Here is a 70,501-nt window from a genome sequence, read left to right on the forward strand (position 1 = left end):
ATTTTTCACAGGACACCTGGCTGGTATAAAGCACCAGCCTGTTTACAGATAGCAACTTTGGTTCTGAGGGAGGCCAGGTAGTATGTCCAAGGTCGTATGTAGGAATGCTCTTTGGGAAATGCAGGGTAAGGACAGAGTAAGGAGGAGGAAAAAAAAAAAAAAGGTTCCATCTGAACCACCCAGAGGAAGAATGGAACTTATGCCTAACCTTTGCCAGTCCTACATCAGGCCAGGGGCTGGGCCTGTCTCTTCCATCTCTCTGCCTTAGTTACTAGATAGGGAGCTTGGAGTATGTGAGCTTCTCTGTTTGTTCAAGTGTAATTCTTTTGAGAAGCTACCATTCACATATATATGACTCAAGTATATAGTTTATTTTTATAGGCAGATAGTAATTGCTCAGATTCATGGTACAGCATGACATTTCAACACTTGACACAATGTGTTCTGATCAGGGTATGATGACTGCCATATGCAGACATCTACAGCATCATCATTTCTTTGTTTGGGGAACATTCAGTATCCTTCCACTTGCAATTCTGAAACGTATTTTGAATTGCTGTCAATCACAGATACATTGCTATTCAATAAAACACTAAAAGTTACCCCTGCTATTCACCTGCACCCTTCTACCCACAACCCTTCTCTCTCCACCCCCTAAACCTCCATACACCTTTCCCGGCCTCTGGGAACTGCTTTTCTATTCTCTACTTGTTTGAGATGTACATTTTAGCTTCCTCATACGACTGAGAATATGTGGTGTTTCTTTTGTGCCTGGCTTATTTCCCAATACTCATTTGAGGGGTGGTAGCAAGGATGGGAGACGGGCAGCAGCACAGCCCAGCTGGGTCAGCTGTTCAGTGTGAGCCATGAAAAGAAGTTCCTCAGGATCATGGCTTAGAGCTGACAGAGGACCTTGCACTTGTGCAGTGATTGGGGAAAAGTCCTCATGTTCATCTGGACATGAGGGACACATAGAAGGCTCTTATGAAAATGCAGGTGATGCACTAACATAAAACGTGCATTAAATTGTAGTTATTACCATCTCTGTGTCAACAGAAGCAAGACAGAAAGAAGAAAGAGGAGGAAAAGAGAGGCCTGCTAGGAAAGAGGAGGGAATATGGACATGTACTTACTTCAGTTAGTGTTCCTTTCACCAATGCAGAGAAAATGTGCAGACCTGACCTTGGTCAACTTGACTTATTTGTGTTCCTTGAAAGGTTTCCCTAGTTCTGTTCCAGAACTTAGAAGATGACTTGGAGTGACGTCATCCAGAGAATGATCTTCCTTTCTCTCACTGGACCTGGAGTTGTGGGGAACTTCCTTGTGCTTGTGAGATATGTGTGTACATTAGTCATGGGGTCTGAGAAAAAACCCACAGGCCTTATCCTCATCCACTTGGCTTTTTCAAACATACTCATTATTTGCACCACAGGGGTCAGAGACATAACCACTGTCATTTATTTCAGTAACTTCCTAGGTGACATTGTTTGTAAAGCTGTGATGTACCTGAACAGGGTGGCTCGGAGCCTCTCCATCTGCACCACCTGCCTCCTCAGCATAGTCCAGGCTGTCACTGTCAGTCCCAGGACCACCTGGTGGAGAAAGCTCAAACCCCGCAGTGCACAGCAGCTTCTTCCCTACCTCCTCCTCTTCTGGGTCGTTAGTCTTCTCATAAGCTCTAACCTGCTCCACTACATCGCAGCAGTCAGCAGCGTGAATGGGTCTGGAGTTAGAATGTATGCTGAATATTGCTACATGCTACCAGCTGGGCGAATAGTCAGGTGGCTTTTCCTCTCCCTCATGGCCCTTCGGGACCTCACCTTTCAGAGTGTCATGGGCTGGAGCAGTGGGCACATGGCTCTCCGTCTGTACAAACATCACAAGCGCGTCCTCTACCTCCAGAGCTCCAGGACCACAAAACATCCCAGCCCAGAGGTCAGAGCTACTCAGAGCACTCTTGTTCTCATGACCTGTTTCCTCTTCTCCTATTGGACAGATTTCATTTTCTCTTTCTACATAGGGTCCACCTTGACAGGGATTTTCACTATATCAAATATTAAAATACTTCTAGAAGTTGGTTATGCCAGTCTCAGTCCCTTTGTCCTGATCAGCAGGGATGCTCATGTTGGTACATGCTGGAGAGCTCACTGAGAAATGCAGGGAACTGCTTCTGTACTGACTCCATCAGGTTCAAAAATATATCATAGGTACTGCCTTTCCCTGCATTTACAAAACATTACATTCATTAACATTTCTGAAAGCAGACAATGTTTGAATAAGAAGTCTGGTACCATGCTATCTAAGCTGGGTCAGTGGAACCAGGAAGCTGAAAAGATCCACACTTCCCAGTCGCCCATTCTGCCATCCTTGTCTTCTGGCTTTTGTCTTCTTGCCTGTGCACTTGCTGCTGTACTTAGCATTTTGAGCATGAAGAAAGCCGAGACAATAACAGAGAAATGTGACTATGGATTTATACACTCTATGTCTCTTTCTGTTTCTGCATCTCTTTGTCTATAAGAAAACAAACTCTTTCTGAAATCCCCATAAATATTGGAATATATTGTAATTTTATTACTTGGCTGCTTCTAAATGTAAGGTTGATTGAGGAATGTTCCTTCCACAAGATAACCCAGTCGGGCTGTGGCTCTCTGCATGAAGTGTGTGACTCAAGGCCCTGGCCCCCATGAGATCAGTCACTTTGGAAGGAGGGAGAGTGAGAGAAGAAAAGAGTTGAAGGCTATTCCCACTGTGATCCTGGGATACGCAAACCTGTCTGCAGAAGCTTCCCTTGATCTGAGTGTTATATCTTTAATAAATGGAAGGCACTGGCAGAGCCGTTGATCCATAACAGAATGATTGATTATTTGGTCCTTCATAACTGACTCTGACTCTTAGACATGAAGGGTCAGAAGAAGCGGCTTAGAGTAAAGGAAAGGCCAGGCTGCCTGTAGACGGGAGGCTATGAGCTGGAGAGCGAGGGGAGAAAGGACAAAAGTTCGGCCCAGTCTTGAGGAGCACATTGTGATGGTCCCAGTGAGACTCCTTGTGTCCACTTGGAGCACGTGGTGTAGAGCTGGGGTATCTGCTGTTGTGCTCTCTGAACGCTCCAAGAATCTTGGTATCGAATGGAAAGTACGGTTTCGGCCAGCAACTCAGGGCTCACAGATCACCTGCCTGCTGTCTTTCGTCAACGCACTCTAACAGTAATGAAGTACCCCCTACTCTACTGTTTTTCAAAAACTTTTTGATGGCAAATAATGTAGAATAATTAACAGTAACAGGTATGGGTTACTGTGCAACATTTCAATGCAAGTATACATCAGGTACTAATCAAATCAAGGTACCTAACATTCCCCTTCTTGGACATTACTTTAGGCTTGGGGGCCTGGAGCTCCTTTCTTTCATTACCCATAAAATATACCCTAGGTTATTTTGAGCTGTAGTCACCCCTCCATGCTGTGTGATACTACAGTCTTATTCCTTTGATGTAACTCTTACCTGTTACCACTATCTGTTACCCATACTCCCTCTGAGCACCCATATCCCTTCCTGTTTCTAGTAATTTCTATTCTGTATTCAAGTTGAGTTTTCAGCTTCCACATATAAGGAATAAGCAAGTGGTGTTTGTCTATCTGAGTCTGCCTTATTTTTCTTAATGTCCTCTATAACCATTCATTTTGCTGACAATGACAGGTTTTTACTCTACTCTAAGGCAGGATAATGCACCATTGTGCATGTACACCACATTTTCTTCACCCACCCATGTGGTGATGAACACCTTAGTTGACTCAGTATCTTGGCTGCTGTCAACACTGCTGCAATAGACACATGGTGGAGCAGGATTTCGTGTCTTTTTGGCTACATACCCAGTGGTTGGATTGCCTGGTCAAAGAGCAGTTCTACTTCCAGCTTTAAAAGAATCTCCATACTTTTTCCATAGTCAGTGTACAAATTTACAGTTTTTACAGGACTCTGCCAGTGTGTAATTTTTGACCTCATGCACAGTCATTTCCTTGGGGAAGGGTGGTTTGTTCTTTGATGATAGCAAACCACCTTGCTTGCAGTGACACTGCCTTCAGTCTGCATAGACTTGAGCAAAGTTAGGTTGCTGGCACATCTTGAATTGGTGGCAGAAAACAACCACAAGAAGAGACATAAACACAGACCAATTCCTCTTCATGGACCAAAATAATGATGACAGGAAAGAAAAAAGACAGAGTCTCATTTCATATGTAACTGAACAGCTCTTCCCCATTTTAAAAGAACTCTAAGTTCACCCTGGGAAATCTCAAGATGACTTACACCTGTGCCCTATTGATTCCACAAAATAAAATATTCTGCAAGCTTCTTTATTGTTGTTTTCTAGAGAATGGCTTTTATTTTGTAGAACACTAGATAGCTGACAGTTGAAGAAGAGCTTTCTGCCAGTTCAGACCTGGGACTCTAGTCCCAAGGGCTCAAGTCATTGGGTTCCTACTCACCTATATGGGAGATCTGGTTTCAATTTCTGGGTCCTGGCTCAAGCCTTGGGTGTTTTGGCATTTGGGAAGTGAATCAGCAAATAGAAGCTCTCTCTTGCCCCCTCATTTTTTTCACTCTCTTCTGTTGAATAAAAGTTTTAAAACATTTTTAATTAAATTCAACAAATACCAATATCACATGAATAGTCAAAGGAACATGGGACAGATATAACAAATAGGAAATAAATAACAAATAACAGAACAGTAGTCTTAAATGTCAAATGGACTCTGAACTGAGAAGCAGGAAAGTAGAATTAAAACTTCAGACTCAGAAAGGCAAATACACCGTCTTAGTCTTACGCTAAAACTTAAATGAAAACCGGAAGTTAACGAGGGTCAGTGTGTAGGAGGGCGCAGGTGGTCCAAATGAAAGGAGGTGAGGTTGAAATACTGACCAGCACTTCCAGTGCGAGTGTTTCTAAACACTTCGGAATTCTTCAAGAAAGAGCTTGCAATAAAACAGCTATAGACACGATGGGATTTGCATCTTTCTGGATATAATGTAAGTAATGCTGCGGATTTGCACCCTTCTACTGGGTAGAGTCAGGGACAAAGCCGAGACCCAGAGGGAAGCTACTCCTTGCAGCACCACGAATTCGGACGGGTTGGGTAGCAAAGAATTAAGGCTACCTGAGAACTGCCAACGAATGGTCCGGAAGCTGGGGGTTGGAAAACGATGCTCCAGGTGAAGGTCGCACTCACAACCGCGGCATCAGGCCCACACCCATGCTTTCTAAGTACCGCGCGCCACCGGAGTGCCCAGTCCTTTTCACCTTACTCTTTATACCGCCTCCACGGAGGCACAGGGCGCCGTGACTCGCCTTCCGCTGTCCCAGAGCCCTGGCACCACCCGAGTCCCCGGCCGAGTCTCCCCAGGTGCGCTCGGTGTCCCGGGCCAGGTGTCCCGGGCGCGCGGGAAGCCGGCCTAGTTTGGGCTTCGGTCCCCACAGGAGCCACCGGCTGGAGGCGCCGAGCGCGCTCCAAGGACCGGGACGAAATCGGACGCGTCCTGGTTGGGGAGCGAGCAGAACTCAGCCGCTGGCTCGGGGGTCCCGAGCCCGAGGGAACGGGAGTCCTCGTGGGACCAGGGAGCCCTTTCAGTGGGAGTTAACCAAAATCGCGCTCCAGTCCCGCTCGGAAACGCGTGGGAATGCCGGGCGCCCACCGCAGGGACTGGAGAGGGCGGCCGCTTCTCCTACGCAGCCGTCGGGGGCCTGGAGACAGGGACCTGCTCCCAACCTGCGCCCCCGCCCCTGGGACCTTAGGGTGGGGCGCACCTGGGGAAAACGCCAGAAACGGGCCAGGTGCGTCTCCGCGATTCTACGCGTCTTTACCGTAGGTGAACATGGTTTTATTTTGTTGTTTTGTTTTGTTTTGTTTTGTTTTTCCCAGTAACGTGTGAATCATAAGAGCGCTCTAGAAGTAACTACCCGCGTTTTCACGGAGTGTGGGGGTCATTCCTGAGAGTGGGAGATAAGGTGTAGAGAAACGAAGCATAATAAACGGGGCTTTTATACGTCTATTTTCTTTTTTTTTTTTTAATAAAACCTATATAAGAGTACTTCATAAATTTTATGAAAACTGGAGGTAAAGAGATTTATATTGGTGCAGAATTTTTGAGACTGATGCATAAATCTGCAAATTAATAAAATGTATTGCCACCCCACAGGAAATAGGATTTCCTAGTTCTCCACATGCTGAATAATGTGGGATGTAGCTGGGCCACTCTGAGCGTCCAGCTCTGTTTCCTCTGCATCTTTTATCCAGGGTTGCTACTATTGTTTTTGCAGGCAGTGCACAGGTGTGTGTGACTTGCAAGTGTCACCAGCTCTGTGTTGTCATTCAATGCCCACTCCACTTTCAAAATTTGCAATGATGGAGAGATTTCTGGAGTGTGTGAGAGCCAGTGGTCAGGTCTCAGAGTCCATAGTGTGTTGTGTAGCATGAGAGCCACATGTCACATGGCAGAGGTCTGCCCAGGAGTCCCCAAGGGGGTCCACCTTGTGGGTGTTTGCACAGCCACAGCAGGCCCCGTGGACTTAGTGCTCCACTTGCTCACTTCCTGTTCAGGAAGCTGGGACTGCCATCCAGTGTGCACGGCTTTTATTATAGCGCCAGGAACATCGGTTTCCCATACTGTTAATATTTTACTCCATGTTCTATATATTTGGTTGTCTATTCATGTATTTATAAATGGGAATATTAGTATTTGTGTTACTCCCGGTTTACTCTGGTTGCTTGTTCTGTCTAAACTCTATCCGTTGGAAGTAAGCCCGCAAATGGCGGTCCCATTAGGGGAGTGGGTAATGAACATACTGCTCTTGGAAGGGAGAGCATCTACACACAATTTTTTGTTGTGCTTTCTGCATTTATTTCTTTATTCAGCCATCTATTTATATCAGCGTGTGCTCATAGAGTTTTTTCGACCAGTTTTATTTTTTAACATTTATCTAATTTAGAGATTCCATTTTTGATTCTTGTCCTTCCTCCTTGCACTTGACTTTTTTTTTTTTTAAGAATTATTTATTAGAAAGGCAGAGTTACAGAGGTTGAGAGACAGAGACAGAGATCCTCCATCTGCTGGTTCACTCCCCAAAGGGCCGCTAGCCCTAGCCGAAGCCAGGAGCCAGGAGCTTTGCAGGGTCTCCCATGTAGATGCAGGGGCCCAAGCACTTGGGCCATCTTCCACTGCTCTCCCAGGCTCATCAGCAGGGATGCTGGATGGGAGGCAGAGCAGCAGTTTGGAACCAGCGCCCATAGGGATGCTGCAGCCACAAGCAGCATCTTAACCCGCTAAACCAGAGCGCTGGCCCCTAGACTTTGGTTAAAATCCAATGATACCTGATTGTTTTTGGTTTGAGAATTTCCATTGTGTATATTTGGAACTGTTGGAATGGGAATGAAAATGCTTGGGCTTCGGTCCCCTAAGGAGCCACAGGCTGGAGGTGCCGAGCGCGCTCTGCGGGCGAGAACGAAATCGGACGCGTCCTGGTTGGGGAGCGGGCCGAGCGCGGCCGCTGGCTCGGGGGTCTCGAGCCCGGAGAACGGGAGTCCTCGGGGGACCAGGGAGCCCCTTGAGTGGGAGTTACCAAAGCCGCGCTTCCGTCTCTCCGGGGAACGCGCTGGGAACGCCGGGCGCCCGCCGCAGGGACGGGAGAGCGCGGCCGCTCCTCCTGCGCAGCCGACGGAGGTCTGAGGACCCGGACCCGCTCCTTCCCTGCGCCCCCGGCCCTGGGACCTGAGGGTGGGCGCACCTGGGGCAAGCACCGGAACCGGCCGCTGGCGTCTCCACGGTTCTGCGCGTCTCCACGGTAGGTCAAAGTGGTTTTTTTCGGAAGCGTGTGAGGTCATAATGGCGCTGTCGGAGCGTGCGCGTTTTCTCGCAGAGTGGGAGAATGGGGGCGTTCTTGTGGGTGGGCGCTGTGGACGACAGTGAGACATGATGCCGCACAGCGGGACTTCCTATGCTGGCTTTTTAAATTAAATAAACAAGCTGTATGTCCAAGTGTACTTCAGAAAGATGTGGAAAATGGAATTAAAACAGGCCAGGCAGGAGACTCAGCATAGAGGCAGAAGACTGAGCGCGCTATCTGGTTGAGGCCGGGGGGGTTTTTAGGGCATGGGTCTTGCCTCCCCACCTCTGCTCCTCTTGGAACAAAGGACTTCTTGGATGTAAATAGAAAAACTCCTATCTGACTTTCCCCCCTGAAGTTATCAGACAGGAGGAAGCCTGGCTGGTGCTGCCCTGGGTAAGAGGAAGGGTGAGCAAGACCCCCTGGAGGATCAGGATTCAGAGCAGGGTATTTGAAGTGCAGATACTGGGCTGCATCTGGAAGGTTATCAGGCAGAAGGGGCGGGACCCCCACCAGGCAGGTTATGGGGTAGAAGGCAGAAGGGTGGGATGCAAATCCTGGGCTGCCCCTGAAACGCTATTGGGATGACTTTGAGATGCATATGCTGGACCTAGATGTCTTCTCTTTAGGCCTTTGTCACACACACATAAGCTCATATCTGACTTCCTACCTAACAAGACGTGCTACAGGAACAGGGCACAAAAGAACCACTGAGTGTGCCCCGCTGTTCTGTGACACCACGGTTCCTCTGAAACAACTGGGGAAAGTACAAAACATGCACCACTGGGAAGTCTGTCGCTTGCCACGTCTTCCCCTTGCCCCCATGGCTTGCTATCCAGCGGTGCTTTCAAATGGATATTTTCTCAATTTCTTCAAACTCCAGGTGCAATCATAAAAGTTGAAGAATTGGGTACCCAGCCTACCACCTGTTGCGTGCTAACCCAGTGCTCCACCACTTGAGCTCATTCCCCCCAACTCCAGGACAAGAAAGCTTGGGCTGTGACTGTCACCCACCTCTGCAGGACAGTGATGCAAACGACAGGGGGAACCAGGGAGCAGAAGCACCATTCACTGTGCCCTACTCATTTCTGATGGCGCCCTGGCAAGTGCTGTGTTCTGCCAGCAGGCCGCCAACCAGAAAAGCAAATGGGTGCTGCCTCAACTTCCTCAGACTTGAGGTCAAAAGCACAGTGTGGAGAATGTGGGCATCGACCCCACCACCTCTCGCATGCTAAGCAAGCGCTCTACCACCTGAGCTAGTTCCCCACCAGGCAGCAGGCTTCCTGTTTATTTTATTGGGCCATCCACGTCTGCACGACTTCGCCTAGAGCTCCGGGAAAAGCAAGGGCATTCGCAGAAAACCTGGCCCGGACCGAGGGGGCATCTACTCCAACACCGCCAGGGCGGGAGCAGGGACGACTCACCTCGAAAAGGGAAGGGAAAAGTGTGGGGCGGCCGGACCTCAAGGGTCAGACTTTCTAAGGGTCCTGGCGCTGATAGTGTTAGGTAGGAAGTCAGTTATGAGCTTATGTGTGTGTGACATAAAGGCCTAAAGAGAAGACATCTATGTTCAGCATATGCATCTGCTGACAATATTTTCAGGGGCAGCCCGGTATTCACATCCTGCCCTGCCCCCTTCTACCTGATAACCTGCCAGGTGGAGATCCCAGCCCCTTCAGCCTGACAAATCTTCCACAATCTCCCAGATGCAGCCCAGTATCTGCATTTCAAACACCCTGCTCCAGATCCCCATTCTCTAGGGGTCCTGCTCACCCTTCCTCTGAACCCAGGATGCCACCAGCTAGGCTTCCTCCTGTCTGATACCTTCAAGGGAAAACTCAGATAGGAGCTTCTTAATATTTACATCCATAAAATCCTTTGTTTCAGGAGGAGATGTGAGAAGACAAAGACCCATCTCCTTAAAAACCCCCGGCCTCAACCGGACTGGGCGCTCAGCCCTCTGCCTCTCTGCTGAGCCGCCCACCTGGTTTGGCCAGGTGTACTTCACTCAACCATATAACCTTGCTCCTTCCTCCCCCCCCCCCCAAGTCCCAGCGACTGCACTTTTTCCCAGGTCCTGTCTGGAGAGGTGCCCATCCATCCTTACGGATGTCCCTTCCCTAATAAACCTTGCTATTTTACCTCCCACTACTCTCTGTCTCACGCCTGAATTCTTTCTTGCGCGAAGACAAGAACCCTGCAATTTCTCCGGTAACAATAGGAGCGCGGCCTTCAGTGCCCACGTTGTTTCTGCCCGGTTTCGAACCGGGGACCTCTCCCTTATTAGGCGAGCGTGATGACCGCTACACCACACGCTACGGATTTCTATTCAATTGTATGAATTGGATATTTTTAAAAATCTATTCTCAATTGAGCACTACAAGTTGGATATTTTTGGTACATACAGGCTTCTGGCTTGACAGTTCTTTTCTCTCAGCTTTTCTTCTGACCTCCACATTTTCTGATGGGAAATTAAAATTGTGCTCACTTTTCTCAGGATGTTTTCCACGTTTTTTTCTTTCTTTCTTTCTTTCTTTTTTTTAGCAGTTGTGGTGAGTTGTGGCAGCAGCGACGAGAGTGAGGAGGCTCAGGAGGGCCCCGTGGACCCCGAGGGGGCTCTGAGGAGGACGTGGACGGGCATGGGGATGGGCACGAGCACGAGCAGGGCCCTGGCCGCTGAGCAAGGCCCCGCAGGGCTGAGGGCTCTGAAGGCAGCCCCGGCCCGGGCTCCTGGCCTGTCCCAGGCCGCCTCAGGCTCCTGCTTCCCCAGAAGAGGATCAGCCCCTAGGCGCGGACTGTTGGCACGATCCCCGCTCCCAAGAGAGTGTGTCTCCTGCAGGAGCCCAAGGCCCACGGCCGGGTCGAATCGCCCGTGGCAGGCCTCGGGGTCGGCCCGTGTCCTGAAAGAAGAAACTCCAGGAGTCTGCCTTCGCCCAGCAGAGCTGACCGGCTAGACCCTGGGCTTCCAGATGCTGCAGCCCGTCAGCGTGGGAGCAGCCTCGGAAGGGAAGGGGCTGGGCCGACGGGCAGGAGCCCAGGGGCACGCGTTCGACCTGTTCCGGCGGCGGATGGCGCAGGTGCACAGGCGCAAGGGGCCAGCGAGGACTGCGGCACCCGGGAAGCGCCCGCCGGTCGCTGCGGCTCGCTGTCCCCGGCTCACCAGTCCCTGCAGTCAGAGTGGTAGCGTGTTTGGTGGTCGGTCAAACCTGGAAGACATTCGTAATGTCGCAAATGGAAGCCCTGTTTCGTGTTCCAAGAATCTCAGAAGTTGTGAATGTCCTTAGTCAGACACCAGTTAGAGTAAACGACAAAAATGGTGTAAAAGTAGAAAAGCAGACCCCTCCGGTACCGTGGGAGGTGTTCTCAGTCCAGGTGGGAGACCGCCCGCCCGAGCTAGGAAGTCTGTGTGATGGTCAAAGCGCCCTAAAGAATTCTGGCGGTGAGTCCAGAGAAAAGCAGGCCAGGGCGCTAAGGCCACGCAGAAGGGCCAGGCGGCTGTGAGCGGGGTCGGGAGTGTGGTGAGGACACTGCGCCCCCTACAGGCCGCAGGGCAGAACTTCTGCCTGCTCCGGGTTCACTGTCAGCGGTAACAATTCCATCTGTTTACACTATAAACCAGTATTACAGCTTTGTCTTTGTCTTCTTCTTACTTTCTATTCCTTTGCTGAGACTTCCAGGCTTTCTTTCCGTGTGAGGAGAGTGTGTCTTTTCATGTTGGAACATTATCACATCTGCTTGATGGTTTCTGTCAGATATCCTAACACCTGTGTCTTCTCATCTTCCACGACGATGGCTTGTTGATTCTCACACAAAGTAGCACTTCCTAGTTCTCCCTATGCTGAATAAAGTGGTTTGCATCCTGGCCAGGTTTACCGTCTTGACACTGTTTGCCCTTTAAGTCTTTGGCCCAAGTGGCTACTATTTTTTTCAGGCATAATCTACCCCCCCCCCCCCAAAGTGTACTGAGCAGAAGCTGATTTCAGAGTGGAGCTAGGACTCCGACTCTGGTACTCGGGAACTGAACACTTTGATATGGGATGCAGGTGTCGCAAACAGTGTTTTAACCACTGCAACAAATGCCACCCTTGGGCTCTCTAGTTTTTTCCATTTGTCCGCATGTCTGTTTTCATGCCAATACCATGCTGTTTTGATATCTATAGCTAAGTAATGTATTTTGAAGTGAATCTGTATGTCAGCTTCAGTGGTATGGACACTTCAACAACATTAATTCTTCCAATCCATGAACACAGAATACCTTTCCATTTATTTCTGTCTTCTTCAATTTCTTTCATCAGTGTTTCATGTTTTTCAATATGCAGGACTGTCATCTTCGTTAATCCTAAGTATTCTAATATTTTTAGTGCTTGTTAATGTAACAATTTTCTGGACTTGTTTTCAGATACTTTTTTGGTGTAAAGAAACAAAACTATTTTTTGCATGTTGATTTTGTAACAAATTTTTTCTAAATTCATTTATTAGTTCTAATAATTTTTGGATTAATTCTTTGGGATTTTCTACATATAATAATACCATGTAATCTGCACAGTCTTACTTGCTTTTTTCTAATTTGCATGCCTTTATTTGTTTTTCTCATCTCATTGTTCACAGCACTTCCACGTTTTGAAAAGAAGTGGAGAGGATGGGAATTGTTGTCTCGTACTAAATCAGATAAAATCTCACCATTTCCTGGTATGGTATTATGGATTCTCATGAACAGCCTTTATTGCGTAGAGTGAATTTTCTTCTATACCTATTTTGTTGCAAATTTTTTTAAAATCGTGAATAGATGTTATACTTGATCAGATTCTTTTTCTGCACCCATGGGCACGTGGTTTCTAACTTTCATTTCTGTTCGTGTAACAAATCACTTAGACTTGGATATGTTGAGTCAAACAGGTATCTCTGAGATAAATCCCACCTACTCACAGTGGGTAACCTTCTTGGTGCTGTAGTTGAGTTATTTTTTCTATTTTTGTGTCTATGTTTCTTTGTAAGTTTTTCTCTTGTGATATCTTTTCTTGGTTTTGGTGTCAGGGTGATGCTCGTCTCATAAAATGAGTTTCAAAGTATCACTCTCTACTATAATTTGGAAGATTTTCAGAAAGATTAGCATTAATTTTTTTAAAGGTTTAGTGGAATTGAGCTGTGTAACCAGCTGGTGATGAGCTTTCATGAGGAAGTGTTTGATTCCTTCAGTCTCATTTGGTCTTGATCTGGTCAGGCTATTTCTTTTTATTCAGTCTTGGGAGGTTGAAGATTTCTAGGAATTTATGTCTTCTGCATTATCCAATTAGTTAAAACAATTCTTTATAATAAACTCTTATCCTCTTTTTCATTTCTGTGGCTTCCAGTGTCATGCCTCCACTTTTTACATTTTGTTTATGATTCTTCTCTTTTTTCTTAGTTATTGAGCTATGCATCTTAAATTTTGTTTATATTTCATAAAAGAAACTGCTCTGTTGATTTTTCTAGTTTCTATTTGATTAATTTCTTTTTTCTAAAGATTTATTTATTTGTTTGAAAGGCAGAGTTACAAAGAGGCAGAGGCAGAGAGAGAAGTCTTCCAACCGCTGGTTCACTCCCTAAATGGCTGCAATGGCCAAGCTGGGTCGATCTGAAGCCAGGAGCCAGGAGCTTCTTCCTGGTCTCCCACTTGGGTGCAGGGGCCCAAGCACTTGGGCCATCCTCCACTGCTTTCCCAGGCCATAGCAGAGAACTGGATCAGAAGTGGAGCAGCTGGGACTTGAACCAGCAGCCATATGGGATACCAACACTTGCAGGAGGTGGCTTTACCTACTGTGCCACAGCACTAGCAGTTTGATTAATTTCTCATATTGTTTTCCTCTGTTAATTTAGGCTTTGGTTTGCTCCTTTTGGTTCCTTGAAATGTTGTTATCTTTGGGGGCTTTTTTTTTAATGTAGGCATTTATTGCTATAAACTTCCCTCTTAATACTCTTTTTGCTGCATCTCATAAGTTTTGGTAAGTTGTGTTTTTATTTTTTATGAAGATACTTTAAGGACTCCTTTTATTATTTTTGATCCAGTGTCCAAGATCGTGTTAGTCACTCCCAGGTGTTTGTGAATTTTCCATTTTCTTGTTATTACTGATTTCTAGTTTCAATCCATTGTGTTTGGGAAAGATAGTTGACATGATTTCTACCCTCTTGAGCTTTTTCAGACTTGTTTGTGACCTAGTGTGATCTGCCCTTGAGAATGTTCTGTGTGTGCTTAAGGAGATTGTGTTTCTGCTGTCAGGTGAAAAGTGTGCCCATAGGTCCGTTTAGTGCATAGTGTTAAGCTCCTTGTTTCTTTATTATTTTTCTATCTAGACATTATTGGACGTGGGGTACCGAAATCTATTATTGTATCGCAACAGATTGGTCAGCCCGATGGTGCTGTCTAAGTACTTAAACTATCTCCACTCTTCTTCAATCATTTCCTTTTGCTCTTCTGGTTGAATGTGCAGAAACACACACCTGTAGCACATACGTGTAGTCACACACCAACATGCACAAATGCAGACACAGACACGTGCAGATATACGTGTACTCACACGCACATACAGCCTGGCACACACGCATGTACACACACGCCTCACTCCAGGTGAACAGGTATTTCCTTCACAAGGGAAGTCCTATACCCAAGTAGGTTCCTTCCATTCACTCCTCATCCACTTCCCTCAGTGAATATGTGTAGTTTCTGATGACTTCATCCAGTGTGAGCTTATCTCTCACATGCTTTATGGCTGTTACCTGTAGGATTTTTTTTAGTTTGGGCTGTCCTCACGGAGAACACGCGCCTGTAGTGTGTAAAGCAGGGGAAAGTGCTGACCCTGTGTGTCAGGAATGGTGGGATCCAGGCACACATTCTCCAGGTTTCCTACTCAGACCTCACTCAGTTCTCAGGTGACGAGCCCTCTAAGCTCTTGGAGACTGAGTGGCCATCAGACGTTTGGACACCACAGTCACAGGGACGCCTCCCTGCTTTGTGACGTGTGGGCGCCCACGCCTTGACCCTAGAGGTACAGATCCAGCAGCCTGCTCTGTGTCGCCCCCTACCGTCACCCCGGGGTACTCCCAATTGTCTGTCACCCCCTGTCTCCACCTGCAGCCTGGTCCTGAATGCAGGGCAGAGCCACCAGGGAAAGTCCTGGCTTCCTGGTCAGGAGACTGAACCCCAGAATGACCAAGAAACCCCATGGAACAAGAACGACCAAGGGAGTCACCGGAAAGCAAACCCACAGGCCTGTCTTAGTACTACTGGGTGCACCGTGAGTTACAGTCAGAGGCTCTGGTCATAAACAACTCACCATGAACTTAGAGACCTGAACCAAGCCAGGGCCACCAGCTAGGCCAGACTGGCCCCTGGACACACACACTCCACAAATCTCCAAATAGAACTGTAGTCTTTGAAAACAGAGCTGGCTTTGAAACCACAACATGCAGAGCTTAAACTTGGAAGTTTAACACAAGGCAGTCAAGTGCCTGTGAAATCCAACTGTGCACTGTTATTCAAAGTTTTACAGGAGACACAATGTTATCACGTTGAACTAAAATATCCAGTTTATAATAATCCAAGATTATTTAACATATGAAGAAACGGGAAAATCATAATTTTCACAGAGGTGGAGGAGCGAGGCCAGGGTGGGGGTGAGGGGCCGGCACTGTGGCCTAATAGCTAAGCCTCTGCCTGTGGTGCTGGCTCCACTTCTGATCCAGCTCTCTGCTGTGGCCTGGGAAAGCAGTGGAAGATGGCCCAAATGCTTGAACCCCTGCATCCGTGTGGGAACCCAGAGGAGGTTCCTGGTTCCTGTTTCCTGGCTTCAGATCGGCCCAGCTCTGGCCCATGTGGCCATTTGGGAAGCGATCCAGCGATGGAAGATCTTTCTCCGTCTCTCCCTCTCTCTTCTGTAAATCTACCTCTCAAAAAAATCTTATTTTTATTTTCATGGAGGGAGGATAATCTATAGACACCAATATGTAAATTAAAGATGTATTTATTTGAGAGGCAGAGTTATGGAGAGAGAGACAGATTCTTCCTGCTGGTTCACTCCCCAAATGGCTACAGTGACTGGGGAGACTCATCAGTTACTGCAATCTTATACACACACAGACACAGACACAAATCTTTACTTACCTATTTATGTATGTAAAAGGAGAGAGACTGACAGAGAGCATTCACCAGCTGATCCACTCCCCAAGTGATTGCATTAGAAAGTGCTAATGGTAGTTAATCAAAGTGGCCTCTCGGTAATGTTTAATCCATTAGTCAATGTGTGTTCATCTTCTCACACGTACGAAGCAGACACTTGAGAAATCCATTGTTTGTTAGGAAATTCCTGACACCTACATTTCCTCTGTGTCTGTACAGAAGCTCCACAAACAGAGGCTGTGTGGCTGTGACCCAGTCGCACACTGGAGTTTGCAGGGAGCCCACACAGCACATGCAGGGGCTCTAAGAACTGAGCAGGAGAAATGTGAGTGAGGGACTGTGTCCCCAGCCCCAAGCAGGCCTGGCTGAGCCCAGTGGTCAGGGAGGTCCAGACAGCAGCAGAGGCCGCCGGGCTGTGCAGCTCAGGAGTGGGTAAGGAAACCCTGGGTCTGCCATCAGATCAGCTCCGCTGGGCCCTCCTCCTCCCACCTCCACTAACCTGGCACAGCTGCTCCTGTGGCTGGGACAGTGTCACCTGAACGTGAGGTCACTGTGTGTCCATGCAGGGCAGCACATTCCCTTGCAGCAGGGCCTGGGCTGGGCTCTGAGGAAGGGGGTGGGTGGGTGGGGATGAGAGCAGTGCCCCCAGGCAAGCCTGCACTGCAGGGGGTGCCCGGTGTCAGCCTGGCTGCTGCCTTCTCCTTGCTGTCTGCTGGACAGATGAGAAAGAGGCCATCTCTGAAAGGCTTGAGGGCCCCAGAGCTGATGGGTGATCCTGAGACCAAGGCCACACGGCACTCAGTGAGCTCTGGACCGTAACTGCAGAACTCGAGCATCCAGCGCAGTGGCATTATGACGCTTTGGAAGTGAACATTTAAAGAGCTAGACACACAGAGAAGGGCAGGCAAGATAAGGGACCTCCTCAGTGGGCTCTAAGTCCTGATTCCCTGCATGCAGGAAGCAGCACCAGCACCCAGGGGCCCCTCTTTTCTGGACATGACACCCCAAGGCAGCCCTGGACTCCAGCACTCAGTGACCTTGTGTGAGAAATGTAGAGTACTTTTTGAATGTTCAGAAGAGGGGGCCAGCACTCTGGTGTAGAGGGTGAAGCTGGCCATATGGGCTCCAGTTCAAGTCTTGGCTAATGGCCTGGGAAAGCAGCTGAAGAGGGCACACAAATGCTTGCGCCCCTGCACCCACATGAGAATTCAGAAATCGCTCCTGGCTCCTGGCTTTGGATAGTCCCAGCTCTGGCTGGTGAGGCCATTTGGGGACTGAACCAGTGGATGGAAGACCTTTTTCTCTGTCTCTCTCACTGTCTGTAACTCTACTTCTCAAATACATAAAATCCTTTTAAAAATTGCTAAATTATAGTAAACTAGGGGGAAAAACCTCTTTTTTGTAATTCACACACTGATGGGTAACTGACTTTTGGGAATCATTTGGGAAAAAACCCCAAGGTAGCCCAAAAATATACAAAACTCAACTCAATGAGAACAACAGAAATGCGAATGTATCTTTCTGTGCATACTTAGGCTTCTCTACTCACGACTGACTGAGTATAATTAAAATATATCAGCAGAAAAGTCAATAGACTGTGAAACTGGACATAAACTGTGCAACTAACCAACCTGAATGCTGTTCCTGATACAGTTTTTCAGAAATTAAAAAATGCTACAAGCTAAAAAAAAAAAATGTTGGCAAAGTGTCCATTGCTGACTCTACAATACTCCTTCCCAGTTGGTCCTGAGCATTGGTGGTGAGAGGAGGGTGGGACGAGAACATAATCAGGTCCCAGGAACCCAGAGCCCTCTGCACCTGCTCCTCACCCAGCTGCCTTCTGCTCATCAGGGCAGGTTCACCACAATTAGGACCAGGAGGATTCTGGGCTCAGCAAATGAGGGCCCAGCAGGGAGAGGGCAGAGCTGGCTCCAGGGGTCCACAGAGCACACAAGGAGCCTTTTCCCCTGGCAGAGCCAAACTCCTGACACTGACATGTTGACAGCAGTGAGAGTGTCCCTGAGCACTGGGACTCAGGGAAGGATAAAGAGGCCTGGCTGTGCTGCTCTCCACAGCTCCAGCCAGAGCCCCTGCACATGCTCAGGTGAGTGATGCTGAGTGCCAGGGGGGCTGCCCCAGGCAGGGCTGGTCAGGGGCAGGTGGGGAGAGGGAGGGTCTCAGCTCCCCTGTGCCTGTGGAAGAGGAAGGTGTGAGGACCCAGGGAGAGGATGGGGATCCCTTCCCAATGCACCCAGCAGTGTCTGCTTGTCTGGCCCTGGAGGGAGCCGCTGTGCAGCAGCACCACTGATGCTCTGAGCCCAGGGCTGCTGGGTTTCCCAGGCGTGAGGGAGGCTGGGGGCATCAGGCAGCAGTGGGCTTTCAGCCTGCAGTGGGGAGCTCTTCCCCCAGGCTCCCTGCCCTTCTGCACTCTCCCTCCCAGCACTGGGATTTTTGTAGTGTTTTAACTTAAATGTGTCTCTTCCTTTGGTGTCCTTTACTGTTTGGGGATAGGATATTGTTGGCTTCTTTTTTATTATTTCATTTTTTCTGAATTTCTCTTCCTTAGACTCACAACATAGCACAGTACCTAATTATAGGGAATTGAAAAAGTGTGACAACCAATGTGAGGACAATGACACTGACAACCGTTCTAAAACATCTGTCTTTTCTTGTTGCACTGCAGACATCCACTCAGGTAGTCCTCACTGTGGACCCAGCTGGGACAAAGCACTGACCTGTCCATAGATGAGAAGGTAGGGTCTGAGGGAGAGCAGGTTGTATGTCCAAGGCCATACCTAGGAACATTCTCTCAAGAAACAGAACAAGGACAAGGCAAGCAGGAGGAAAAAAAGTTTCTCACTGACCCCACCCAGAGTACAGTTGAACACAAGTCTTAGCTCTGCCAGTCAGTCCTGCCTGGGGTGAGGCTTGGCCCTTCTATCTCCTCCCTCCGTATTAACACACTTATCACTTCTTTGTGTTGGGAACACTCAAAATCCTCTCATCCAGGTACACAGAAACATGCAATTGATTGTTGCCAGTCATAGACATCTTGCTGTGCTATAGACATTAGAAGTTATTCCTCCTATAAAGCTGCACCCTTCTACACATTAACCTACCTCCCTCCACACCTGTACCTCCCCCGCCCACACACACACCTTTTGCAGCCTCTGGTAACTGCTTTTCTGCTGTCTGCACACTTGAGATGACATTTTCGTTTCTACACGTAAGTAAGACTATGCAGGGCTTGACTTTTGTGCCTGGCTTATTGCCAGCTCTCATTGAGGACTGGTAACAAAGATGGAGAAGAGACACACCAGCACAGTCCAGTGGAGCAGGTTGTTGAGTGTGAGCCATGAAAAAGAAGGACTTCAGGGTTACAGCTTGGATCGACAGAGGTCATTGTCCCATGTTCAGCAGCTGTCTAGGAAAAAAGTCCTCATGCCCTTTTGGACACAAGGGACACAGAGTAGGCTTATTTGGGAAGGCTGGTGATGAACAAATACAGAATTTACATTTCAGTTTTAGTTGTCATCATCTTTGTGACAAAAAAAAGGAAGCAAGCAAGGAAGAGATGAAAGTCAATTTCAAAAGAGAAAAGAACTATGGGCGGTGTACTTTTTTCAGACCCTGCTATTAATCTAAACACAAAGAAAACTCACAGACCTGAACTTGGTCAGTTTTACGTCTTTGTGTTCCTCAAAAGGTTTCCCTCATTCCGTTGATGAAGTTGGGAGATGACTGGGATTGACGTCATCCACGGAATGATCTTCTTTTTTCTCGCTGGACCTGGAGTTGTGGGGAACTTCCTTTTGCTTGTGAGATATGTACATACTTTGGTCATGGGTCTTGAGAAAAAGCCCACAGACCTTGTCCTCATCCACTTGGCTGTTTCAAACATACTCATTATTTGCACCACAGGGATCAGAGACATAACCCCTGTCATTTATTTCAGAAATTTCCTAGGTGACATTGGTTGCAAAGCTGTGATTTACCTGAACAGGGTGGCTTGGAGCCTCTCCATCTGCACCACCTGCCTCCTCAGCATAGTCCAGGCCATCACTGTCAGTCCCAGGACCACCTGGTGGAGAAAGCTCAAACCCCGCACTGCCTGGCAGCTTCTTCCCTACCTCCTCCTCTTCTGGGTCTTTAGTCTTCTCATAAGCTCTAACCTGCTCCACTACATCACAGCAGTCAACAGCGTGAACGGGTCTGGAGTTAGAATGTATGTTAGGTATTGCTACATGCTACCAGCTGGGCGAATAGTCAGGTGGCTTTTCCTCTCCCTCATGGCCCTTCGGGACCTCACCTTTCAGAGTGCCATGGGCTGGAGCAGTGGGCACATGGCTCTCCATCTGTACAAACATCACAAGCGTGTCCTCTACCTCCAGAGCTTCAGGACTGCAAAACATTCCAGCCCAGAGGTCAGAGCTACTCAGAGCATTCTCATTCTCATGACCTGTTTCCTCTTCTCCTATTGGACAGATTTCATTTTCTCTTTCTACATAGGGTCCACCTTGACTGGGGATTCTACCATATTACATATTAAAATATTTCTAGAACTAGGTTATGCCAGTCTCAGCCCCTTTGTCCTGACCAGCAGGGATGTTCACTTTGCTGAATGCTGGAGAGCTCACTGAGGTGGGCAGGGAGCTGCTTCTGTACAGACTCTGCCAGGTACCGAGGATGTCTCTAGGGATTGCCTTTCTCTGTATGGATCACAATAGTAAATTCATCAAGGCTTACAAAAATACACTTTCATTTAATAAGAAGTCTGTACCAGGCAATCTAAGCCTGTTGAGGGGTTCTAGGAAGTGGGCAATCCAGATTCTCCCCAGACTCCCATTCTGCCTTCCCTGCCGTGTAGCTTGTGTCTTCTTGTTTGCACAGTTGGTGGTGTAGTTTAGTCAGCATTCTGATCATGAGGAAAAAGTGGAAGGTAACAGACAAAAACAGACCACATGTATTCTCTCTCTCTCTCTCTCTCTCTCTCTCTCTCTCTTACACACACACACACACACACATACACTCTTTAGGAAAACAAAACTTTTTTTAGAAACTTCCAGTAAATATTTGGATATTTTGTTAAACTACTAAATAGCCACCTCTAAATGCAAGGTTGATTGGGGAATGTTGTTTTCTACTGGCACATGTTCCTTCCACAAGATAACCCAGTAGGCCGCAGCTCTCTACCTGAAGTATGAGACTCGTGACCCTGGCCCTCTTGGGATTGGTCACTTTGGAAAGAGGGAGATGTGCGGTGAAGACTGTTCTTTTCTTGATCCTGGAATACGTGAACCTGTCTTCAGGAGCTCCTTTTTATTTCAGTTATGTCGTTAGCAAACACAGGCTGTTGTCAGACAATGTAATAATTATTTACTTGCTTATAACTGCACCTACCCATGCGGTTTATCCCTCGTCTCAGCTCTCAAAGTGTGCTGTGTAGGATCAGAGGCACATATTCACAGGGCAGAGGTCTGCTAAGGAGTTCACAAGGGTGGGTTCCTTCCAGGTGGGCTCCCACAGTCTCAGCAGGACTGATGGCCTCTCTGGGCTCCATTTTCCCATTCCCTGACCAAGAAGCTGGGGCTATCAACTGGTGGCTGTGGCCTGCCCTTTCCAGGACTGTGACGCATTTTTGGCCATGCTACGGGAAAAATCAGGGCACAAAACACCCAGTGAGTGTGCCTCACCTGTCTGTGACCACAGTTCTGTGCCCTCTGAACCAAGAGGGCAACAAAGTACAAAATAAGAGGATGTGTGGGGGCCATCCCAGCCCTCCCTTGCTCTGCATGAAGGTGCAAACAGTAAAGCATGGAGAATGTGAACAGTGATTTCTGAGGTTCCCTTTCATTTTCACCATGACAGAAATTGCTATCTTTGTTCTTTTAGATAATAGTCATTCCAACATGACATAACAGAATAAAAATAAAATAGGGTTGGGCATTGTGGCACAGCTTGTTAAGATACCACTTGGGCTGCCTGCGTCCCATTCAGTAGTACTGGTACTTATTCCACACTTCTGATTCAGTTTCCTGTTAATGTGTCTGGGAGGTAGCAGATAATGACCTGAGTACTCTGTTCCTGACACTCAGATGGAATTCTTGGCTCTTGGCTTTGGCCTGGCCCAGCCCCGGCTCTTATAAGCATTTTGGGAGTGAAATAATGGATTGAAAATATTCTTGGGGCCAGTGCTGTGGCACAGTGGGTTAACACCCTGGCCTGAGGCGCTGGCATCCCATATGGGTGCCAGTTCGAGACCCGGCTGCTCCACTTCCAATCCAGCTGTCTGCTTTGGCCTGAGATAGCAGTAGAAGATGGTTCAAGTTCTTGGGCCCCTGCACACATGTGGGAGACCTGGAAGAAGCTCTTGGCTCCTGGCTTTGGATTGGGATAGCTCTGGTCATTGCCACCAACTGTGGAGTGAACCAGCAGATGAAAGACTTCTCTCTCTCTCTGCCTCTCCTTCTCTCTCTGTGTAACTCTGACTTTCAAATAAATGAATAAATATTTTTTTTTAAAAAAAGAAAACATTCTTTCACTCTCTTGCTCTTTTTCTCTCTCCTTGTCACTCCACCTTTCATAAAAATACATAAATAAATACTTTTTTAAAAAAGAATACAAGTAAAATATAAAAGCCCTTATCTGTGGGACACTTTGCCTAAGAAATTTAAGGTGCTGTGTTTGCCTTTTACTCTGAATACTGCCCCTGCCCTCTCCTGTAAAGGGGGTGGGGGAGACGAGACCGGTAATGTGTTGATGACTGCCAGACAAGCACATGGGGGTTCATCTCCTAACTGTATCAACTCTTATACATTTGAACAATTTTCCTCAGAAGCTTATAAATTTGACATCTCAGCCACCCAAAAGACTGAAAGCGAATGTCTCTTTCTTTAAAAAAAAAAAGTTTATTTTCATCCACATGAAAGGCAGGGCTTTGGCTGGGCCAGGCAGAAGCCAGCGGCCAGGAACTCCATGGGGTCTCCCACAGGGGTGGCAGGGGCCCATCATCTCCCGCCTCCCAGAATGCATTAGCAGGAACCTGCATGGCAAACAGAGGCACCAAGGCCGGAACCAGCACTCTGATAGCAGGTGCAGGCCTGCTAAGCTGCAGCGTCACTCACTGGGTCACACAACAGCAGCCCCAGATTTCTTCACATGGATTACTCTGCTCACATGATTGAAACTGCTGTCCACCCTCTTACATTGTGATGTGGATGCTGAAGGGGTTGGATGGTATGAGGCTTCCGATCTCTCAGACAGAGATGCTATAAAGGGTCTACTCTTCTATTTACTCACACTCATTATTGTATTGATCACATAAGTCATCAAAGAACATTGTCTATGCATAATTTCAATTAAAAAAAAAAGCCCTACCCTACGAGCCTACTGTAAAATTAGGTAGGGAAAATAAATGTAAAAATGAGCCTTGGGGTTGGCATTGTGGCACAGGAGGTGAAACTGCCACCTTCAGTGCCAGCTTCTCACATGAGGGCTGGGTCATGAGCTGGCTGCTCTGCTTCTGACCCAGCTCCCTGCTAATGGTCTGGGAAAAACAACGGAAGATGGCCCAAGTGCTTGGGCCCCTGCTACCTCTGTGGGACCCGGGAAGAAGCTCCTGGCTCCTGGCTTGAGCCATTGCAGTCATCTGGGGAGTGAACCAGCAGATTGAGGATCTCTCTCTCTTTCTCTCCCTCTCTCTGTAACTCTTTCAAATAAATAAATCTTTAAAAATGAACCTTTATATAAATGATTCTTTTTTTTTTTTTTTTTTTTTGTGGACAGGCAGAGTGGACAGTGAGAGACAGAGAAAGAGAGAAAGGTCTTCCTTTGCCGTTGGTTCACCCTCCAATGGCCGCCGTGGCCGGCACGCCAGGCTGATCCAAAGGCAGGAGCCAGGTGCTTATTCTCGTCTCCCATGGTGTGCAGTCCCAAGCACTTGGGCCATCCTCCACTGCACTCCCTGGCCACAGCAGAGAGGAAGAGGGGCAACCAGGACAGAATCTGGTGCCCCGACCCGGACTAGAACCCAGTGTGCCGGCGCTGCAAGGCGGAGGATTAGCCTAATGAGCCGTGGTGCCAGACATAAATGATTCTTTAAACCACTATCATCAATATTGTTAGAAATTGGGTCCTTTGTCTCCTTTTTAAATATCATACCAACATTTCATAATGAGCATAACTCTGGTGATTCTTATCATCTCAGGAGGTAACCTGAGACACTAACTAGAATGAGACTGGACATTTAAAAGCATCTCTTGGGACAGTATGAAAACTTAGACACAGAGTAACGTGTATTCTTGTTCCAGTGTTAAAAGCAGCAGCACACATGCTGGGATACCACTGACAGGTTTGAAACTACACTTCTATTTATTGCAAAGATACAGAATACGTAAAAGTCTCCTTCTCTATGGTTGACCAATAGTACAAATATATTTCAGATTCTGATTTTCTGAAGTTATGCAACTACTCCATTTAAGGAACCTTAAAGACATTCATTAGGAGGTATACTTTATTTCAGGAACAAACGATGCCCTAAGTTTTCTGAGGCAATACATAGGAAGAACTTAAAAAGAGAACTTGCATAGATCAAGCAACCTCAAGACTGGTTACCTACCCAAAGGAAATGAAATCTGTCAGTGAAGAGATCCCTGTCCTCCCATCTTCATGGCAGCTTTATTCCCAACAGCCAAGGCAGGGACACTAACTTATTGCCCACGAGCTAGTGAACGGAGAAGAAAGTGTGGTATAGACACACCATGCATGCCAGTTAGCCTTTCAGAGAGGTGGAATTCCGTCATTGCACCAGCATGGGTGAACCTGGGGGCATGATGTTCAGTGCAATCAAGCCACACAAATACACAGAGGCCACGTGATTTCTCTCACACGTGGGATCTAAAAAGCCCCACTCCCAGGAGCAGAAACTAGACTTGGGAGCAGATGGGGTTGGGGATGGGGTTAAAGATCTGAGGCGATGTTGGCAAAGGACAGACAATTCTGGTCACAGAGGAGGAAGTTGAAGAGATCTGTACAGTAGCATGACTAGAAATTCTTGAAAACTGCTGAGAAAATAGACTCCATTTGTTCCTGCCACACATGAAGCATGTGAGATCATGAGTGTGTGACCTAGTTTTTTTTCCAGCCATTCTACTACATGTACATGTATAGGAAGGCATCATGCATATTACATATAGAGTTATGTCAATTTGAAATAATATTTTTTTTAAATTTTATTTTAATTCACCAGAAAGGCACAGAGAGAATCTCCATCCGCTGGTTCACTCCCCAAATGGCCATAATGCCCAGGGCTGGGCCAGGCAGAAGCCAGGAGCCAGACACTTCACCCAGGTCTCCCATGTGGGTGGCAGGAGCCCAAGCACTTGGGCCATCATCCACAGCCTTTTCAGGCACATTAACAAGGATCTGGATCAGAAGCAGAGCAGCCGAGACAAGAACCATTGCCTATAGGGTTGTGGGCATTGTGGTGTAGGGGGTTAGGCCACAGCCACATAACCAGCCCCTAAAATGGGATTTTTTTAAACACATACCCACAAATGAAGATAAGTGTACACTGTGTGCCGTTTCCATGGTGCACTGATCATCATGCTTGCCTCTAGGCAGGTGTCCCTAGTTTAAATGCAGGTGGCTGCAACATGCTCTTTTGTCCCCTCCCTGGGCACTGACAGCCCAGTCCCGTTAACATCCAGATTAGGCAGGCTCTTTTAAGTGGCTGCTCCCCAGCTTCTCTCACCCAAAGTCTGCAAGGTCAAATTCCATTGAATTTCGGAGGTCCACTATTATCCAGGGTCCATTCTCCCCATTTGCTGTTTCCCCCTCTGCTGGTAGAGTCCTCCTCGAGACTGGCCTGGCCACTTTAGGGTAGATGCTCTCTGGTTTGAGTCCTGGATGCTCATGAACACCCTGGACCTTTTCTGAGCTCTAGGATGACCCTAAGAGCCGGCAAGGAGGTTCAGACATGGTTCACCCACTGCCCAGTGAAATAAAGAGGAGAGCCTGGCAGTGGGAGGGGAGTTAGCTCAGATGGTAGAGCACTCGCTTAGCATGCGAGAGGTGGTGGGATCGATGCCCACACTCTCCATCCTTCATGCTTTATTGCTTATCTCTCCAGTTATGATCCTTGGGCCAGACAAGGAGGGGCCTATGATTTCTCTTTGGTTGAGAGAAGCTGGTGTAACAAAAGGCTAGGACATACTCAGTTATTCTGCTCCCGGCTGCTTGCTGTAGTAGGGCCCAAAAGGCAGCACAGCCCTGCAAAAGGCAGGCTCTGCCACTGCATGGAACCCAGCTTTCTGGAAAGGGCGTGGGAAAGCAGAGCACAAGTGACCACTTGTTCTTTTGAGAGCCTGAGAGCAAGCCCAGAAGGTGGATTCTGATGTGAACTCCTTGGACAGACCTCTGCCTGGGAATATGTGCCTCTGATCCTGTACAATACACTTTGAAAACTTGACCAAATGATAAACCACCCAGGCCATGGGGTTGTACATTCCAGAAAACTCTGAATAGCATTCAATTTTCAAAGCAAAAGCTTTGAAAGTTGAAATCACGACAGAAAGCTGGTGAGTACTTGCAAGTCACACACATCTGAGCACTGCCTGCAAAAGCAATATGAGCCACACTGGACTGAAGAATGAACAGGGTCGTGACAGTGGGAGTGGCCAGAATATATCCCACATTATTCAGCACAGGTGGAACTTAACCCCTGTGAGAAATAGCAATCCATAGACACTGATGATGAGAAACACAGGTGATGGGATACAGGGTAAATGACATCAAGCAGTTGTAATGACGTTGAATGAGGGACACGCTCTCCTGAAATGGAAAGAAAGCCTGGAAGTCTCAGCAAAGGAATGGAAGATAAAAAGAAGACCAATCTTTCATTTCGGTTTAGTGGGCAAACCAGATCAAATAAAGCCAAGCAACCAAAAACAAAACAAAACAAAACAAAAACTTGATGGGCTCAGTGCCAGACCAGAAAGGACAAGGGAAGAGCCCCTGACTTGAGTAGGAAACAGTGACCAATCACAGCAACAGAAAGGAAATTTGTTTTTTACAAGTGAACATAATCTTAGAGCTCAGTGGGAAAAAATAATAAAAGATCAACCTTTACATGTTTGGAGAGCCAGAGAGAGGAAAGGAAGGATGAAAAAATATTTCAAGGCTTAATGGCTAAAAATTTCCCATATTTGGCAAAAGACATCATCCTACAAACTCAAGAATTTAAACCAACTTCAAGTAGGTTAAACTCAAAGAAATTACACATAGCACATCACAACCAGACTACTAGAGATAAAGGGAAAAAAATGTTGAGAGCAGGCAGAGAAAAATGAGAACAACAATTTTAATGATGATGTTTTCCCATCAGAAAATATGAAGGCCAGAAGAAATGAAATAACCTTTTTTCAATGCTGACAGAAAAGATCAAGCCAGAATTGTATGTGTGACAAAAAGCACACAATTTGTATTCAGTCTATATTTAAACAATTCTGAACCCACATCCCCAAATGAAGGGAATCTTGTGCTATGTGTGGTTCCTGTGGTGTAGTGGTCATCACACTCACCTAACACGTGAGAGGTCCTCAGTTCAAAACCGGGTGGGAACACAGTGTTTTCTCCCCATCTCCCGGGAACCAGCAGCCCCGCCTGGGTCAGCACCCGGTTTTACGCTTTTTTAATTCTGCCGGCTCCCTGGCCGCTCCTCCCGCACGCAGTCAGGTTGTTCACGAATGGCTTTGTCCTTCTCAGTGTTCTAGGCCGCCCCAAGGCAGGGCGAAGTCACTTGGACACCGATCACCCACTGCTCATGCAAACAAGCAAAACTCACAGCCACTGGGGAACTAGCTCAGGTGGTAGAGCGCTTGCTTAGCATGTGAGAGGTGGTGGGATCGATGCCCACATTCTCCACGATGTGCTGTTTTACATACCAGTTTGGAGAAGTCGTGAAAATACCCATTTCAACGCTTCTCTGCATAGCAAGCTGCAGGCAGGACTGTGATGGTCTCCCATGCCTTCACTACACAGTGCAAAGCTTTGTGCTTTCTTTATTGGTTCAGGAGAACTGTGGTCACAAAAGAATAGGGCGCACTCAGGTAGCTGGCCGATTCACACTGCCCTGCCAAGGTGGCATACAGCTCCAGCTTCCTGGTCAGGGAGTGGGAAAGCAAACCACCCCATGATCCTACACAACACACTGCAGACTTTGAGAGCTGAGCCAAGTGCTAGGCCGCGTAGGCCACCGACTTGCACACATTCCAGATATAACTGCACAGCCTTGCAAAGGCCTTGGAAGTGGAGTTGACATGGAAAACATACCAGAAAGCAGGTGGAAATTTACCAATCTCACATATCTGGTGCACTGCTGTAAAAAACCATAGCAGTAACACCGGACAAAGGATTTCAAAAGCAAACAGTGTGCAGACCTCGAAGTGGCCTGGTTAGATCCCATATTACTCAGCATAGGAAATCTAATTCCTGTAGAAACGACAATCCATAGACATCGATGATAACACACAGATATTGGGATATTTGACAAATACCATCAAGTAGCTGTGATGATGTTGAAGAAGCAGGGACACGCTCTCCTGAAGTGGAGAGAAAGACAGGGAGTATCAGCAAAGGCATGGAAGATATAAAAGAAGACCAAGCAATGACTTTGGTTTAAACTAAAACTAAACCAGATTGAATAAAACCAAGCAAACTGCCTGAATAGAAAGGACAGAGGGAAGATCCAGTGAACTTCAAAGAAAAAAAGATGAACAGAACCTCAGGGATCGATAGAGAAATAAAAGATTTAACATTCACGTCTTCTTAGTACCAGTCCCAGATGATGAGAAGAAAGGGGTGAAAATTATTTGAACAGTTAATGGCTAAAAATTTCCAGATTTCTGAAAAAAAAAATCACCCTATATATTTGAGAATTTAAACCAAACTTAGGCAGGAAAAATTCAAAATAAATTTACATGAGACATCACAATCCAACTTCTAAAGAAAAATAAAGAATCTTGAAAACAGCCAGAGAAAAATGAGGGAGACAGCAATTTTAATGATGATGTTTTTCCTCTGGCATAGAGGCCAGAAAAAAAAAAGGAATAACGCTTTGAATGCTGCAAGAAAAAAAAGTCAAACCAGAATTGTATGTTTAGCAAAAATACACAATTTCTTCCTGGCTGATTTAAAATTGTATTACTTTCAAATATTGAATACATGTCTACAAATGAAGAGGAAACTACACATTCTAGCATCCTGGAGTGTACTGGTCATCATGCTCGCCTCACACTCGAGAGGTCCTGGGTTCAAAACTGGGCAGGAACAACCGAATCTTTTGCCCCCTCCTGGCAACTGACAGCACTGCCCCTGTCTACAGGGAGAGAACTCTCCTGTGGCCACTGCCCATTTTCTTCTCCTGCACAACTTCACAACGTTCACTCTCTCTGCTTCCCTTCCCCAGGCTGTTGTGCAGACGCTCTCTCAGTGTGTCCTGCTTGTCTTGAGCACATGTGACATTTCCTATACTCCAGGGCACTCTGGAGAGTGGCAGGCAATTTGCCAACACTGCTGCCAACTGTCCAGTGAAACAGAGATGGCACCTGCAGGTGGGGAATTAGCTCAGGTGGTAGAGCGCTTGCTTAGCATGCAAGAGGTGGTGGGATCGATGCCCACATTCTCCAGGCTTTATGTTTACATCGAGAGTTGGAAAAAATTAAGAAAACATTACAGTGAAAGCTTCACTGGTTAGCGACCTGCTGGCAGAAAAAGATGTGATGGATGATGGCCTCAAACATGTTCTCAATATAGTGCAAATGTACTTTTTCCCACTTGATCAAAATGAGCAGGGCACACTCAGTTGTTTTTTGCCTTGTAGCATGGCCAAATGTGCAGCACAGTCCTGGAAAGGGCAGGACACAGCCACCGGATGACAACCCTGGCCTTTTGATCAGGGAGCAAGAAAACAGATCCCTAAGTGACCATTGGTTCTTCTGAGAGTGGGGAGTACACACAAAAGCTGGACCCCTTTGTGAACTGCCCTGTGAACAGGCACCTCTGATCCTACACAACACTTCAAAGGCTTTGAGAGCTGAGCCGAGTGATAAACCTCTTAGGCCACTGGCTGGCACATGTTCCAGAGAACTGTAAACAGTATTGCAAAGGCTTTGGAAATGGAGCTGACACTGAAACCACACCAGAAGGCTGGTGGGTACTTGCAAGCCACACACATCTGGTGCACTGCCTGCAAAAACAGCAGTAACATTGGAAAAAAATTTAAAGGGGAAACAAGATCAAGACAAAGTGGCTAGGAGACATCCCACATAACTCAACACAGGGAGAACTAGGAAATCCTAATTCCTGTAAGAAATGACATTCTATAGACACTTATTACGTGAAGACATGGGGACTGGGATATTTGACAGATACCATCAACAAGTGTGATGATGCTCCAGGAAGCAAGGACACACTCTCCTAAAACGGGCAGAGGAATAGAAGATTAAAAGGAGACCAGGCTGCAATTCTGGTTTACTCTGTAAGCCAGATCAAATAACACCAACCAACAACAACAACCAAAAACCAGATGGGCGGAGTGCCAGAAACTGAACAAACAGAAAATTTACCAATCACACTGACAGAAAAATAAACCTGTTGTTGAATACGAACAGAACATCAGTGACCAACAGGGAAATGATAAAACATCTTACATTCACATGATTTTAGTACCAGAAGAAGAGCCAAAAAGGAGGTAAAATTGGAGAGCTGATGGCTAAAAACTTGCCGTGTTTAGCAAAAGACATCATCCTACGTGCTTAAATATACCACAAGCAGGATAAGCTCAAAGAAATTTACATACAGTAGGACATAATCAACCTGCTAAAGAAAAAGAAAGGATGTTGAAAACGACCCATGAATGATTATTCATGATTATTTTTTTCATCAGAAGCCCCCTTACTGACAACAAGGTACAGAAACAATCAAAGTGCCTGTTGTCTGATGACTGAATAAAGCAAATATGGTATGGACCAGGGACTTCAAAATGGCAAAGAAAAGACATAATATCTTTACATTTTTATTTTTTCACAAACTTTTGAAACCTTCTAGTATATGATCCTTCTTTAAAAAAAAAACATTTTCATCATTATTTTCTCAATCAATAATATATTGACAAGGTTCAAAAGTCAAAATAATATCTACAGAAATATACTGAGAAGTTTCAATGCTACCCAACTCCCAACCACATTCTCCCCAACAGGGAATGATTATATTAGCTTTTAAAAATGTATTGAATTTTAATTTTCAATTCATTTTTAGCAGACTCAATGTAAGTTGCAGACAATTCTAAGAACATAGTGATATTCCCTTCCTTCCTCCCCCTCCTTTTTATTCTTTTTTAAAATTTTATATGTTATGTAAGTTTCATATATTTCATATATACAGATTTGGAACAAAGTGGCACTTCCCCCCACACATGCTACAACCCTTCCTCCCCCTCCCTCTCACTTTCCCACTCTTAATTTTTATGAAGATCTATTTTCAGTATACTTAGTGTATGATCGTTCTTAAAATATCATCCATCATTAGAAAAGCACAGCCTGCCATTTGCAACACAAATGAACCTGGGTGTTTTCGTCAACGTGAAACCCACAGACACAGAGAGAAGAACTGTGTGTGATTTTCTTGCCTGTGGATTCTAAAGCCAGCTGCAATACAGAAGCCGGCCCGAGATGCAGGGAACCGGCGGACACAAAGTTGTAGTCCTAGAGAAGTCAACCAGAGATGCCACCGCGGCAGGACTGCAGTTGACAATGCCTCGTGTGTTGCTCATTTTCTGAGAGATTTCAAGTGCCTTCACCACACGCCCAGAATACTAACGACATAAAATGAATGTGTTAATTAGTTTGAAGGAATCGCTTCGTTGTGTAGATATGAAAAGCCTATGCCTTTATTTCAAAATTTTGCACCAAAATAAACTGATGTTTTAATTCCATTTTCCACAAACGTTTTGAGAGAGAGAGAGAGAGAGAGAGAGAGAGAGAGAGAGAGAGAGAGAAAGGTCTTCTATCTGCTGGTTCACTCCCCAAATGGCCACAACAGCCAGGCAGGGCTGGGCCAGGCTGAAACCAGGAGCCAGAAGCTTCTTCCAGGTCTCCCACACTGGTGCAGGGCCCAAGGACTTGGGCCATCTTCTACTGCTTTCCCAGGCCATAGCAGACAGCTGGATTGGAAGAGGAGCAGCCGGGACTCGAACTGAAGACCACAGTGGCGGCTTTACTCGCTACGCCACAAGCTTTCTGAAGTACTCTTGGACATTCAGCTTATTTAATTTAAAAAGCCAGCATAGGAAGTCCCGCTGTGCGGCATCATGTCTCACTGTCGTCCACAGCGCCCACCCACAAGATGCCCCCATTCTCCCACTCTGCGAGAAAACGCGCGCGCTCCGACAGCGCCATTATGACCTCACACGCTTCCGAAAAAATCCACTTTCACCTACCGTGGAGACGCGCAGAACCGTGGAGACGCCAGCGGCCGGTTCCGGTGCCTTCCCCAGGTGCGCCCACCCTCAGGTCCAGGGCCGGGGGCGCAGGGAGGGGGCGGGTCCCGGTCTTGAGACGTCCGACGGCTGCGCAGGAGGAGCGGCCGCGCTCTCCAGTCCCTGCGGCGGGCGCCCGGCGTTCCCAGCGCGTTCCCCGGAGAGACGGAAGCGCGGCTTTGGTAACTCCCACTCAAGGGGCTCCCTGGTCCCCCGAGGACTCCCGTTCTCCGGGCTCGAGACCCCCGAGGCAGCGGCCGCGCTCTGCCCGCTCCCCAACCAGGACGCGTCCGATTTCGTTCTCGCCCGCAGAGCGCGCTCGGCGCCTCCAGCCGGTGGCTCCTGTGGGGACCGAAGCCCAAGCTAGGCCGGCTTCCCGCGCGCCCGGGACACCCGGCCCGGGGCCCTGAGCGCACCTGGGGAGACTCGGCCGGGGACTCGGGTGGTGCCAGGGCTCTGGGACAGCGGAATGCGAGTCACGGCGCCCTGGGCTCTGGCGTAGACCCAGGGAAGCGTGGCGCGAAGGTACTTGGGCGTTCCAGTGGCGCAATCGGTAGCGCGCGGTACTTATAGGGCGGTGCTCGTGCGGGGGATGCCGAGGTTGTGAGTTCGAGCCTCACCTGGAACATCGTTTTCCAGCCCTCCGTTTGAGATTCAGTTGTCTTTATTCTTTCATCACTCAATTCCAGTCAGAATCCGTGGTGCTGCTGGGAGTAGCTTCTCTCTTCCTTGGCTTTGGCCTTGGGGTTTTTCTGGTAGGAGGACATTCCTGTCTTTCCGGAATGCAAATCAGGTCGTGCTTAGAGTTTAATTGCAAGCTTTTTCTTGAGAGATTTCCAAAATCCGTAGCAAACTGTTTTTGAGAAGTGCTGGTAAGTTTTTCAGCATCAGCTCCTTGCATTTTGACCACCTGTGGTCTCTCTGCCCACTGATCGCTGGTTATTTCCCCCTCTTACCGCATTTGTTCATTTTTACAAGCTTTTCCCCCACGCTTGCGATGCCATTTTGAGGCATCTGGATCTTTCTCATAGTTCAAGTGAGATGATGTGGAGATGGACGGAGAACTCGGAGCAGAACCGCAAGAAAGGGAGGCTCCCATCAGCTCTAGCCTCAGAACAGCTCTTGGTTAGAATAAAAGACAAAGGAGGCTTTCTCTTCTACTTTTCTGATTGGATCAAGGCAAGTCCAAGTTATTTCTCAGATTCAGTGTCCCAAGGAGGCTGCCAGGGACCCGGAGAAACGTACCACAGGATCTCTGGTTCCCATGTAAAAGGAAAGGAAGAAAAGGAGCCGTAATTTCTTTTCCACAAACTAATTGTGTGGGCTCCAACTGAAACAGAGTTTGCTGCAGCCCCTGTGCACCCAAAGCGGTATCCGTGATCGTTGCTGTATGCGTTGGCCCTGTGCAATTTTACTCAGACAGCTTGGGCAGCACCGAGGACCAAAACTGTGCAGACGCTTCCCTCTCCTGAATCTCTACCCTTCTCTCTGCTGCCACTTCAGTCCCAATGCCTTACCTCATCCATGTCATCCCTTGTTTCCCTCTGTGATGTGGGTGCAGAGGTCTGCCATGCCCTTCCTTGGCGGAGAGAAAATACAACTTCTCACCTGTTTACAGTGCTCCTCTCCAAGGCCTTCTGAGATGTCACAGTGGGAAAGGAGCCTGATGGGACCTCACTGCCTTGCACACTTGCTCCTGTCTGACCTGAACTCCCTTCATTTTCCACTCACCGCGGTTGTTGATGTAACTAGGGCTACACCCCCAGGAGAAGCCTTGCCCTGGACGTCCAAGGAGGAAAGAGGAGATTGAGGAGAGCGGGCAGCTCTCAGGTGCACTGAGCTTTGACTTTACAATGCAGCAATGGGGGTGGGGGGTGGGGAAGCGACACCTGGCTCAGAGTTTTAGGAAGGATGCAGTCCAGGAGCAACCAGCCTATTTGTTGCTCGTCCGGGTGTTTTTGCCTCCTCAGGTCTAGCTTCATGTTTCCTAATTCTCCCTTCTGAGGTTTCGAGTCTGTTGTCTAATATATCTATGGAAGGGCATACTCAGTTTGTTCCCCAGAATTTCTTTTTGAAAGGTTCCAGACCCGCCAGTGTTAATTTTACTGTTTTTTCCAGTGATTCCCTGCCCCTCCCTGTGAAAGGACTATATATTTTTTATCACTTGCCATGTGACTTTATGTGAGGAGAATGTAATTCTGTGCCTTTTTGCTAACAGAATTGACAGCAGCATGAGGCATAGGATTTGCATTGCTCAATTTAATGCAAGCAGAAACAATGCGTATTATATGCAAATAGATGTTTCAAAGCCATCTCAGGTTTCTAGTTGGTCTGGGCACTCTACAAATACAAGAGAAAAAGTGTCCTGGATGTTTCTTCAGCAAGTGTCCCAGAGTGGAGACATCTGGAGAGAAAAGGCACAGCCAAGCTGCAGCTGCTGCAGTATTCATGAGGAATAAGTTTTGTTTTAAGTTACCAGGTTATTTTTATAACCACCAGAAAACCCTACCAAAAGTTAACTAGTAACAGTCCCCTAACCATCTTTTTAAACTTTAAAATTAATAGATATTTAATATTCTACAAGTAGTAATTGTGAATGATTATAGATTTGTTTCTGCTGAAAAATTTTTTCCTATTTTTCATTCTTGGCTCTTTATTTCCTTGCATAGATTGGATTTTTGAACATGAGCTTCTCATTTTCCATTGCACTATATCTGTGGGAATTCTCTAACACTTAAGTGGATGTCTCAAGCTCAAAAAGGATTTTGTTTGCTTAAGACATTGCAGAACACAGAACAAAATGCAAATAAGTGAAACTGCAAATGAAAAATCCTGTGAAGGCTGTGGGTTAAGCTGCCTGGACTGCCATAAACAAGCGTCACAGACCAGGGCTTAACCAGCAGACCTTTCTCCAGACTGATGTCAGAGTTGGTTTCTTTTGTGGCACCTGTGTGACTTATAGAGGATTTCCTTCTCTTTCCTGAGTCTTCATTCCACTGAACACCATGCTGTCCTCAAGACCGAAACTCTGGGAGCACAGCTTCTGGTGAGGAGTGCAACACTTGGATTTTGCCCTCATTTTCTAGAGGATTATTACTTTTATGTAAAGTATTTAAGAATATTAATTTTTCGGCCTGCTAGGCTAATCCTTCGCCTGTGGCACCAGCACTCAGGGTTCTAGTCCCCTTGGGACGCCGGTTCTGTCCCGGTTGCTCCTCTCCAGTCCAGCTCTCTGCTGTGGCCCGGGAAGGCAGTGGAGGATGGCCCAAGTGCTTGGGCCTTGGACCCACATGGGAGACTGGGAGGAAGCACCTGGTTCCTGACTTCGGATCAGTGCAGTGCCAGCTGTGGCGGCCATTTGGGGGGTGAACCAACGGAAGACCTTTCTGTCTCTCTCTCTCACTGTCTGTTAGGAAAGTGGCCCAGTTTTATCTATGGCGTGATCTACACCCCGATTTACATCCTAAGCTCTAGCCCCCCCCCCCCCACCTTTGCTGGAAGCCAGGTGGCCACGTGGCCCAACTCCCTGTGCCAAGCTCCACCCCCATCCTAATGGGATCCGCTGCTCTGGCTTCCCTGCCGCCCTCCGCTGGAGACATCTGGTTTCTGTCTCAAGAATTCATGAAATCTTTTACCCATTGTGTTGTTAAGCCATTATCATTATCACTCTCTGTTGACAGCTTTTTACTTTTACTAGATTAATTTTAATGTGGATTATGGGGTGCTAAGAAGGACTAATTATGTTTTTAGTCTCCTCCAACTATTATCTCATTTTGTATAGAGTAAAAGCAATTCTGCAGAAAAGTAAAAAAGAAACTTGCTTATTATCTTACAAATATTTTTTGTGTGTGTGGAACAAATAAGGCACTTGTATAAAATATCTTGAAATTTCCCACAGTTGAAGTTTAAGTGTTTTTTTGTTTGTTTGTTTGTTTTTTGTTTTTGTTTTTGGACAGTCAGAGTTAGACAGTGAGAGAGAGAGAGACAGAGAGAAAGGTCTTCCGTTGGTTCACCCCCCAAATGGCTGCTATGGCCGGCGTACTGCGCCAATCCAAAGCCAGGAGCCAGGTGCTTCCTCCTGGTCTCCCATGTGGGTGCAGGGCCCAAGCACTTGGGCCATCCTCCACTGCCTTCCCGGGACACAGCAGAGAGCTGGACTGTAAGAGGAATAACCGGGATAGAACCAGCGCCCCATTGGGACTAGAACTCAGGGTGCCAGCGCCACAGGCAGAGGATTAGCCATGGTGCCGGCCGAAGTTTGAGTTCTTTTAACACAGGGAAGAATGTCATTCTGTAGAGTGACAAAGTGAGACTTTGGCTTCTTCACTTTCCTGTCATCATTATTTTGATTCTTGAAGATGAAATGGCCTGCATTTACATCTTTTGTGGTTGTCTTCTGCCACAAGTTCAAGTATGCTTTGCAGGGGCCAGTGTTGTCATGTAGCCTGTAACACCTGCATCCTATATGTGTGCCAGCTCGGTCCCAGCTGTTTCACTTCTGATCTAGCTCCCTGCTAAAGCCTGTTTGGAAACGGCATCCTATCATCATGAGCAAACTAGCCTTTCTTTGAGGCAGTTATCATCCATGAGATTATAAGTTACACAACAGGGAATCATTACGTACTGTTGGTGAGAATGTAAACTTGTATAGCCCCTATGGAAAACAGTATGGAGATACCCTTAAAAACTAGAAATGTGATCCAGCAACCTCACTACTGGGTGTATATCCAAAAAGGCATGAAATCTTCAAGTCAACGAGATACATGCTCCATCGTGTTTATTGCAGCACCGTTCACAATAGTCAAGATAGGCAATCAACCAAGATGTCCACCATAAACTGGATGGTGAAGAAAATGTTGTGTACAGACACAGTGGAATATTATTCTTCCATAAAAAGAAGAAATCCTGTTACTGGAAGCAAAACAGAAAGACAAATAAAACATATTCTCCCTCATATGTGGAAGGTTAAAAAAAATCTCAATTTGAACACAGAATAGTAATTACTCTGGGCTAGAAGGGGTATGGAGGCACCGAGAGAGACAGCATGGGTAACAGATACCAAGACAGAGTGACATCGAAGGAATAAATTCCTAGTGTGACACAGCATAGTGGACTGACCACAGTTCACAATAAACTAACATATTTTAGGAGCAAATAGAAAGGTGATCAAGGCTCCAGTCAAAAAGTAATGTCGAAGAAGGGGAAATGTCCATTACCTCGATTTGATCAGGGCATATTTTATACATGTGTTGAAATATTGCATTGCAGCCCATAAATATGTATTATTGTTAATTATTATTTTTTATTTATTTGAAAGGCAGAGTTACAGAGAGAGAAAGAGAGACAGAGACAGAGAGAATCTTCCATCCACTGGTTCACTTCCAAATGGCAGCAACTGCCGGGGCTGGGCCAGGCCAAAGCCAGGAGCCAGGAGCCTCTTCGGGATCTCCCATGTGGGTACAGAGGCCCAAGGATCTGGGCCATCCTCTGCTGCTTCCCTAGGCCATTAGCAGGTAGCTGGATCAGAAGAGAAACAGTCAGGACTTGAACCTCCACCCATATGGGATGCCAGTACTGTAGGCGATGGCTTTACCCACTATGCCACAGTGCTGGCCTATTAATTATTTTTAATATTTTCTTTAAAAAGCACTACGATGTTGTCGATGTGTTTATGTGTTATAGCACATCAGCTAAAGAAAGCTAGGTAGGTGTTGTAGGAGCCCTGAGTTTCTGGGCTAACCTATGCTTTCCATTTGACACTGAGATTTTTCAGTATCCAGAGAGCAGAGCACCAGATACCCCAGCTCTACCTTTGTGCTCCAGTTTTAACACAAGAAGCCTCACTGTGATGTCACAATGTGCTGCTCAAGCCTGGAACCCTATGTCTCTGCTCATCTTCACTTGTCCTCTCTCACCTCACCCAACACCCCACTCTCCACTCGTATTTTCCTGTCTACACTACTTTCAGCCTGGCTTTACTTTAAGCTTCATTTCCTGACCCTGCGTGTCTAATAATCAGAGTCAGTTATTAATAACTAAATAACTAATCCATCATTATTGTGAATCAGTTGCTGACAGCAACTTAGATTGCTTAAAGGCACCACAGAGATAAACAGGTGCATGTATTCCAGGACCACAGGCTTCACCTGTTTTTCTTCTCACTCTTCCTCTTTCCAAAGAGACTGATCTCATGGGGGCCAGGGTCATGAGTCACACACTTCATGCAGAGAGCCGCAGCCCGACTGGGTTATCTTGTGGAAGGAACATGTGCCGGTAGCAAAGAACATTCCCCAATCAACCTTACAGTTAGAAGAAGCCAAGCAATATAATTTTACCAGTACATTCAGATATTTGCTGGGAATTCCTAAAATAGTTTCATTTCCTAAAGAGACAGACAGGCAGAGAGATCTACAGTATAAGTACAATCTCTATTTCCCTGTTACTTTCCCCTTTTCTTCATGCTCAGAATGCTGGCTGAACTATAGCACCAACTGTGCAAGCAAGAAGATAAAATCCACATGGCAGAAGTGAGAGAATGGGAGTCTGGGAGTCTGTCTTCCTAGATTCCTGGCACCCCTGAACTACGTTAGATGGCCTGGTATCAGATTTCTTCTTAAAAGTCTATTTCTATAAGCCCTGATGAATTTAATGTTTTTGATACATGCAGACAAAGGCAAGCCCTAGAGATTCACCTTCGTACCTGGAAGAATCAGGACAGAAGCAGCTCCCTGCCCTGCTCAGCGAGCTCTCCAGCATTCAGCAAAGTGAACATCCCTGCTGGTCAGGATAAAGGGGCTGAGACTGGCATAACTGAGTTCTAGAAGTATTTTGATATTGGATATTGTGGAATCCCCAGTCAAGGTGGACCCTATGTAGAAGGAGAAAATGAAGTCTGTCCAATAGGAGAAGAGGAAACAGGTCATGAGAACAAGAGTGCTCTGAGTAGCTCTGACCTCTGGGCTGGGATGTTTTGCAGTCCTGGAGCTCTGGAGGTAGAGGACGCGCTTGTGATGTTTGTACAGACGGAGAGCCATGTGCCCACTGCTCCAGCCCATGGCACTCTGAAAGGTGAGGTCCCGAAGGGCCATGAGGGAGAGGAAAAGCCACCTGACTATTCGCCCAGCTGGCAGCATGTAGCAATACCTAACATACATTCTAACTCCAGACCCGTTCATGCTATCAACTGTTGAAATGTAATAGAGCAGGTTAGAACTTATAAGAACACTGAAGACCCAGAAGAGGAGGAGGTAGGGAAGAAGCTGCCAGGCACTGTGTGGTTTGAGCTTTCTCCACCCGGAGGTCCCAGGACTGACGGTGATGGCCTGGAGGACACTGAGGAGGCAGGTGGTGCAGATGGAGAGGCTCCGGGCCACCCTGTTCAGGTAAATCACAGCTTTGCAACCAATGTCACCTAGGAAATTTCTGAAGTAAATGACAGTGGTTATGTCTCTGATCCCTGTGGTGCAAATAATGAGTATGTTTGAAACAGCCAAGTGGATGAGGATAAGGTCTATAGATTTTTTCTCAGACCCCATGACTAAAGTACATACATATCTCACAAGCACAAGGAAGTTCCCCACAACTCCAGGTCCAGTGAGAGAAAGGAAGATTATTCTTTGGATGACGTCACTCCAAGTCATCTTCTAAGTTCATGAACAGAACGAGGAAACTTTTTGAGGAACACAAAGGAGTAAAGGTGACCAAGTTCAGCTGTGTGAACAGTCTGTGTTTAGTGAAAACGACAGTGTCTATGTAGTACGCATCCATGGTTCTCTTTCCTAGAGGCCTCTCGTCCCCTCCTTGCTCCCTTTCTTCTTTCTGACTTGCTTCTGTTGATGCAGAGATGGTGATAACTACACATTAAATGTAAAATTCATGTCAGTGCATCACCCGCCTTTCCACAGGGGCTTCTATGTGTCCCTCATGTCCAAATGGACATGATGACCTTTTCCCCAGACACCCGCTTAACAAGTGCAAGGTCCTCCAACAATCCTACACCATGATCCTGAGGACCTTCTTTCCACTGGGCACTCAACTGACCCAGCTGGGCTGTGCACTGCCTTTCTAACATCCTTGTTACCAGACCTCACATGAGTATCGGGATGTAAGCCAGGCACAGAAAGACAATCACTGCGTGTTGTCACATCTGGCAGCTAAAAAGTTTATCCCAAACAAGTAGAAAATAGAAGAGTGGCTACCAGAGGCTTGGGAGGGTGTGCCTTTGGGTGGGGGTGGGGGGGCTACAGGCATGGAGGGAGGAAGTTTAGTGCGTTGAAGGGTGCAGCTGGATGGGACGAGTACCTTCTATTGTTCAGTAGCGCAGGAAGAGAACTGTGATAGACGACGAGTAATTCTGTGCTTCAGCAGAGAGGATTTTGAATGTTCCCACCATTCAACAAAGAAATGAGACATGTGTGAAGTTTTGGATATGGCAATTACTGTGCTCTGATCATTTCACAAATTATATTCAGGTAAGTAAATGTCACACTGTACCCCCAAAATCCATGCAATTACTATGTAATCAAATTATATTATAAATTAAAAATTAAAAATACACTTAAAATCAAGTATATGTAAAAATCAAATGCATAATCATAATAAGAATATAGATGAATGGTGGCTTCTCAAAACAATTGCAGTTACCAAGAGGGAGTAGCTTCCCACAGTGCTCTGCGGCTTCCTCTCTGCCCCCAAGCTCACTGTACAGTAATTAACACAGAGAGAGGGGACAGAAAGGCCCAGCCCAGTGAAGCTAGGTTTTCCACTCTTCTTCTGAGTGGCATATGATGGAAGCGTTTTTCTTTTTCTTCTATCCTATTTATCGTATACTTACTCTCCATTGCTCCAGAGAACATTCTTATGTATTACCTTGGAAATATTCCTTGACTCACTCTATAAACACGATGGTGTTTTGTACCAACCCGGTCCACGTTGAGGCTGAGCAAAAAAGACAGATTTTCTAAAAAAACAAGTCAGTGTCCTCACATAGGTTGTGACTTTTTAAAATTCTCTCTAATTAGGTAGTGTGCTATAGTGAGGGTCCAAGGAAAGGAAAATTCACACACGATAAAATCATAGTAAAAGATCCTATCTTGAAAAGACTGAAGGACATTACAAATAAGAAAAACACTTAGGTAAAAGAGCAATAAACAAAATGCAAGCACACACACACACACACACAGAGAGAGAGAGAGAGAGAGAGAGAGAGGCAAAAGACACTGCGAGGAGGGAGAGTGCAGAAAGGCAGGGAGCCTGGGGGAAGAGCTCCCCACTGCAGGCTGAAAGCCCACTGCTGCCTGATGCCCCCAGCCTCCCTCACGCCTGGGAAACCCAGCAGCCCTGGGCTCAGAGCATCAGTGGTGCTGCTGCACAGTGGCTCCCTCCAGGGCCAGACAAGCAGACACTGCTGGGTGCATTGGGAAGGGATCCCCATCCTCTCCCTGGGTCCTCACACCTTCCTCTTCCACAGGCACAGGGGAGCTGAGACCCTCCCTCTCCCCACCTGCCCCTGACCAGCCCTGCCTGGGGCAGCCCCCCTGGCACTCAGCATCACTCACCTGAGCAGTGTGCAGGGGCTCTGGCAGGAGCTGTGGAGAGCAGCACAGCCAGGCCTCTTTATCCTTCCCTGAGTCCCAGTGCTCAGGGACACTCTCACTGCTGTCAACATGTCAGTGTCAGGAGTTTGGCTCTGCCAGGGGAAAAGGCTCCTTGTGCACGCTGTGGAGCCCTGGGGCCAGCTCTGCCCTCTCCCTGCTGGGCCCTCATTTGCTGAGCCCAGAATCCTCCTGGTCCTAATTGTGGTGAACCTGCCCTGATGAGCAGGAGGCAGCTGGGTGAGGAGCAGGTGGCAGAGGGCTCTGGGTTCCTGGGACCTGATTATGTTCTCATCCCCCTCCTTCCTCTCACCTCCAATACTCAGGACCAACTGGGAAGGAGTATTGTAGAGTCAGCAGTGGACACTTTCTCAACTTTTGTGCTTCAAATTTTTAAAAAATATTTATATATTTATTTATTTATTTGAAAGTCAGAATGACAGACAGATTGGGAGAGTCAGAGACAGAGACAGAGAGAACTTTCATCCTCTGGTTCACTTCCCAAATGGCCACAATGACAGGGCTAGGCCAGATAGAAGCCAGGAGCCAGGAACTCCATCCAGATCTCAATGTGTGTGGCAGGGGTCCAAGTACTTGAGCTGTCCTTTGCTGCTTTCCCAAGCAAATTTGCAGAAGGCTAGGTCAGAAGTGAGCAGCTAGGACTCAAACCAGCTATTCAGAGTAACTTTAGATTCACTATGAATGTTTGATTGGATATTTCTATTTGTGCCAAATATATTGTTGGGATTTTTTTCATACGGTTTACATTAAATCTGCAGTTGGCTTTACATAGTATTGACTGATTTAAAATGTTAAGTCTACCAACCCATGAGGATGGGATGTCTTTCCATTTATTGTTTTAATTTCTTTTAGCAATGATTTGTAGTTTTTAGTGTACAAGTTTTTTTGATTTTATGTTGAGGTTATTCCTAGTATTTTATTCTTTTTTATACTATTTTCAGATTTATTAGTTCACTCCCCCAAATGGCTGCAATGGACATGGTTGGGCCAGGCTGAGGCCAGGAGCCGGTACCTTGTTATGAGTCTCCCATGTGTGTACAGGGGCCCAAGCACTTGGGCCACCTTCCTCTGGTTTCCCAAGCCATTAACAAAGAGCTGGATCAGGAGAGGAGCAGCTGGGACAGAAACCAGTGCCCATATGGGATGCCAGCACCTCAGGCTAAGGCTTAACCTACTATGCCACAGTGCAGGCCCCTGAGGTAGGCAACCTTGTCTTGTCCTTCTTATTGGAAGCAAAGCTTTAGTGTTTTACCCTGGAGGATGATGTGAGCCTGAGGTGTGCAATTGTGGCCTTCAATATGTCAAGGTAATTTTCTCCTAACCCCTGGTTTCCTTGCTGTATTTTAATGAAGGGCACTGAGTTTTGTGAAATGTTTTTTCTGTGCCAATTGAGAGGGTTATGTGATTTTTCCTTCATTCATTGCTAAATCCAAAGTAATTTTTTTCTGCCAGTGTATATAAAATATGCTAAAATAAACATTTGGGGATATAGAGTTGGGTCTAAGGATATACAGAAGGATCTCTCTGTATCCATCTGTTTCTCTCCATTTCAAAGAAAATGAAACATTTTTAAATGTAAAAAATAAAATCTATGCAGATAAAACATCCTCAAAATGAATACAATACATTAAGATATTTTTAAAAATGGGCTTAATGGTCATAGATGTCACTTTTATAAAGCTTATAGAAATCCTTCTGCAAATTGTTTATAGATAATTGTGACAGCAAATTATTTCTTAGCTGTCTGCTGTGCACAGACTTAGTTACTTTTACTTTGATCTGCAAGAAATACTCTGCAAGCCTTGTAGTATAAAGAAACAAGTAGTTTATTTAAGTAGCAAATTTTAAGAAGCAGAGCACAGAGAGAGAGAGAGAAAGAAAGAAGGGGGCGGGGGAGTCCCTAAGAGTAGGGACTCAACCCGGGAATTTACCACTAGGCAATCTTCACACAGCAACGGAAAAGGATCCATACTGAGAACCAAACATCATCAGTAGTCATCACGGGCACGTTCAACATTCAGCATGACTGCGCGTTCCCCTCGGGATGGAACAGCAGCAGCAGAGGTTTGCTCTGGCTCCCTCTTAAAGCCCCCCAAGGACAAAGGGGGCTCATTGCCAAGATTTTAGGCAAGCAGTGTGTCACGTCTCTGATCTTGGCCAGAGAGCCAAGACACGAAGCATGCCTACCTGTTTATCAGAAAACATTCCTTTATCCTCCTCCCTGGGAACTGGCCAGGCTCCCAAGGAGCAGGAGAAGGTCACCCGGCAGACAAGTTACTTGTTTGCCAGAGCCGAACCTAGGTACAAGCCTCTTCATCCTAAAAATTTGTCCTTACAATAATATAAAAAGAGAATAAGATTAGCTTGTAGCTTTTATTTCTCTTAAATTCGGTAAGCTCTTTTCTGCCCAAAGATTCCTTATTCACCAAAGAATCTCACTAACTCTCTGTTTGAACATATTCTCCAATTATTTTCATCAAAATGGTCTTATTAAAATGAGAATAGAGGTCCACATTGTGGCTCAGGGGGTTAAGATGCAACTGTGATGTCAGCACCTCTTATAGGGCTGGTTTCTGATCCAGCTCCCTACTAAGGCACTTGAAAAAGCAGTAGCAGAAGGCCCAAGTGCTTTGGCCTCTGCCACCCATGGGGGAGAGCCAGGTAGAGTTCCAGGCTCCTCTCCTCTGCTTGGCCAGGCACCAGGTGAGGCAGCCATTTAGGGAGTGGACCAGGAGGAGGAAGAATTCTCTTGCTGCCTTGTCCTCTCTTTCTGTAACTCTGCTTTTCAAATAAATGAATACATGGTTCTGGTGCCCCACTGGTCTGTTGTCTGATGAATGCAATGGATGGGGAAGATATGCAGAGGGAAGATCACATGGCCAGCCTGGAAGGAGAGAGAGACAGAGAACACACACTCCAGGCCCAAGGTGGCTTGGCTTATATAACCAACCTTCTGAGAACTGCCCTCCATGACTTAAAGAACTCCCACTGGGCCCACCTCCAGGCACCATAACTTGATGAAGTCTCAACACTGGATCCAATAGCCCATAACATTAACCCATGAATCATTAATAGAACATTTTGAGGACAAGGCTGTTAAGCTATAGGGCTTCAAAGGACTTCTAAACTACATAGCAGCTAATATGAAGATTTACCTCTTTGTGATATAAAGGGAGAGGTTACTAACAGTGGTTAAATATGCTTGCCATTCTGCAGCTGTTTTGATTAGCTCACATTATTCTAAGCAGTGCTATTTCAGTTTGTCAGAAAGGGGAAAAGACATCTTGGTAAATAATATATAGATGTGCTAATATAAATGTTTCTATTATTTTGTACTTTTCAGAGTAAAAAGAAACTCTTTTTCACGCACAAAAGCAACACCTAATTGTCAACAGATTAATTTAAAAATTATTTCGGCCATCTTTTAATTCTTCTGTCGATTATTAACATTCACGAGCAATTTATGACACAACTAACCACTTGTGGACGTGTTGATGATGCCTTCACAAATCTAAGCTTGTGAATTCATTGTGCACGTTCCCTCCGTTTCCCTAACATTACGATGGAAACATTTAAACTAAAAGGACGTCTGTATCACTGGATTATAATCTAGTACAAAAAACCCATGCGTGCGTGCGTGCGTGCGACATTACCAGATGGCTGACCGCAGCAATACATGTGGAAAGGACCAGTCTTTACAGAACAACTCTCTGCTCCCAGAGCTGTGCTTCGTGAGCCGCGCCCCTTGAGTGGGAGAGCCACGTGGAGGATAAAACGGTATGCACCTCTGCGCACACGGGGAGAAACCTGGGCCTGGAAGAGCCGCTTCCGCAAGCGCTGAGAAAAGCGCACCTGGAAAGGAGGAGCTACAAGGGCCCTGGACCCTCCACAGGCTGCGGCGTGGTAGGTGATGGGCGCCTTCCAAGGGGACTCCAGGTCCAGGCCGAATCCGTCTCCACAAGGACCGGGGGCGCTGGGTTAACAGGCAGAGGCAGGTGGAGGGGAGCCACGAGCCGCCTCGACCCAGCCTCCCGCCTTCTCTGTCTCTTCCAAAGCAAAGAGCCGCCCACGTCTGCAGCCTCCGGCCTGCTCCGGCTTCCTCCGGGTTCCGCCGTCAGTGCCCCGCGTCGCCACCCTGGACCGCGGCGTCCTCCGGCCCGGACGCGCTCAGCGCCGCGGCGCGGGCCCTGTGACAGGCAAGCCTTCGGGAGTGGCCCCGCGCGGGGACGAGGTGGCCGAGTGGTTAAGGCGATGGACTGCTAATCCATTGTGCTCTGCACGCGTGGGTTCGAATCCCACCCTCGTCGGCGCCCTGCTTTTAGGGCTGGCAAACGGTTCACAGGCGGCTGCAGCGTGCGCTCCCTCTGGTTCTGTGGCCTTTGCCCGCTTGAGCTTCGCGCTCACTTCTCCGGGTCCGAGCCTCCTGGCGGGGCCGCTTCCCTCTCTTCCCTCTCTCCCGTTTTGTAACAGGCCTGAGCTTGCATCCATGGCATTGATTTGGCAGACGTCCGAGGACATCTTGCCGCTGTGACCCCGATTTCACTCCACGTAGCCCCTTTCTCGGTGTTTGCCACACTCCTGCAAGGGCCGTGACGTCCAGGCGGATCTCCCGCCGTGGCAGACGGGGCCCTGAGTGCCAGGCGGCGGGAACCGGGTGGGAGCGCTCCCAGCGATGGAGGGATGGAGACAGGAGTTTTACTTTAATTAATCAATTAATTTCATTTTTATTTAATTAAAGGAAGTTTTATTTTGGTGTTAGAAGAATGTATTGGTCATGCACCTGGAATCCTTTATGGATCTTGCTAACAACTGATGGTTTTATTTATTTATTTGAAAGAGTTACAACAACTGATGCTTTTCAAACAAAAGTTGGAAAGGTAAGGATTGTAGCTCTGTGCAGTGTAGGACATGGTGCTGTGCTGTAGGCATTCCCTGAGTCACTCAGTGGCCGCTCACACCTCTCCCAGGGCCCCGCAGGGCACTGTTCTTGTTCCTGGAGAGCACTGCCTGCTGCCTCAAGTGTAGGCTTCTCCCTGGAGGCTTTCACCCAATTGACCACTGCAATCCTGTCTTCAGTTTGCCTGAGTGTGAGAACTCAAAAATATGGAATATAGGGAGTGAGAGCACAGGATAAGTGACAGCTCTGAAGTACAAAGGAGTAGGAATTAAAGATATAAAAATTGGAAATAAGAGCCTAACCAGGAATGATACACCAATAAAAATTACTTAAATATATGTGTGTGTATAGTGAACCAAAGAGGAGGGAGGTACAACAGAAGATATAATGTTGCTAAATTTGAGAGATGGTAACGAGGTTGGTCTCAATATCACAACTTTCCCATGGCAGCCTCTCCCATGTACCTGACATGGAGAACAAGACAAATCAGCACCGCCTGAAGTAGTCATTGAGGTTTGACTCAGAGGAAGGGATTAAGTGTCTGGGAATGAAATTAACAGTGGTGTATTCAAACCGAGCCATGAAGAGTTTACTGAGCAACAAGAATAGACAGGAAGTGTCGAGATGAATATGCAGCTGAGAATAGCTCAGTGGAAAAATGTGGTTACAGTTGGTGTGCTAGAATGTAGGTGTCCCATATAAGCATAATTGGGTAATTCCTTTATTGATGTTGGATTGCTAAAACTTGATTGAACTTAGACTCTCAAGCATAGAATAATAACTAAACAAATCTAAAGAGTAGGAGGCATGGAAGAGAAACTGGAAACATACTGCTTAAAAGACTTATTTATTTGAAAGCATTACAGAGAAAGAGGGAGAGACAGAAACAGAGAGAGCTTCCGTCTGCTGGTTCACTTCCCAAATGGTAGCAACAGCTGGAGCTGGGCCAGGTGGAAGCCAGGAGCCAGGAGCTAGCAGCTTTGTCTGGGTCTCTCAAGTGGGTGGCAGAAGCCCAAACACTTGGGCCATGTTTTGCTGCTTTCCCCAGGCAGCTGAATCAGACCTGGAGCAGCCAGACACAAACCAGCACCCATATGGGTGCCAGCATCCTAGGTGGCGGCTTACCCCAGGGCCGGCCCTGGAACTGGAAATCTTGATCTGCAGGACACCCTGCTCAGCGGGAAGCACACCAGCTACCTCTCACTCTAGCATACTTAGACTGCTTCTCAGCAACACCATCGACATAGGAAGATGAACTCTGCATCGATTTTCCTGTGAAATCTTCCACAAGATTTGAAGTCGCAGTGGCTGGAAGCCTCTCCCACTTGGTGAAAGAGATAGATCAGCTTCTAGAAGCTCAGAGGACCCTAAGCAGGTTGCCTATGAAGGTCCATATCCAGGTCAATCATAATCAAGTTCCTGAAAATTAAGACAATGAAGCTCCCAAAGCAGTCTGAGAAAAATAGCGCATTACCTACAAGGGAGCAAAGATTATCAAGTGACAGTGACCTTGCAATAAACCTCACCCCTGAGGCATGGATCCCCTGACCCTATTGAGTTCTGAGTCTGACTGGTAGTGCTCAGAGACTCTTTGGGTCCCCAGGCATCGGGGTCAATTCAGGTCAGTGTCCGTTTGCATCTCTTTGCCAGTGCACAGCCCCCTCCCCCCCCATGTAAGTGATCCCATTTCCCATGAGGAAGACTGAGAAGCTCATCAGTGAAAGTTTGTGGCAGAGTCCCCAGGGAGCCTGGGTTCCCCTTTACTGCAGGGGCTCTGAGTTTCTGAAGTGGTTCAAGTGAGAGTTAAGTGAGGAGTTGTGAGCACGTGGCCTAGCAATTCAAGGCAGAATTCAAGTCAGACAACCATGCTTTCTGTGTATACAAATCAGAGATTTACAGGCCTTGCCTCCTTAGCGCAGCAGGCAGCGCGTCAGTCTCATAATCTGAAGGTCCTGAGTTCGAGCCTCAGAGGGGGCAGCTGGACTTTTGTCCCAAGTTAAGGCTCTGGGGCCAGTGTTGACAATGCATTCCCCTATCAGCACCACCTCTCAAGGAAATGCAAAAATCTTCATAGTAGATAAAAGGCTCAGGTGATCTCCTCGATGCTTCCATTTCAGTTCTAAGGGTGCCATTATCCCAAAGATTTCATGAGTCAGACCAATCTACTGTCTGTGAGCAATGGAGGTGGTAATGGAGGTGGGAGTTGTTCTAGGATCCTGGGACTGTCCTCTGATTGTATTTGGTGCAGCTATGGTGAAAAGCACTTCCTGTGGAACTCCCTATTGTGCAAGGGCAGATCTATTAATCTAAATTGTCTTGGCCATTGCAGTCTCCCTTAGGCCTTGGACACCTTCCTTTGTGGTACCCTAAGGTCTGATAGTTGACTAAATTTAGAAGAGTCCATACTTGGTGCAGTTTTGATTCCTTAACCAACCCACAAACTTTCAGAGCCATTCCCAGTCTCTCAAATAAAAATGAAATTCAGAATCTCTGTTTAGTGGCTTCACCAATGAATTTTGCCTGATCTAATTTTATGTTCCTTCTGTGTGGACCATTCTCACTCTGATCTCCACCTCAAATCCCAAACAATCCAGAAATGGTTTCTGAAGTAAAGATTAAATATGTTCTGATACACGTGGCTTCGCTGCAACACCTATCTTGCTCTGAAATATATTCCTGACCTTTTATGACTTTGCGTAGCATCCTTTGCTACCACAATCACATTGGCCATCATGGGGTCATCAGTTTCATAAACACCTAGAGGAAAATCTGACCCCTCCTGTATGGACCTTGCCAAAGCAAAAACATCAGGCGGAATCTAATCCAGCCCATCAGTCTAGTTGTGCATTTATGGAAAATAATGGGGAGAATACATTTTTTCCTCCAACAACCTTTGATTTAAGGAATACACATTTCATGCATTTCATAAGTACAACTTTAGGAACATAGTGATTCTTCCCACTGTACCCTCCCTCCCACCTCTCTTCCTCCTCCCTATGCTAACTCCATTCTTATTTTTTCTAGTATCTATATTCAATTATCTTTATACACATATGATTATACTAAGACTTCAACAAATAGCATGAAATTAAAAAAAGTTCTTCAACTGTTGAGACAAGGGCTGTTCAAAGTCATTGCATCTCAAAGTGTTGATTTCCCTTCTATAGTTTACCTTTTTGGTGCTCTATTTGTATTAGGGAGAATGTATGGTATTTTTCCTTTTGAGACTGGCAACAACATGTTTTATGGCACCACAGGAATGCGTACAATTCAAATGTCAAAAAGTCTACTGCACAAATGTCCCAGTTCTTTAATCGATGAAATGAAATTTAAAAGGCAGTACAAGGCCAGAGCGGCGGCTCACTAGGCTAATCCTCTGCCTAGCGGCCCCAGCACAGCGTATTCTAGTCCCGGTTGAGGCACCGGATTCTGTCCTGGTTGCCCCTCTTCCAGGCCAGCTCTCTGCTGTGGTGGCCCTGGAGTGCAGTGGAGGATGGCCCAAGTGCTTGGGCCCTGCACCCGCATGGGAGACCAGGAGAAGCACCTGGCTCCTGCCTTCGGATCAGTGCAGTGGCCATTGGAGGGTGAACCAATGGCAAAGGAAGACCTTTCTCTCTGTCTCTCTCTTTCTCTCACTGCGCACTCTGCCTGTAAAAAAAAAAAAAAAAAAAAAGGCAGTACAAACATTATAGATAACAACAGATTTCAGAGACAGTCCCAAAGAATACATGTTGCATACTACTAAGGTCTTCTTTCCTTATTTTTATCCAATCTGATAATCTAGGCCAACTGAAGTAGAAGTTAATCATTTTATCATGATGTGTATGTAAATGAACATTTAATTCCCAAATGAGTTGTAGAAAATTAGTGAGAAAAAAATAATGCTGTTTATATCAAGTACGATGAAATGGAAGTGAAGGAAATAAGAGCTAGAGGATAATGTTGGAGAGGTTAGTAATACTAAGATTATATTGCATTTTCACAAGTGTTCTCACCTACTGTCCCCATAAGCCACCGATGTGGCAGAGAAGTGGCAGTGAGGGCATCTCAGCACCCACACATCACACCCCATTTCAGGTGCCTTATTCTGTCCGGGTGCGGTCTCCCCAAAGGAAGCCACAGAGAAGCTCCAGAGTGTTACTTGGAAGACAGTGAAAGAGACACAGGGAAAACAAAACCGACAACACAGCAGTCAGGTAACCTTGTGCATCAGCCAAGGTGGGACTGTTAAGTACTGCCTTGGAGGTTCTGTGTTTTTAGAAGTCCGATCTGTATGACTGGGACATACACCAGACAGGACCCTCCCCCTCCCCCACAGTGAAGGAATCCACTGGAAATAAAGTGAGTCCCAGTTTCCTCAGCCCACTAGGAAGACAGTGCTTGGAACACAAAAGTTTGAGAAGCACCTGAATCTCTAAGCAGGATGATTGGTGATGTCCATCTACATGAGGCCAGTCTGTGAAGAATGCGCAAAAGACAGTACAGAGTCAAAGAATGTGAACCAACAACTTATCTGAAAAGAAGTCCTGAAAACTGTCCCATTAGTAACCACTACAAAAAGCACATTAAACACCTAAGAATAAATTTTATTAAGAAGATGAGAGATCTGTACCCTCAAAATATAAAATATTGATAAAAGACATTGAAGACACAAATAATAGAGATAGCCAGTCTTCACGGATTGGAACAATTCACACAGTTAAAATGTAGTGGGCGAGGTAGGGTCTAAACCCCTATTCCAGGTCATTTTCTTTTACCTATTGAAGCATTCTAAGTTCAGGCACAAATACAGTGCACAAAGTGATGGAACAAGGACATAAGCCTCAGCCATTCTTGCTCATTGCCCAAAAGATAGATAAACATAGGAATGTATTCCTTGCCTTTGAATCTCAATTGGGCCTCATACCCTATTGCCTTCACACCCCCACCCTGTATTCTTTTCCAGGCTCCCAAGGCCCATCAGTGTGCATACAGGCAGCTGGTCACCCACCTCTATGAATTTATTTTCTCTGAAGAAATGTGGTCTGGCTGTAAATTCGTACACTGCCTCCTCTCTAGTCTGCGCCTCTTTTCCTAACACAAAGTGGAAAAAAACACACACTTGGGCATGGCTCAGGGATAGAGTGGGCCAGGAAGGGACAGGATGGGGAGAGAAGTACAGAAATGGTGCCCTGGAGAGAGCAAGCCCCTCCAAGTTGCTGGCTTCTGGTGAGGTGGAAAGGGGTGTGGTTACCTCATACCACCTCCAAGTCCCAGGTGAGGGGAGATACATCCTGGGAAAGGGGTTATTTGACTGTCAGGTAGTGGATAGGATTACACTGGGCAGGGGAGGTGTGGCTTCCAGCTTGTGGACTTAATCTAGCACCCTGCCTGATCCCATATGAAAAATGTCACTGGTAATCAAAGTAATAAGCAGATTCACTTCAAATCTACTATAACTCCATAGTAATCAAAATAACATGGTACTGGCATGAAGACAGACATGTAAAGCAATGGGACTAAATTGGGTGTCTGCTGCAGTGGTTAAAGCACTAGTTGAGATGCCTACACCCCATAATCAGAGTGCCTGAATTCCAGAGTGCTGAGTTGGAATTCCAGTTCCAACCCAATATCAGCTTCTGCTAATATACAGCCTGGGAGGCAGTAAGTTTTGGCTCCATTACTTGGGTCCTTGTTTTTCTGGTTTCTGGCTTTGGCCCAGGGCCAACACTGGCTGTTGGATGAATTTGGGGAGTGAACCAGTGGATGGAAGACCTTTCTCTCCCTCTCTCTTTCAAATAATCAGAAACTGGATGTGAGGGCGATCTGCCTGTGATCTCTGCCACCCCATTGATCGGCAGGGTTGATTCAGCTGATCTGGCTGGCTAGGCGGGTGTCCCCTTCCTCCTTCACCTTCCAGGTCCCTCCTGAAGCTGCGTGCTCAGTGGAAGAGGACAACCTTCCCCGCTAGAGGAGGACCGGTCTTCGGTCAAGGGTATATGAGTAGCTGCGCTCCCCTGCTAGAACCTCCAAACAAGCTCTCAAATAGTTGGAAATTAAAAGCAAAACAATAGAGAGTCCAGTAAAAAACCCAAACATATTTGAATATAGTCTTTGGGTTTTTGACAAAGGCATCAAGAATATACAATCAAGAAAGGATAATCTCTTCACGAAATGGTGTTGGGAACCTGGGTACTACATGCAGAAGAATGAAAATTAGAACTGTATCTTCCCAATACAAAACACCAACTAAAAATGTACTGACAACTTAAAGGTAAGACCAGAAAATCTAAAATTCCTAGAAGAAGAAAGGTAGAGGAGAAGCTCCTAGTTGTGAGTCATAGTCATATTTCTTTGGATGGGACACTAAATCTTAGGCAACAATGGCAAAAAGTAGACAAATAGGACTGCAGAAACATAAAAATCTTTTGCAAATCAAAGGAAACCAACAGCATTATGAGAAGGCAGCCCAGGGTTATGGAAAAGTATTTACAAACTACATATCTGATTAGAGGTTATGAAAAAAAATACATAGGCCGGCGCCGCAGCTCAATAGGCTAATCCTCCACCTGCGGCGCCACCACCCAGGGGTTCTAGTGCCCAGGGCACCGGTTCTGTCCAGTTTGCTCCTCTTCCAGTCCAGCTCTCTGCTGTGGCCCAGGAGTGCAGTGGAGGATGGCCCAAGTGCTTGGGCTCTGCACCCCATGGGAAACCAGGAGAAGCATCCGGCTCCTGGCTTCGGATCAGCACAGTGCTCCAGCTGCAGCGGCCATTGCGGGGTGAACCAATGGAAAAGGAAGACCTTCCTCTCTGTCTCTTTCATTGTCCACTCTGCCTGTCAAAAAAAAATACATAGAGAAAGGTCACCACAAGACAAATCGCAAAATACACCCAACACTGGAATAAAGAAGGTTTATTGTGGGATGGGGGAAACCCAACAGGATGCCTCCCATGCATGAGAGAATAGCAGCCTGTAAGAACAGGTCTTATAAAGCTTTGCAGAGGTGAGGAAGTGGGAGCAGTGAATCCCGTTAGGGTGGGGGTGACACTTGTGCTTGGGCCATTTGGTCACCTGACTTCTAGTAAGCCAGACTGGGCTTAGGATTGAAGCTTATTGTACAAAATGGCAGTGCAGCCACAGCCTAAGGTCGTACTCCAGATAATATGGTAACATTTTACTAACACGTCGGACACTCACCCAACTCAACAGAAAATCTGATGAAAACCTGGCAAAGAATCTGAAGGGACATTTTACCAAAGATGAGGCAACAAGTATATTTAGAAAAGCTCAGCAGGGAAGCACAAATCAAAACTACAGTGAAATATGATCTCAAATCTATTAGAATGACTATCATCAAAAAGTACAACTTAGCAAGTGCTTGGGGAGGTGTGAATTAAAAAGAACCTTGCACTCTATTGGTGGACAATGAATTAGTGGAGCCATTATGGAAAATAGTATGATGCTTCCTCACCAAAATAAAGACAGAATTTGCATGGGTCAAGCAATGTCACGACTAGTCACCCACTAAAAGGAAATGAAATCTGTTTACCGAGAGATACTGGGGCATCCATGTACAAGACAGCTTTATTCAAAATAGTCTAGACATGACCTCAATATCACTGTCCATGAGCTAGTAAATGGAAAAATAAAATGTGGTATAGACACACAAAGGCATGCAATTCAGCCTTTAAAATAACAAGAAAGAAAGGGGGAGAAAGAGAGAGAGGAAGGAAGGAGAGGGAGGGAGGAAGAGGGAGGGAGAGAGACTTGTCACTGCAGCAGCATGGAAGAGCCCCGAGGGCGCCATGATGGATTAACTCAGGACCACAGAGAAGAAGGCACGTGATTGCCCTCAGGGGTGGGATCTGAAAAGTCCCACTCGCAGAAGCAGAGAGAAACGTGCTGGGTACCGCGCGCCGGGAGCAGCTGAGGGTGGGGTGGGGGTGAAGATCCGAGGAGGTGCGGGTCAAAGCACGCGGGTCCGGGTCCGGGAATGAGGAGACCTGTTGCCCAGCACGGCGGCTGGCCTTGACGCGGACGTCGTGTGAGGACCGCGGCGAGCAGGCTGTAGTTCTCCACAGACAGGACGTGGGCAGCGAGTGCGCACAGCCTGGAGGACCCGGTCACGCGCATTTCATACACAGCGCTCGCTGTCCACTAAAAGAGCGCGTTTCCAAGTGGTCACCACACAGCCACCAGGGAAGACAGACGTCCTCCTGGCGGTGTTTCGGCGGTGTAGCGGTCATCACGCTGGCCTCCCACGCGAGAGCTCCCCGGTGCGAAACCGGGCGGGAGCAGCGGCTTTTGCCTTTTCTTCTTTCACCCGGGAGGTGGCCCCCGGCCCTGGCCACCCCGAGCTTCAGTGCAGCCCCGCGAGTGGCTGCTCCCCGGCGTCTTCTCCCGAACACGCGGGGCTGCGCCGTGGGATTCCGGCGGCACCGCGTGTCTCGGCGCCGCGGCGCCCACCCCCTCGTCGGGCCGTGTCCCCTGCAGGACGGAGGCGGCGCTGGCCTCGCCCGACCCCAGCCATTGTGGGTAGACGCTCCCTGGTTGGGGTCCCGGTCGTGGTGAGAGGGGCTGACCTGCTCTGTGCTCCAGCCAGCCCCAGGAGCAGCCAGAGGCGCAGATGTGCAGATGCGCAGCCGCCAGGGCTCAGGGAAACCAACGAGAGAAGGCAGTGGCAGCCGGGGAATTAGCTCAGGTGGTAGAGCGCTCGCTTAGCATGTGAGAGGTGGTGGGATCGATGCCCACATTCTCCACAGCTTGCTTTTGAAGAAATCCAGAAAATACCCGCCACAACACTCCCCTGGACACAACAAGATAAGACTCTTTGTCACCTCATGCGACAACGCTATCTGGTGCTGGGGCTTTTCCCCCAGTGGGTCAGAGGAACTGGGGTCACAAAAGTCTAAGATACTCAACTGTCCTTTAGCTCCTCGGTTGCTTTGGTAACTGCCCCAAATTTAGCACAGGACTGCAAAAGCTGGATGGCAGTCCCAGCTTCCTGAACAGGAAGTGAGCAAGTGGAGTACTAAGTCCACAGGTCCTGCTGTGGCTGTGCAAACAGCCTCAAGGTGGACCCCCTTGGAGACTCCTGCACAGACCTCTGCCATGTGACATATGTCTCTCATGCTACACAACACACTATGGACTCTGAGACCTGACCACTGGCTCCCACACACTCCAGAAATCTCTCCAAAGCATTCAATAGGCTTTGGAAGTGGAGTGGGCATTGAATCACAACACAGAGCTGGTGACACTTGCAAGTCACACACACCTGTGCACTGCCTGCAAAAACAATAGTAGCAACCCTGGATAAAAGAAAAGAGGAAACAGTGCTGGACGCTCAGAGTGGCCCAGATACATCCCACATTATTCAGCATATGGAGAACTAGGAAATCCTAATTCCTGTGGGAATGGCAATGCATAGATACCAATGATGAGAAGATGTAGATATTGGATAATTGACAAATATCATCAAACAGTTGTAACAGTGTTTCAAGAAGTAATGACAGATTCTCTTGAAATGGGCAGAAAGCCAGGAAGTCTCAGGAAAGAATGGAGTATACAAAGAAGCCAGAGCTGTAATTTGATTTGTTGCATAAATCAGGACAATTAAAACCAATCAAACAAAACACTCCATGGGCTCAGTGACAGAATAGAGAGGACAGAGTGTGGGTTCAGTGAAGTCAAACAGAAAACAGTGACCAAGCACAACAGAACGATAGACAAGGAAACACACCCTCATATTACAACCTCAATAGAATCAGCCAGGGTTTGACTCAGTATGTTCCATTGCCACTTGTGCTGGTTCTAGTCCAGGCTGCTCCATTTCATGAAAATGGGAAAGATGGTGTCTGGGCCCCTGCCATGGATGTGGGAGACCCCCACTGAATGGAAGACAGCTCTGGGAGCCAACTCTGCCTTTCAAATACATAATATGTCTTCTTTGTATCAAAAGATGGTGTCTGGGCCCCTGCCATGGATGTGGGAGACCCCCACTGAATGGAAGACAGCTCTGGGAGCCAACTCTGCCTTTCAAATACATAATATGTCTTCTTTGTATCAGAGAGCAAAGGGTGAGGTGAAAATCTACTTGAGTGGTTAATGGCTAAAAACTTCCCAGACATGTCTTTGGTTGTTTTATTGCAAGCTCTTTGTTGAAAGAGAATTCAGAAATCCTTAGAAACACTTGCATGAGAAGTATTCACTCTCACTTCCTTTCATTGTGACCACCTGTGCCCTTCTGCACACGGACCCTAATCATCTTGATTTTGTTTTTTTCACTACACTTCCTGCTTTCTGTACTTTGAGTCCATCTTTATGTTATTGCTCATGTTGACATTAAATACTACAGTTTTTCTACTTGTTTTCTATTTATCCTATCTGTTTTATGCTTCTTTGACCATTCATTTGATATTGGTACATTTTAAAATGTATTTTTATTAAAATGTTATTATCATTTAGTTAAGGGGGGAGAGAGAAAAGGAATGAGGGCCGGAGAGAGAGGATTTCTATTTGCTGATCACTCCCCAAATGCCAAAAACTACCATGGCTTGACCCAGAAATTGAAACCAGGTCTCCCATGTGGGTGGGTAGGAACCTAATGGCTGAGCCTTCAGGACCAGAGTCCCAGGTCTGAACTGGCAGAAAGCTCTTCTTCAACTGTCACCTATCTAGTGTTCTACAAAATAAAAGCAATTCTCTAGAAAACAGAAATAAAGAAGCTTGCAGAATATTTTATGTTGTGGAATCAATAGGGCACAGGTATAAGTCATCTTGAGATTTCCCAGGGTGAACTTAGAGTTCTTTTAAAATGGGGAAGAGCTGTTCAGTTACATATGAAATGAGACTCTGTCTTTTTTCTTTCCTGTCATCATTATTTTGGTCCATGAAGAGGAATTGGTCTGTGTTTATGTCTCTTCTTGTGGTTGTTTTCTGCCACCAATTCAAGATGTGCTGGCAACCTAACTTTGCTCCAGTCTATGCAGACTGAAGGCAGTGTCACTGCAAGCAAGGTGGTTTGCTATCATCAAAGAACAAACCACCCTTCCCCAAGGAAATGACTGTGCATGAGGTCAAAAATTACACACTGGCAGAGTCCTGTAAAAACTGTAAATTTGTACACTGACTATGGAAAAAGTATGGAGATTCCTTAACAAACTAGAAGTAGAACTGCTCTTTGATCAGGCAATCCAACCACTGGGTACATAGCCAAAAAGACACGAAATCCTACCATACCATGTGTCTACTGCAGCAGTGTTGACAGCAGCCAAGATACTGAGTCAACTAAGGGGTTCATCACCACATGGGTGGGTGAAGAAAATGTGGTGTACATGCACAATGGTGCATTATCCTGCCTTAGAGTAGAGTAAAAACCTGTCATTGTCAGCAAAATGAATGGTTATAGAGGACATTAAGAAAAATAAGGCAGACTTGGATAGACGAATACCACTTGCTTATTCCTTATATGTGGAAGCTAAAAACTCAATTGAACACAGAATAGAAATTACTGGAAACAAGAAGGGATATGGGTGCTCAGAGGGAGTATGGGTAACAGATAGTGGTAACAGGTAAGAGTTACATCAAAGGAATAAGTTTGTAGTATCACACAGCATAGAGGGGTGACTACAGTTCAAAATAGTTAGGTTATATTTTATTGGCAAATGAAAGAAAGGAGTTCCAGGCCCACAAGCCTGAAGTAATGTCCAAGAAGGGGAAATGTTAGGTACCTTGATTTGATTAGTACATGATGTATGCATGCATTGAAAAGGTGCACTGTAGCCCATAATTAATATTTTTTAAAGAGGGCTAAAAATGTTTTAGTTGTTTAAATACACTGGTGAGCACAGCAATTTACATTGCAGTACTGAGTAGATACACGTAACATTATCACAATAACAACTTTCCAGATATCCCACGAATCATCAATCCACAGGGCTTTGAAAGCTGTCACAACCACACCAAGGTGGAACGGGAGATTTACGGCTGTGAAGCAGCCTCTGACTACAGAAAATAGGCATGTAATCAACATGCACACATTGCATGCAAATTTAAGTAGCTTTCCTTTGAAATACTTCCATGTAAAGTATTGTTCCTAACAAAGGAATTTCTTTGACATTTAAGTAAAATTTGAAAACCAAATAGTAAAAAAGAGAGAGAGAGAGATTAATAAGAATCAGTTTACCAATTTTACAGCTAAAAAGTAATGAGAAGTAGAAATAGTGAAAGAGAACAAATATATTACTTTAAGGAATTCATTTATAGTGGCTTATTATTTTAAGTTAAACACAGAATAATGATTTTGTTATATTAAAAAAACTATCAAAAAAGTATCAGTGAAAAGACCTGAGTTCTATGGACTGTGCTGAGTGGCCGAGGGGGACATGCTGTGGGCGGAGCACGGCGGCCCCTGGTGCGTGCAGCCACCTCTCAGATTCTCACACGTGGACCACAGGGAGCTCCATCAACGGGTGTACTGTCTAATCAATTCCTTGCTGCTACCGCAGCCCTCAGTCTGCACCTGCCGTCCTAGCCAGGCACCTAAAGGTTGGGGGAGTGGGGGAGCCGAAGGACACAGTCCGCAGTTTCCTTGGAAACATCTGCACAAATCACAACGTCGTCGGGGCCAAATTCTTTCCAAATGGACGAGCAAGCTCTGGATTCTTGGGTCGTGTTATGTTCTTTTAATTTTTTCGTACAGTTTTTGTCTGATTGGACACCATATTGACAGCTCCAGATGGTAGGCCAACGCAGACGCCTCCGTAGTTTACGTCTTTATCTGCTCCTACAGGGCCTCGGCCCGCGCTCGCGCTGGTGGCGGTGGAGTTCCCGCAGCCCGTCGCGCCGCCCGCCGGGAAGCCACGCTCTGGAGCTCCCGGCCACAGGTCCTGGGTGGGAGACAGAGACGCAGGGCGGGGCGGGGAGCGGGAGGCCGGCGCGGGGCGCGCGGGGGACGCCCCTTTCGCCGCCAAGGGCTCAGCGAGCTGAGCGGAAACCTCCCGGCGCCCCGCGCCCTGGCGCCGCTCAGGGACCCATAAGTGTTACTGTTAATTATTCTACATTATTTGCCATCAAAAAGTTTTTGAAAAACAGTAGAGTAGGGGGTACTTCATTACTGTTAGAGTGCGTTGACGAAAGACAGCAGGCAGGTGATCTGTGAGCCCTGAGTTGCTGGCCGAAACCGTACTTTCCATTCGATACCAAGATTCTTGGAGCGTTCAGAGAGCACAACAGCAGATACCCCAGCTCTACGCCACGTGCTCCAAGTGGACACAAGGAGTCTCACTGGGACCATCACAATGTGCTCCTCAAGACTGGGCCGAACTTTTGTCATTTTGTTATGGATCGATCGCTCTGCCAGTGCCTTCCATTTATTAAAGATATAACACTCAGATCAAGGGAAGCTTCTGCAGACAGGTTTGCGTATCCCAGGATCACAGTGGGAATAGCCTTCAACTCTTTTCTTCTCTCATTCTCCCTCCTTCCAAAGTGACTGATCTCACGGGGGCCAGGGCCTTGAGTCACACACTTCATGCAGAGAGCCACAGCCCGACTGGGTTATCTTGTGGAAGGAAAGTTCCTCATTCAAGCTTACATTTAGAAGCAGCCAAGCAGTAAAATTGTACCAATATATTCCAATATTTATGGGGATTTCAGGTAAAGTTTTGTTTTCTTAAGGAAAAGAGATGGTGAAAAAGAGAGACAGAGGTAGGCAGTGGATAAAGCTGCTATCTGAGAAGCCAGTGTCCCATGTGGGTGCCAGTTCTTGTCCTGGCTGACCAATTTCTGATGCAGCGCTCAGCCAATGACCTGGGTAAAGCAGCAGAGGATAGCCCATGTGCTTGGGTCCCTGCCACCCATGTGGGGGACACAGGTGAAGCTCCTGACTCCTGGATTTGGCCTGCCACAGCTTACCCAAAACTGGCTTCCACGTGTGGGGACCCATGAGCCGGCCATGGGCCCACATGCTAAGGCCTAGCTTGCTGACCACTGGCATTAGTTATTGCTGTGTGGATGTTTATGGTTACTGTTGAGCTGTGATATTGGGACCGTTTCATAACCCCAGGCTAGAGTCAAAACAACTATGGCCTTGGGGCTTCCCATACTTCTTTTCCCACTGACCAAGGCTGAGAAAACACCAGGTGGAAGCTTGTTGTTAGCACCTAAGTTGCCTGCTACATGACCAGGAGCTTGATTGGATGAAGGCGCGTGATCACCTTTATGGTTGGACAAGGAGCGCATGGACTGTGCGTGATCAGGCACCCGACTGGAGCACCGCCGCATGGACTGTAGCATGGACTAAGCTTGCTTACATGCTTCTGCAATGTTATACTATATAAGCTGTTTGTGATATGGTACGGGAGCTTCCCCTTTCTTTCGGAGCTCCCCTTGCTCAAGGGTTTCTCTTTCTATCCTGTTTAAATAAAAGTCTACTGAAGACCGATCAGCTGGAAGCAGTGTCATTCCTTTGCGGGCAAGGGAGCGACACCACGTCCATCTGAGAAGTGAACCAGCATACGGAAGATCTCTCTCTTTCTTTCTCTCTCTCTCCCTCTCTCTATAACCCTTTTAAATAAATTAATTAATCAAAGAAAGAGACAGAGACACAGAGTCAAAGAGCATAAATACATATAGTCTCTTTATCTCTGTTACCCATTTTTCTTTGTGAAACAAAGAAACAAATGTGCAAGCAAGGAGATAAAAGCCCTGTGACAGGGATGGCAGAATTGGAGAATGGGAAGACTATTTCCAGGTTCCTGGATCTGCAGAACCAGCTTGGATTGCCTGCACCAGACTTTTATTAAAGTCTGTTTTTATAAGCCCTTATAAACTTCGTGTTTTTGTGCAGGCTCAGAAAGGCAATCCCTGGCGAAGTCATTATGGAATCAGTTGCCTGCATTTCTCTGAGACCACCAGCATTTACCAATATGAACATCCCTGCTGATCAGGACAAAGGGGCTGACACAGGCATAACTGAGTCCTAGAAATATTTGAATATTTAATATTGTGGAATCCCTGGTCAGGGTGGACCCTGTGTAGAAGGAGAAAATGAAATCTGTCCAATAGGAGAACAGGAAACAGGTCATGAGAACGAGAGTGCTCTGAGTAGCTCTGACCTCTGGGCTGGAATGTTTTGCAGTCCTGAAGCTCTGGAGGTAGAGGACGTGCTTGTGATGTTTGTACAGACGGAGAGCCATGTGCCCACTGCTCCAGCCCATGGCACTCTGAAAGGTGAGGTCCCGAAGGGCCATGAGGGAGAGGAAAAGCCACCTGACTATTCGCCCAGCTGGTAGCATGTAGCAATATTCAGCATACATTCTAACTCCAGACCCGTTCACGCTGTTGACTGCTGTGATGTAGTGGAGCAGGTTAGAGCTTATGAGAAGACTAAAGACCCAGAAGAGGAGGAGGTAGGGAAGAAGTTGCCAGGCAGTGCGGGGTTTGAGCTTTCTCCACCAGGTGGTCCTGGGACTGACAGTGACAGCCTGGACTACACTGAGGAGGCAGGTGGTGCAGATGGAGAGGCTCCGAGCCACCCTGTTCAGGTACATCACAGCTTTACAAACAATGTCACCTAGGAAGTTACTGAAATAAATGACAGTGGCTATGTCTCTGATCCCTGTGGTGCAAATAATGAGTATGCTTGAAACAGCCAAGTGGATGAGCATAAGGCCTGTGGGTTTTTTCTCAGACCCAATGACTAATGTACACACATATCTCACAAGCACAAGGAAGTTCCCCACAACTCCAGGTCCAGTGAGAGAAAAGAAGATTATTCTCTGGATGATGTCGCTCCACCTCATTTTCTAAGTTCAGGAACAGAACTAGGGAAACCTTTCAAGGAACACAAATAAGTAAAAATGACCAAGGGCAGGCCTGTGCATTATCTCTGTTTTTACTGAAAAGAACAGAATCTGAAATATGTACGTGTCCATAGTTCTCTCCTCTTCCTTTCTCCCTTTCTTCGATCTTACTCTGTTGACGCAGAGATGGTAATAACTACAATTTAATGCACGTTTTATGTTAGTGCATCACCTGCATTTTCATAAGAGCCTTCTGTGTGTCCCTCATGTCCAGATGAACATGAGGATTTTCCCCAATCACTGCACAAGTGCAAGGTCCTCTGTCAGCTCTAAGCCATGATCCTGAGGAACTTCTTTTCACGGCTCACACTCAACAGCTGACTCAGCTGGGCTGTGCTGCTGCCCGTCTCCCATCCTTGCTACCACCCCTCAAATGAGTATTGGGAAATAAGCCAGGCACAAAAGAAACACCACATATTCTCAGTCGTATGAGGAAGCTAAAATGTACATCTCAAACAAGTAGAGAATAGAAAAGCAGTTCCCAGAGGCCAGGAAGGGTGTATGGGGGTTTAGGGAGTGGAGAGAGAAGGGTTGTGGGTAGAAGGGTGCAGGTGAATAGCAGGGGGTAACTTTTAGTGTTTTATTGAATAACAATGTATCTGTGATTGACAACAATTCAAAGTATGTTTCAGAACTGCAAGTGGAAGGATACTGAATGTCCCCAAAGAAATGATGATGCTGTAGAAGTCTGCATATGGCAGTCATCATACCCTGATCAGAACACATTGTGTTCAAGTATTGAAATGTCATTCTGTACCCAGGAATCTGTGCAATTTCTATCTGCCTATAAAAAAGGAAATTTATACTTAAGAATCATGTATACGTAAATGGTGTTCCTTAGTTCTTCTGATGGGATCAGATGGAATCTTTTTTTTCCTCCTACTTACCCTGTACTTACTCCCCATTTCAAAAAGAGCATTCGTACATATGACTTTGGACACACTACCTGGCCTCCCTAAGACCCAACCTTGCCATCTGTACACCAAATGATGCTTTGTACCACCTGGGTGTCCTATGAGGAATAAGGAGCACATGAATGCAGTGCCTAAGTCAGTGCCCTGCAAGAAGAAGAAACACCGTTGTCAGGGTCACTCTGTGTGCACACCTTGGTTGTGGCTTTCTTCACATCTCTATAATTAGGGAATGTGTGTTAATGTTGGTTTCAGGAACGGGAGATTCAGAAAAAGCACAATCATAATAAAGAAGCCAAGGATATGCCATCCTGAAAAGACTGAAGGACAGCAGACAGAAGACACACTTGAGTTAAAGCAACAACAAAAATCCCAGTGCTGGGAGGGAGAGTGCAGAAGGGCAGGGAGCCTGGGGGAAGAGCTCCCCACTGCAGGCTGAAAGCCCACTGCTGCCTGATGCCCCCAGCCTCCCTCACGCCTGGGAAACCCAGCAGCCCTGGGCTCAGAGCATCAGTGGTGCTGCTGCACAGTGGCTCCCTCCAGGGCCAGACAAGCAGACACTGCTGGGTGCATTGGGAAGGGATCCCCATGCTCTCCCTGGGTCCTCACACCTTCCTCTTCCACAGGCACAGGGGAGCTGAGACCCTCCCTCTCCCCACCTGCCCCTGACCAGCCCTGCCTGGGGCAGCCCCCCTGGCACTCAGCATCACTCACCTGAGCAGTGTGCAGGGGCTCTGGCGGGAGCTGTGGAGAGCAGCACAGCCAGGCCTCTTTATCCTTCCCTGAGTCCCAGTGCTCAGGGACACTCACTGCTGTCAACATGTCAGTGTCAGGAGTTTGGCTCTGCCAGGGGAAAAGGCTCCTTGTGCACTCTCTGTGGAGCCCTGGGGCCGGCTCTGCCCTCTCCCTGCTGGGCCCTCATTTGCTGAGCCCAGAATCCTCCTGGTCCTAATTGTGGTGAACCTGCCCTGATGGGCAGAAGGCAGCTGGGTGAGGAGCAGGTGGCAGAGGGCTCTGGGTTCCTGGGACCTGATTATGTTCTCTTCCCACCCCTCCTCTCACCACCAATGCTCAGGACCAACTGGGAGCAGCTTCAGAGTGTCAGCAGTGGGCACTTTTTCAACTATTTTTTAAGCTTGCCATTATTTAGTAATGTCTGAGAAAAATGTATCAAGAACAGTGTTCAGGTTGATTAATCACACAAGTAGCACTCAGTTTCACAACCTGTGGACTTTTCTGAGAAATCTTAGCCGTATCGATTCAGTCATGAGTAGAAAAGTCCTAGAATACACAGACAGATTTACCTTTCTGTTGCTCCCATCTGAGTTGAGCTTTTTGTGCATTTCCGAGTTGCCTTGGAGGTTTTCCCAACTGATTCCCAATTTCAGTTGCCCATCAGTGGGTGAGTTAGGAGAAAGAGGTTTTTCCATGATTTCATTTTAATGTTTAACAGTTTAAACAAGTACTTGTATCTCCAATCTGTGCTCTCCGAAGGCACAGATAGTACCATGGTGCTACAGATCGTCTTGGGCTCAGTGTTGTGCGTCTCATCTGTGGCAGCCTGGGAAGTGACAGGGACGAGAAGTCCACAGATTTCATGGTTGTGTGTGCACCTGGCACCCCTTAACATAGCTTCATCTTATAGAGTTATTCCATATACTATCTTCCATACTTACAGAGTGTCTTATAGACTATATATTGTCTTCAAGGCACCTTAAAAATACACTTTCTGGGTATTTAAAAAGTACTGTACATTGATCTCACAAGGCCGTCGAGTGCTGGAATCAGGGGCTGCCTTGGAGTGTCTGTCCAGGGAGGGCAAAGGGCCCTGGGCGCTGGCTGCATGCAGAGTCAGGACTTGGAGCCCACTTCCCTCACGAGTTCTGCACGTCTCTCTGTCTGTATTTGTCTAAAGGCTCACTTCCAAAGCATCCTAATACCACTGACTTTGGGGAGCTCAAGTTCTGCAGTTTTGACCTGGACCACACTGAGTGCCGTGTGGCCTTGCTCTCAGGACCGCCCATCAGCTCTGGGGCCCTGAAGCCTTTCAGAGATGGCCTCTTTCTCATCTGTCCAGCACACAGCAAGGAGAAGGCAGCAGCCAGGTGGGGCTTTAACCTCCTGTGGCACAGTGCTGGCCCCAGGAATTATTTTGCTTAATTTCCCTTTCAGACTGTTCATTGTTAGTGTATAGAAACATAACTCAGGGCTGCGCTGTGGCGTAGCAGGTGAAACTGCCGCCTGCAGTGCTGGCATCCCATATGGGCATGGGTTCAGGTCCCGGCTGCTCCACTTCTGCTCCATACACCTCTGCTATGGCCTGGGAAAGCAGTGGGAGATGGCCCAAGTCCTGGTGTCCCTGCACCCACATGGGAGACCTGGGAGAAGATCCTGGCTCCAGGCTTCAGATCAGTGCAGCTCTGGTCATTGTGGCCAACTGAAGAGTGACCAGCAGCAGATGGAAGACCTTTCTCTCTCTGCCTTTCCTGCTCTCTATGTGTAACTCTGATTTTCAGATAAATAATTCAATAAATATTCAAACAAAAAAAGAAACAATTTACTTCTGGTGTTGATTTTGTTTCTTATAATTTCGCTTATTAGTTCTAGCTGGTATTTTTGTGGAACCTTTATGTTTTTCCACATACAACACATTAGACATACATTTACTTTCTCTGATCCAATTTGGATGCCTTTTTTAAAATTCTTCTTGCCTAAATGTTCTGCCTAAATATTCAGTATCATGTTGAACAGAAGTGGTTAATGTAGACAATCTTCTTCTTGATCTCAGAGGAAAATCTTTGGTCTTACCATGGAGGATTATGTCACCTGAGGTTTGCACCTGTGGCCTTCCAATGTGAGGTAGAGTCCTCCTATTCCTGGATTCTTTGATGCTGTTGTCACAAAAGGGCATTGACTTCTGTCAAATGCTTTATCTGCAACCATTGAGAGGGTTATGTGTTTTTTTCTTTATTCAGTGTCAAATTCAAAGTAATCTTTTCTCCTGCCAGAGTATTAAAAAGATGCTAAAACAAACATTTGAGGATATGCATTTGGTCAATAAATTCTAGTGGAAATAAACTTTATTTGTCTGGGTTGAAAATATACACAGATAGGGTCTGGCACTTGGCACAGCAATTAAGTAATACTTGGGTTGCCTGCAACCCATAATGGAGCCTCAGCTACTCTTATTCAGATCCAGCTTCCTTTTGAGGGTACCCTGGAGGCAGTAGGTGATAACCCAAGTTCCTGGGCCTCTGCCACCACATGGGAGACCGGATTGAGTTCTGGGCGCCAGGCTTCTGCCTGGCCCAGCCCTGGGTGCTGAAGGCATTTGAATGAGCCAGCGATGAAGGATCTCTCTGTGCTCATCCAGCTCTTTCTCCCTATCTCTCTGCCTTTCAAATAAAATGAAAACTTAAACATTTAAAAATAAAATATGTACAGAGAACACATTCTAAAAAGGAATATAATATATTAAAATACTTAAAATCTGACTCAATGTGTGAGACTTCATTTTTAGGAAGTTAATAAATCCTTCTGTAAATCCTATACAGACAATATAAAAGAGAGCAAAATTAGCATGTAGGTTTTATTTCTCTCAAGCTAGGTGAGTTATTTTCTGCCCAAAGATTCTTTAATCACCAAAGAATTTCCTCAATTCTCTGTTTCAACATAGCCTCAAATTATTGTTATAAAAACCTTCTTAGTAAAAGTTAACGGAGGTTGGCATTGCAGTGCAGGGGGTTAAGGTGCAGCCGGAACACCAGCACCTCCTGTTGGCTGGTTTGAGTCCTAGCTGGAAGCTCCCTGCTAACAGACCTGGAAAGCAGTGGAAGGTGGCTGCACCTCCCATGTGGAAGACCTGGGTGGAGTTCTCGGCTCCTGGCTTTGTGTGGCCCAGCTCCAGCTGCTGTGGCTATTTGGGGAGTGAACCAGAGGGTGGAAGATTTTCTCTTTTTGCTCACCCTCTCTCTAACTCAAATAAATAAATAGATCTTTAAAAATTAAAGTGATAATAAAATTCCTACTTACCATTATTTTGTATCAGTGTGTTTTTGAAAATACAGCTCGCAAATATCTACCTGTAGATGCTTAAGCTTCCTATTTTGTTCCTGTGCCAGCATCTTTTGGTTTTGTCTGCCCCAAATTCAAAACAAACAAGGGTGTAAGATGCTTTCTTTGCATTTCAAGGACTCCCATGGTTGTGTGGGTCGGGTTCTTGCTTCCTGAGAGAAGCTACTTAGGAAGGAGGAAGATTTAGTTTGGTTCACAGGTTTGAAGCTTACACTCCAAGTTTCAGTGGCCTCTTTGTTCTGATGTCTGATGATGGAATGGATGGAGGGAGGCAAGCAGAGGGAGGAGCACATGACCAATGAGGAAAGGGGAGAGGCGTGAGAGTGAGTGGAAGAGAGAGCAGGAGAGAGTGAGAGAGTGAGAGACAGAGAGTGCTAGGCCCAACTGGGGCTGGCTTATATAGCCAACCTTCTGCAGAGAACTACCTTCCAAGGGATGCCCCCAATGATCTAAAGATGTCCCATTAGGCCCACCTCCCAGGCACCATAATTGGATCAAGTCTCAATCTATAATCCATGATTCAATTACATAACATTTTGAAGACAAGGCTACTAACTCATAGGACTTTGGAGGACACCCAAACTCTTATTCAAATCTTATAGCACTTAACACAAAGATTTACTTATTTATGATCTAAAGGGAGAGATTAGTAAAAACAGATACACAGCATTCTGCAGATGTTTTGATCATTCTAAAGCAGTAAAATAAACATTCTTAATTCCTTTGTGGATTATTAACATTCACGAACCATTTATGAAATAAAATAACCACCTTGGAGAAGTGTTAATGCATTCAAAATCTCTATCCTTATGATTTGATTATGCATTTTCTTTTTTTTTTTAAGATTTTATTTATTTATTTGAGAGGTAGAGTTACAGACAGTGAGAGGGAGAGACAGAGAGGAAGGTCTTCCATCTGTTGGATCACTCTCCAAATGGTTCCAACGAACGGACCTGCACTGATATGAAGCCTGGAGCCAGGTGCTTTTTCCCCGATCTCCCATGTGGGTGCAGGGACCAAAGGCCTTGGGAAGAGGAGCAGCCGGGTCTAGGGCCATATGTGATGGTGGCACCGAAGGCGGAAGATTAACCTACTGTACCACTGGTGCAGGCCACTTGATAATGCATTTTCATTCCCATTCCAACAGTTCCAAATATACACAATGGAAATTCTCAAACCAAAAACAATCAGGTATCATTGGATTTTAACCAAAGTCTAGGGGCCAGCGCTCTGGCTTAGCAGGTTAAGATGCTGCCTGTGGCTGCAGCATCCCAATGGGAGCTGGTTCCAAACTGCTGCTCTGCTTCCCACCCAGCATCCCTGCTGATGAGCCTGGGAGAGCAGTGGAAGATGGCCCAAGTGCTTGGGCCCCTGCATCTACATGGGAGACCCTGCAAAGCTCCTGGCTCCTGGCTTCGGCTAGGGCTAGCGGCCCTTTGGGGAGTGAACCAGCAGATGGAGGATCTCTGTCTCTGTCTCTCTCCCTCTGTAACTCTGCCTTTTTAATAAATAAATAAACCCTAAAAAAAAAAAAGTCAAGTGCAAGGAGGAAGGACAAGAATCAAAAATGGAATCTCTAAATTAGATAATAAATGTTAAAAAGTGAACTGGTTGAAAAAACTCTATGAGCACATGCTGATATAAATAGATGGCTGAATAAAGAAATAAATGCAGAAAGCACAACAAAAAATTGTGTGTAGATGCTCTCCCCTCCAAGAGCAGTATGTTCATTACCCACTCCCCTAATGGGACCGCCATTTGGGGGCTTACTTCCAACGGATAGAGTTTAGACAGAATAAGCAACCAGGGTAAACCGGGAGTAACACAAATACTAATATTCCCATTTATAAATACATGAATAGACAACCAAATATATAGAAAATGGAGTAAAATACTAACAGTATGGGAAACCGATGTTCCTGGCGCTATAATATTCTTGCAGCTTTTGTTGGAAAACATTTCTAAGTAATATTTTAGAATACAGCAATCCCTGAGCGAGATGGCGCCCCTGGTGGGGGCACCGAAGACAGCGCGTGAACTGCCTACGACCGCTCTGCGCCCGGGGCCTCCCCTGGAACAGCCTTGGCCTTGGCGGCCTCTGGAAAACCCGCTCTGGGGGACGCACCTGCGGCCTCACCTTCCTTCCCGGGGTGCACTGCGAGTGGATGAACACCTGCGCGCTCCCTGCCTACCCTGCAGGAAACCATTGACCCCGCAGCCCCCGGAGCAGCTGAAGTGGCCCCACTCCTCACTTCCTCGCTCCTGGGACGTCGAGCGACAGCGAGGCGACCCGTCCTCTGGAAAACCACCCCAGCGACGCAGGCGTCCGGGGAGTCCGCAGGAGTCCGGTGTTCCTCCCACGCCGACGCCGCGGGGCAGCCCCGGAGCCACGGCGGCCGCGGAGAGCTGTGCTCGCCAGATTCTCCGACGGCCCCTCCCGCGCCACAGGGTCCCGAGTTGATGCTGGTGGACGGCTGTGCCTGGAGCCTCCTGGGGCGGGGGTGAAGATCCGAGGAGGTGCGGGTCAAAGCACGCGGGTCCGGGTCCGGGAATGAGGAGACCTGTTGCCCAGCACGGCGGCTGGCCTTGACGGGGACGTC

General features: G+C 46.8%; 4 protein-coding genes, 1 long non-coding RNA gene and 8 other non-coding genes across 13 annotated transcripts in view; 10 read left to right on the forward strand and 3 right to left on the reverse strand.

The window, feature by feature from the left end:
• LOC103345140 (uncharacterized) overlaps positions 1–9,936 on the forward strand; it is a 297,246-nt gene extending 287,310 nt beyond the window's left edge. Inside the window, exon 3 of the long non-coding RNA XR_016234428.1 lies at positions 9,761–9,936. This is a non-coding gene — a long non-coding RNA (uncharacterized LOC103345140). The remainder of the gene's footprint in view (positions 1–9,760) is intronic.
• On the forward strand, positions 1,249–2,151 carry LOC138849895 (putative vomeronasal receptor-like protein 4). Its single transcript, XM_089333525.1, has one exon. The coding sequence runs from the start codon at positions 1,249–1,251 to the stop codon at positions 2,149–2,151; it is 903 nt and encodes a 300-aa protein (XP_089189651.1).
• A 182-nt stretch (positions 9,937–10,118) lies between the features above and the next one.
• On the reverse strand, positions 10,119–10,187 carry TRNAI-AAU (transfer RNA isoleucine (anticodon AAU)). Its single transcript has one exon. It is a non-coding gene; the product is annotated as a tRNA-Ile (tRNA).
• Positions 10,188–19,762: 9,575 nt separating this feature from the next.
• ORYCUNV1R1601 (vomeronasal 1 receptor oryCunV1R1601) lies at positions 19,763–20,665 on the forward strand. The gene is given in 1 exon segment (NM_001167288.1): positions 19,763–20,665. A coding segment is annotated over 1 exon segment (903 nt).
• A 5,386-nt stretch (positions 20,666–26,051) lies between these two features.
• On the forward strand, positions 26,052–26,124 carry TRNAA-AGC (transfer RNA alanine (anticodon AGC)). Its single transcript has one exon. It is a non-coding gene; the product is annotated as a tRNA-Ala (tRNA).
• A 1,449-nt stretch (positions 26,125–27,573) lies between these two features.
• Positions 27,574–27,646, forward strand: TRNAV-AAC (transfer RNA valine (anticodon AAC)). The gene has a single exon. It is a non-coding gene; the product is annotated as a tRNA-Val (tRNA).
• Positions 27,647–29,637: 1,991 nt separating this feature from the next.
• Positions 29,638–29,710, forward strand: TRNAA-AGC (transfer RNA alanine (anticodon AGC)). The gene has a single exon. It is a non-coding gene; the product is annotated as a tRNA-Ala (tRNA).
• Positions 29,711–33,094: 3,384 nt separating this feature from the next.
• Positions 33,095–33,187, forward strand: TRNAI-UAU (transfer RNA isoleucine (anticodon UAU)). The gene is made up of 2 exons: positions 33,095–33,131; positions 33,152–33,187. It is a non-coding gene; the product is annotated as a tRNA-Ile (tRNA).
• A 6,109-nt stretch (positions 33,188–39,296) lies between these two features.
• Positions 39,297–40,199, reverse strand: ORYCUNV1R1563 (vomeronasal 1 receptor oryCunV1R1563). Its single transcript, NM_001167250.1, is given in 1 exon segment — positions 39,297–40,199. A coding segment is annotated over 1 exon segment (903 nt).
• A 6,199-nt stretch (positions 40,200–46,398) lies between these two features.
• Positions 46,399–46,480, forward strand: TRNAS-GCU (transfer RNA serine (anticodon GCU)). The gene has a single exon. It is a non-coding gene; the product is annotated as a tRNA-Ser (tRNA).
• A 2,494-nt stretch (positions 46,481–48,974) lies between these two features.
• TRNAM-CAU (transfer RNA methionine (anticodon CAU)) lies at positions 48,975–49,047 on the forward strand. The gene has a single exon. It is a non-coding gene; the product is annotated as a tRNA-Met (tRNA).
• A 6,689-nt stretch (positions 49,048–55,736) lies between these two features.
• TRNAA-AGC (transfer RNA alanine (anticodon AGC)) lies at positions 55,737–55,809 on the forward strand. The gene has a single exon. It is a non-coding gene; the product is annotated as a tRNA-Ala (tRNA).
• A 6,129-nt stretch (positions 55,810–61,938) lies between these two features.
• On the reverse strand, positions 61,939–62,856 carry ORYCUNV1R1646 (vomeronasal 1 receptor oryCunV1R1646). The gene is given in 1 exon segment (NM_001167329.1): positions 61,939–62,856. A coding segment is annotated over 1 exon segment (918 nt).
• Between the last annotated feature and the right edge of the window lie 7,645 nt (positions 62,857–70,501).

The sequence above is a fragment of the Oryctolagus cuniculus genome, chromosome 5 (genome assembly GCF_051225735.1).
Source record: "Oryctolagus cuniculus isolate XC-2025 breed Fujian yellow rabbit chromosome 5, ASM5122573v1, whole genome shotgun sequence".
NCBI lineage: Eukaryota > Metazoa > Chordata > Mammalia > Lagomorpha > Leporidae > Oryctolagus > Oryctolagus cuniculus.

What these genes read in the sequence shown, in the direction of transcription:
- LOC138849895 (XM_089333525.1), top strand. Translation starts at nt 1,249, where the DNA reads ATGACTTGGAGTGACGTCATCCAGAGAATGATCTTCCTTTCTCTCACT.